The 72,089-nt window shown below is 40.2% G+C and overlaps 1 protein-coding gene across 1 annotated transcript; it reads right to left on the reverse strand.

Moving 5' to 3' along the window:
* Positions 1-961: 961 nt before the first annotated feature.
* Positions 962-7,659, reverse strand: LOC128579642 (spermatogenesis-associated protein 31A1-like). Its single transcript, XM_053581610.1, is given in 7 exon segments — positions 962-1,082; positions 2,273-3,849; positions 3,851-4,632; positions 4,748-6,225; positions 6,531-6,591; positions 7,086-7,125; positions 7,471-7,659. Coding segments are annotated over 7 exon segments (4,248 nt in total).
* Positions 7,660-72,089: the final 64,430 nt, after the last annotated feature.

Consider the following 72,089-nt stretch of genomic DNA (forward strand, 5'->3'; position numbering starts at 1 on the left):
ATATGGAGAGTTCTGTCTGAACGTGCTCAGTGGAAGTGCAACTGATTCACAGTGAGAGAGTCAGACTGGATTGCGGCACTGGTGGAGCAGAGAAGACTTTTGGTGGCTAAAGGCAGCCATCAGGAGGAATAGCATGTAGTGGAGGGAGGGAGAGTGCAAAGGGCCTAGGTGAAAGGTCAAGTAGGGAGAGCAAAGGCTCTGGTGGTCGGGAGGCACTCAGCAGTGAGTGCAGACTAATGGTACCTGAGGAGGTTGCTGGACCTGGTGACAGGCTTGAGACAAGCAGTGGAGGGTTCTCAGCCAGCGGAGGCAGAGCAGCCAATAGGCCTGGTGATAGGGTGGAGGCCAGAGGTGGAGGCTGCTGGGTCAGAGGAGCCAAGAAATCCAATGGGCCTGGAGACAGGGTGGAGGCCAGAAGTGGAGGGCACACTGGCAGAGGAGTGGGGGAAGCCAATGGGCTAGGCAACAGGGTGGAGCTCAGAGGTGGAAGGCACTCGGTCAGAGGAGCTAGGGACCCCAATGGGCCTGGTGAAAGGATGGAGGCCCGAGATGGAGGGCACTTGGTCAGAGGAGCCGGAAAAGGCAATGGGCCTGGTGACAGGGTAGAGGCCAGAGGTGGAGGGCACTCAGTCACAAGAGCCAGGGAAGCCAACGAGGGCACGATTGATACAGCATCTTGCCCATGCGAAGCATATGGCTGGGTGGCTCTAGAAGGTGTTCTTTGTCATATCTTACCAAGACGACTGGTGTCTTCACCAAAAAGCCGAAGAGAAGAGGCCTTGTCAGGGGCCGGCTCCAGTCGGCTACAGAAGATAGGAGTAGATGAGGCCCAGGGTAGGCAGTGGTCATAATCTTGGGTAGGTTGGGGGCGGTTCCAAGGAGGGGGGTTGCCAAGGACAGCGGGGGTCTAAAGGGAGGAGTGGGGGCGGGGCTCCAAGAGGGAGGGACAAGGGTGGGGCTTTCAGGTGAAGAGTGGGACACACTGGCCACGCCCCTCTACTGCCCCACCCTGTGACCACACAATCTTCTCCCCCACCTCCAGGTCAACTTCAGGCTGCTCTGTGGCTCTGTGGCCCTGGAGTCTGGTAGGAAAGAAAACAGAGAAGGGGAAGTTTGAAGGTTCTTTACCTTTGTAGAAGTGAAAGCAGGTCTTTATTCGCCTCCAATTCTTTCCCGCTATCTCTACAGGCTGGAAATTAGGAGAGTGTTAAGATGGGGAAGTGAGGGGCCTGTATGTCTTCTTGCTGAGAGGATGTCCCTCTAGGGCAGAGCGTGGAGTATTAAATGTATAAAGTACAAATCTATCACCACCCACCCCTCTTCCTGGTCTTAAACCTGCCTGTGGGGAGAATGGGAGAAAGGGGAGCTTGGCTCCACGAGGACTCAGACTTAGCAAAGTCAAACTGCTTGTCCACAGTGGAGCCTCCAAGGCACCACCTCCACAAACAGTTATGGGCCTACCCGTCCCCCCACCCCCTCCTCCTACTGGACAGCACCCATTCCTGGCTTTTGGCTTCATTCCCAGTGCAGAAAGTGAGACGTCCCAGGTTCAGGTCTCCTTCCCACATCTCCCTCTCAGGGCAGGCTACTGATACCCTGGGAGATGTGTGGCTTGTCCCTCAGAAAAAGGCAAGGTCAAATACACCTGGGGTTCTAGATGGAGCAGCAGAACCTTACTTTTCAGAGAGAAGTTCTTCTTCCTGCTCTTCAGCCTCTGCTTCTCCACATGGCGCTGAAAGACAAGAAAGATTGAGGGTCTGGGCTGAGGCACCAGCCACTGGAATTCGACTGACGACTTATGAGCTAGGGAGTTCTATCTTGGGTCTTGGCAGAGGGTACCTTACCTCCTTGGGTTGATTCCACATCTTGGCAATTGTATATTGAGCTAGTGTATATGTCCTTCTGAGTACATACTGAATGTGGGATCATATGGGAGATCTACCTTAAGTTTTCTGAGGATTCTTCACAATTCTTTCCAAAGAGGCTGTATCAAGTTGAACTTCCACCAACAAAGTGTTTCCTTTTCTCCACACCCTGACCAGCATCTGCAGTTTTGGGACTTTGTGATGTGGGCTATTCTCTCTGAGATTATATGATATCTGAAGGTAGTTTTGATTTATATTTCTCTGATGGTTAGGGATGAAGAGCATTTTCTCGTGTGATTGTTTGGCCATTCTGATATTTTTCTTGATGACATGTTTTTTTACTAGAAAGGATTAGACAATAATTTTCTCATGGGCCAAACAAGACACCTCCTTGAAGAAGACATTGCCTTGGGCAGTGGCAATAGTGGCTGGAGGTGCCAGGAGGTCTTGAGCCCTGCTGGTAAGGACTATCTTGGGACGAAGCCTTCCTGGTGAGCACGAGTTGGGGATGCTTTAGGCCACTCTGGAATTGGCCATTTCTCAAGGTCTGTAGGTCTGGGAATGCCTTTTCCCCAATGGGATGACTCTGGCACTTGGGGATGGCTTGTTGATTACAGACTGCATAGATTGGCATTCTATTTTCTGGCCCTGTAGTGACAGGCAAATGGACAGACAGGGCTTGGTTGTGCTGGTTTATCTTCGAGGCATGAAATTTCTGGTGTAGCATTTTCTGTTCTAGCATCTGTCGCATAGCTGACATGAGCCCATGGGCTTCTGTGGTGTTGCCGTCCACACATGGTTTGGTTTTCCTTGGTTTTGGTTTCTGGGTATTGCATAATGCTGGCTTGCCTTTTGCTTTGCGAATAATCCATTGAAAACATTTCTTGATGCTTTTTCTGGGGTTGTTCTTCTGAGGAACCTGTCTCTTTGCCAAGAGCTGATAGTGTTGACTCTGAGGGCCAACTTCTGTTCCCTTGGCCTGGCTACGTTGGCAGGTTCCCAATTCTCCAAACTTCTCTTTATTCTTGTCTGCATTAAGTTTCCTGTTGCACTCACTCTTGTAAGCAGGTGCACACATCTTGCTTTGATTCTTGCTTGAATATTTGTGGGTATTGGGCTCCTGCAGCCCCAGGCTCCTCCTCCTGGCTGCCATGAACTCACCCAGTATCTGGGAAGCTGTCTTATGTTCCATAGGCACACTCTGGAGGTAGCTCTGGGGCTCCTGCGAAGTCAAACTGTTTGTATCAAGAAGTATGTTAGTGTAACGGTCTGGAAGGAGGACTGCGGTGCCACAGACATTAGGCTGAGTCTCTGACTTAGCAGCCCCTCTGGGCTCAAACTCACTAATGACCTCTGCCAGAAGGCAGAGCTCTTCTGGGTCTTGGGAAAGAGCCACTCTGGGGAGTACAGGGCTTCTACTGCTTCTGGGAGCCTCTAAGTTATTCTCATTCTCATTCTTGACGTGGAGGCTTGACGGCTTACTGGGTCCCAAGATGATTTTATATTGTGGCACAGATGCCCTGGTCTCCTCAGTCCTCATAGGAGATCCTAAGTTTCTGCTCTGCTGGGTTCTGCCCATGGGGCTGAATGTGTCGGGCGGAGAAGGCTGCCTGCTCTCCTTTCCAGGAAGGGGGGACTCTGAGGCCCCATGGTCATGACTAGGTGGGGTCCCTTGTGAGGCCTTCTGGATTTCCTTATATAGAGAAGAGTGAACAAAACGACTTGCTGGCATGGTGAATGACTCTTTTGTTGTCATCCTCCTCATAACTGCCTGAGGCTCATCCAAGAAGTTGGGCTCTGATTCATGGGTGGCTGCAGGGCGAGAGGGACTCTGTGGAAGGGGCAAGGACTGAGCTTTTTGGAACTTAAGGATTTCTATGGGCTTGATGACCTTGAGAGGTAAGCTCCATCTGTGCTTCACCCAAAACCTTGCAATATGTTCTGCAAGATCCCGTTGCATACGTGGACTGAGAAAAGAAAAGATCTTGGGAAGTGTTTATATAGGTGTCCCAGCTTTTTGAGCCAAGAACATTTCTATTTTCTAGGTGGGTGTCAGAGACAGAATAACCATGGGCTGGGGGCTGCCAGGATTGAGGCACACTCACAGGAATTAGATCCTCTTTGGTCTGCCTTGACATGTCCATACGTGCTTTCGAAATATTTTCTAAATAATTCTTATATCCATTTGCCAGTAAAAACTTTCCTGAGTTTCTCCTCAAAGTTGTCATTGAGTCCCTTTCAGAATTCTCAGAGTTTGCCCCCACAGGCTTCATGGGGAAACATTCAATGCTGCTAGATAAATCTTTTGGAGCTTTCCCCAGAATTTTCTCCAGATTTTTACCCGGGGCCTTCTCAAGATGGAATGTCACCTTTTGGACATCCTTGTTGCTTCCACCCATGGACAAAGAAGACCGTAAAGGTCCTTGTATGCCCTTTTCCTGACCAGTCTCTGGTGATTTTTCCTGAAGGGGCACATCCAGAGACTGTTGGGTTCTTCCCAGGTCTGGTTGCTGTTGAATGAGCCACTTTTGAATGTGTTGCTGTAGGTGCTTCCGCAGCTCAGGGCTGATTGGAAAATTCTCCGGAAGAATGGATGTCAAGTTGTCCTGGGAAGAGGTGGATGTCAAGTTGTCCTGGGAAGAGGTGGATGTCAAGTTGTCCTGGGAAGAGTAGACACGAAAGACTTCCGGAGATCTGTGATCATCCTCAAGGGGCAAAACCTGCCCATTCTCTAGTTGTTTAGGAGAGGACCATCCTGTGCGTTTAACTTCAGTTGGGATGAAAGACTGTGGTTTATTTCGTGATAAAGAGTAAGGTACTCCGTCATTAATGTGTGGTGGGGAAGCAGGTGATAAAAGCAGGAAAGATGTCTGGAGATGGGCCTGGATCTGAGTCAGACGTAGACTCAAGTTGGGACAGAGATGAAGTTGAGGGTTGAGATTGGGACTCCAGGTGGGACAGCAGTGGAGACATTTTAGCCTGCATTGAAACTGGGCAGACATTTGAGATTCCATTGAATAAATAAAAGGGAGGCTGCAGCTTGGAAGATGTCTCAGAGATCCATGCAGTAGCGACTAGAGATTCACTGTGTCATGAGGGAAGACCCCAGAAAAGCTGGCTGTATTTCTGTTGAAAATGGTCCTTCAAGATGCTGGGATAGGAGAGTTTCTCAGGACTTGGCAGCTGTTGCAGTTTATTTTCCATGCTCCAGAAGGGTTGGGAGGTGGTTGTGTTCTGCTCAGCATTCTGTGACTTTAAGATATTCTTCAAAGATTTTAAGTGGCATTTTGGGCTAGTTTGTCCTGGAAATGATGCATCTTTTTCTTTTTCCTCCCAAATGTTGATCTTGACTCCATTTGTGACTTGGATTTCCAGGAGCTTCTGGTTATCAGAGCTAAGTAAAAAGGGGCTACCAGCCTCCACCTGCCCATTTGTGGAGCCTCTCCAGAGTGAGGTCTCTGATGTGCAGTGGGAAAGGTGCCCTTGCTGGGACTTGCCATCGGATAAGGTGGAGAGGCCCCAGGCTTTGGCAGGCGCCTGGCACCAGGACAGGGTTGAAATGGGACAATTTGAGCCACTAAGGCCTGCAATGGCTGCAATGGGAGAAGCCAAAAAATGCTTATGTGGAGAGTTCTGTCTGAACGTGCTCAGTGGAAGTGCGACTGAGTCCCAGTGAGAGAGAGTCAGACTGGATTCCGGCACTGGTGGAGCAGAGAAGACTTTTGGTGGCTCAAGGCAGCCATCAGGAGGAATAGCATGTAGTGGAGGGAGGGAGAGTGCAAAGGGCCTAGGTGAAAGGCCAAGTAGGGAGAGCAAAGGCCCTGGTGGTTGGGAGGCACTCAGCGATGAGTGCAGACTAATGGTACCTGAGGAGGTTGCTGGACCTGGTGACAGACTTGAAACCAGCAGTGGAGGGTGCTCAGCCAAAGGAGGCGGAGAAGCCAATAGGCCTGGTGATAGGGTGGAGGCCAAGAGTGGAGGCTGCTCGGTCAGAGGAGCCGAGAAATCCAATGGGCCTGGCGACAGGGTGGAGGCCTGAGGCGGAGGGCACTCTGGCAGAGGAGCTAGGGACCCCAATGGGTCTGGTGAAAGGATGAAGGCCGGAGGTGGAGGGCACTTGGTCAGAGGAGCCGGGAAAGCCAATGGGCCTGGTGACAGGGTGGAGGCCAGAGGTAGAGGGCACTCAGTCACAGGAGCCGGGGAAGCCAATGGGGGCACGATGGATGCAGCATCTTGCCCACGCAAAGCGTGTGGCCGGGTGGCTCTAGAAGGTGTTCTTTGGCATACCTTACCACGAGGACATGTGTCTTCACCAAAAAGCGGAAGAAAAGAGGCCTTGTCAGGGGCCAGCCCCAGTCGGCTGCAGAAGATAGGAGTAGATGAGGCCCAGGGTAGGAAGGGATCATAATCTTGGGTAGGTTGGGGGCTTGCCAAGGAGAGCAGGGTTCTAGGGAAGGGGTGGGGGCGGGGTTTCAGGAGGGAGGGGCAGGGTGGGGCTTCCAGGTGAAGAGTGGGACACACGGGTCAGGCCCCTCCACTGCCCCACCCTGTGACCTCACAATCTTCTCCCCCACCCCAGGTCAACTTCATGCTGCTCTGTGGCTCTGTGGCCCTGGGGTCTGGTAGGAAGGAAAGCAGAGAAGGGGAAGTTTGAAGGTTCTTTACCTTTGTAGAAGTGAAAGCAGCTCTTGAGTCGCCTCCAATTCTTTCCCGCTATCTCTACAGGCTGTAAATTAGGAGAGTATAAAGATGGGGAAGGGAGGGGCCTCTATGTCTTACCTCTTGCTGAGAGGATGTCCCTCTACGGCAGAGTGCGGGGATTAAATGTATAAAGTACACATCTATCACCATCCACCCCCTTTTCCCGGTCCTACATCTGCCCTGTGAGGAGAATGGGAGAAAGGGGAGCGTGGCTCTGGAGGACTCAGACTTAGCAAAGTCAAACTGCTTGTCCACAGTGGAGCCTCCAGGCCCCACGTCCACAAACAGATATGGGCCCACTGCCCCCCCACCCCCCACTCCCCGCTACTGGACAGCACCCATTCCTAGCCTTTGGCTTCATTCCCAGTGCAGAGGGTGAGACGTCCCAGGTTCAGGTCTCCTTCCCCAGTCTCCCTCTCAGGGTAGGCTACTGATACCCTGGGAGATGAGCGGCTTGTCCCTCAGAGAAAGGCAAGGCCAAATACTCTGGGGGCTCTAGATGGAGCAGCAGAACCTTACTCTTCTTCTTGCTCTTGGGCCTCCGCTTCTCCACGTTGCACTGAAAGACAAGAAAGATTGAGGGTCTGGGCTGAGGCACCACCTACTGGAAGGCAAGTGACAACTTATGAGCTAGGGAGATCTTAAATTTCTCCTAACCCCACCCTAGTCCCTGGATCCCTGGCCCCTCAGACCCTGTTTGATTTTGCCCTGACACCTTCTGTGCACCCACACAAATGGTCTGAGAGCTTCTGATAGAAACCCTGGCCACTCCTGCCCCAACCAGCCCTGCCTGCGTCAGAAGGATGAGGCTATTTCCCATCCCAGGAAACTATTTAATTTGGAAAAGTAGAAATAATGGAAAAGAGAATTCTCCTTTGTTGGGTCTGGGCAGAGAGTTCCTTACCTTCTTGGTGTTTCTTTCCTGATTGGTAGGTGGTGGGGGTGAAAATCCCCAAAGGCAGGGGAGGAATAGGAGGAAGAGAACCAGTCCACACAGGATGCCCAAGATGGTATCCGTCATCCATAGTGTGGAGCTGGAGTTCAGCCATTCGGCTGTTTCACTAAGGCTCTTCAGAGACAGATACTTCTCCATCTTCTGAATCGCACACGCTGCTGCACTAAAGCAACTGAGCTCTGGGCTTTTCCTTTGGGTCTACTTATCTTGGGCCTAGGCTTACATCACAGATCCAAGGCTACTTCATCATAAAAGTCTCCTGTGGGTGGGGGAGGGGCAATGACAGGAGGAGGCTGAACCATAGTCTCTCTCCCACCACCGGGCCCAGCTGAGTCCTTTACCCTTGGTCCTTCAAACTCTACCCTCTCATCCTGTCAGAAACAGATCCTGGTCAATTATTTATTCACTCCTCCTGAGACCAGACATTACCTGATTCCTTTTATACATTGGAGATCTTCACTTGAGCTCCATCCACTTTACAGCCCTTGAAAATCTAAAGCTGACCCTGGAAATTTGGCTGTTTGTGTTTTGGGTTTACTCTCAGAATCTTCATTGTCCTTAATTCCAGGTTTCCCACACAATGTTTTGTCTAGTATTCATGCAGAGACAGAGCTTAAATATCTTTTACACCTATTTAGTTTTGTGAATTTTGAATATTTCTATACCATTTTCAATCAGAGGGATTACACAAATAAAATTGAAATAATTATTTAAAAATTCATAATTCTAATTAGGAAAGAATTATAGTTAAACCTTCAGATATTACTGTAAATGTTTAGCATTTACGGTTTGGGGCTTAGTAAAGCTTAAACTGCACAAAGACTTTTGGGAATGCTCTATAAGCACACCTCAGAGATTATTTTGGGATTTGTTCCAGACCACTGCACTGAAGCAAATGCAGTAACAAAAATCACACAGGATTTTTGGTTTTACAGTGTGTATAAAAGCTATGTGGTCTAGTAAGTATACAATGGTATTATGTCTAAAAAACAATGGGCAAACCTTAAGATGAAAATACTTTACTGTTAAAAAATGCTGACAATCATCTACCCTTTAGCAAGTCAGAATCTTTTTGCTGGTGGAGGCTCTTGCCTCTGTGTTGATGGCTACTGACTGATCAGGGTGGTGGTTGATGAAGGTTGAGAATGTGGTTATTTTTTAAAATAGACAACAATGAAGTTTACTTCTATTTTATTATAAATTAATATGAAGGCACAGACGATTAGGCTACATTGTTTGCATTGTAAAGTCCAAGTTGTAGTTGTGCCCCTCGCCCAGGAAATGTGCCATAAACCCTTACATGGTCCCTGTTAGGTGAGAGCACAGCAATCCTCCTCCTATCTCCATAGCTTCCCCACCCCCACTTGAGTTTAATTGTATTTTTCTCTCATAAGGGTGTATTTGTTCATCTACTGGTTTCACATTAGTATTGAATACATTGCATACTTGCTTTTCCATTCTTGTGATTCTTTATTAAGAAGAATGCTCTCCAATTCCATCCAGGTTAATACAAAATATGTAAAGTCTCTTTCTTTCTTATGGCTGAATAGTATTCCATGGTATACTTATGTCAGAGGTTATTAATCCATTCATGTGTTGATGGGCAATTGCGTTGATTGCACATCTTGGCAATTGTATATTGAGCTAGTGTATATGTCCTTAAGATAAAATAATTTTTCTTCTGAATAGATATTGAATGTGGGATCAAATGGGAGATCTACTTTAAGTTTTCTGAGGAATCTCCACAATTCTTTCCAAAGAGGCTGTATCAAGGGAATTCCGCCAACAAAGTGTTCCCTTTTCTCCACACCCACACCAGCACCTGCAGTTTTGGGACATTGTGATGTGGGCTATTCTCTCTGAGATTATATGATATCTGAAGGTGGTTTTGATTTACATTTCTCTGATAGTTAGGCATGATGAGCATTTTTTCATGTTTCTTGGCCATTCTTCTGTCTTCTTCAGAAAAGGCTATGTACAAATTTCTTGCCCAGTGATAAATGGGATTGTTTGCCCCCTTTTTTTGTTGATTAATTTAAGATCTCTGTAGATTCTAGTTATCCCCTTTGTCATATTGGTAACATGTAAATATCTTTGCTCATTCTGAAGGCTGTCTGTTTCCTTTAATTGTTGTGCCCTTAGCCGTGCAGAAGCTTTTTAGCTTAAGCCCCATTTATTTATTTTTGTTGTTATTGCAATTGCCAATGGAGTCTTCTTTACAAAATCTTTCCCTAGGCCAATGTCATCAAGAGTTTTTCCCACACTTTCTTTAAAGATTTTTATTGCTTCATGTCTTAGCTTAAATCTTTTCTCCATCATGAGTCGATTTTTGTCAATGGTGAGAGATGAGGCCTAGTTTTAGTCTTTTACATGTGCTTATCCAGTTCTTCTAGCACAGAGGTTCTCAACCTGTGGGTCGTGACCCACAGGAACTGTATTAAAGGGTTGTGGCATTAGGAAGGTTGAGAACCACTGTTCTAGCACCACTTGTTGACTAGGGATTCTTTTCCCCAGTGTATGATTTAGGTTTTTCAAAGATAAGATGCAAATATGATGCTGTTTTCATCTCTAGGTTTTCTATTCTGTTTCATAGATCTATGTCTCTATTTTTGTGTCAATATCTTGCTGTTTTGATCATTATGGACTTACAGTATAACCTGAAGTCTGGTATAATGATGCTTCCACATCTGCTTTTATTGATAAGAATTGCATTGGCTTTTTCTTTTTCTTCTTCCTCTTCCTCTTCCTGCTCTTCCTCCTCCTCCTCTTCTTCTTCTTCTTCTTGTTTCATAAAACAAAGATCTGTTTTTCACATTCTTCAAGTATGATGCTGGCACTTTAATGAGGATTGCATTAAATCTGTAGATTGCTTTGTGTAACTAAAAACATTTTCACAATGTTGATACTGCCCAGCCGTGAGTACGGTATATTCTTCCATTCGTTAATGTCTTCTGCTATTTCTTTCCTCAGGGTTTCAAAATTATCTCTATAGAGATCCTTCACATCCTTTGTTAGATATGTTCTCATGTATTTCATTTTCTTTGAAGCTACTTAAAGGGTATTACATTCTTGATTTGCCACTTAGCTCAGTTGTTATTGGCATATACAAATGCTACTGATTTTTGAACACTGATTTTGTACCCTGCAACATTACTGTCTATCTTGATCATGTCCAGGAGTCTTGAGGTTGAGTGTCTGGGATTTTCTAAGTATAAAAACATATTATTGGCAAAGAGCAAGAGTTTGATATCCTCTATCCGCATTTGGATGCCCTGAATATCTTTCTCTTGCCTGATTGCTTTGGCTGGAACTTCAGGAACTATGTTGAATGGTAGTGGCAATAGGGGGCATCTTTGCCTGATTCCAGTTCTAAGTGGAAAAGCTTTCAGTTTTAAGTTGTTCAGTATGATATTGGCTGTGGGTTTGTCACAGATAGCTTCTATCAGTTTAAGAAATATGCCATCTATGTCTATTTTCTTAAGCATTCTTGTCAGAAAAGCATGCTGAATTTCGTCAAATGATTTTTCTACATCATTGAGAGATACATATGGACTTGTTTTTGCTTCTATTTATGTGGTGAATTATATTAATGGATTTGCATATGTTAAACCAATCTTGCATCCCTGGGATAAAGCCTATTTGATCATGATATATTTTTTTCATGTGTAGCTGGGATTTTATTGAGTATTTTTACATCAATGTTAATTAGTGAGATTTGTCTGTAGTTTTCCTTTTTTGTTGAGTCCCTTCCTAGTTTTTGTATCGGAGTGATGTTTGCTTTATAGAATTTGTTGGGAATGGTTCCTTCTTTGTCAATTTTTTTGGAATAGGTTTTGCAGTATAAGTATAAACTTTGAAAGTTTGATGGAGTTCTGGTGTAAATACATTTGGACCAGGACTTATTTTTGTTAAGAGCCTTTTTATTGTTTCTTCAATTTGGGTGCTTGGTATTATTCTTGGTAATAAATTCAAGAGATCTATTTCTTCCTGGTTAAGTCTAGAGAGATTGTAGGAGTCCAGGTATTCATTCATTCCCTCCACATTGTCAAATTTCTGGAACTAGATTTTTTTGTAGCAGAGATGATCTTTTATGTCTCTTTCGTATCTGTTCTTATTTTCCGTGTATTGTTTCTGATTAGAGATCATACTTTTCTGTTTCTAATCTATTTGGCCAAAGCTTTGTGAATTTTGTTTACCTTTGAAGAACCAACTTTTTGTTTCATTAATTTTCTGAATGATTTTTGTTTTCAATTTCTCTTATTTCTGACTTAATTTTGGTTATTTCATTTCTTCTGCTAGGTTTGGAATTTGATTAGTCTTTTCCATTTTGTTGAGATGCTTCATTAGGTTGTGGATCTGTACTCTTTCTCTTTCAGATGTGGGCTACTAATGTGATAAATTTTCCTGTTAGGTTTGCTTTTTCAGTGTCCCACCAGTTTTGATAGTTTTTGGCTTCATTGCCATTATGTTTGAAGAATCTAAGGATTTCCCTCTTTTTCTCCTCCTTGACCCAGATATCATTCAGCATAAGGTTGTTTAGTTTCATGAATTTATGTGGGGATGAAGGTTTTTGTTGGAGTTGAATTCTACCTTTAATCCCTGGAAGTCTGAAAAGATATAATGTATAATTTATATTCTTTTAATTTTGAGGGGTTTAATATAGGATATGGATAAAAATTGAACTGGCAAGAAGAATGTATACTCATTAGCTTTGGGGTGGTATATTCTGCATATGTCTACTAACCCTAATTTTTCTAGAGTTGTGTTTAAGACCTTTGTTTCTTTGTTTAGTTTCTGTGTAGAAGGTCTATCCAGTTCTGTCAGTGGAATGTTAAAGTCCCTAAATGTTGTTATGGGATATAATATAGCTTTTACTGGTTAGGGTTCATTTTATAAATCTGGGAGCATTTAAGTGGGGTGCATATATGTTTAGCATTGATATATCTTCTTTTCCTATGTACCCTTTACCGGTATAAAGTATCCATCTTTGTCTTTCTTGACTTTGGTTTTTGAAATCCCCTTGTATCTGTAAATAAAATTGTGATCCCCTCCTTTCACTAATTGGAACATAAACAGGATCATTTTCACCCCTAATTTTTGATATTTTTCTATTTTATTACCCAGAATATTAGCTTAATTATAAAATTTTAATCAAACTAAGCATACACACCATGCATTTGAAAACTGGACTTACTTTAGGCCTGTTAAGGTTATGATAATAAGTAATAAATTCCCAATGTACACAGCCCTACTATGAAACTAATTTGGGACTCTCACATGAAAGCTATAACCCAGCTACAACTTAACAATAGGGGGAAGTGGGAAAGGGGGGGGTGGGTAGAGGGAGGGGAATCGGTGGGATCACACCTGTGGTGCATATTACAGGGGTATTTGCGAAACTTGGTAAATGTAGAATATAAATGTTTTGGCACAGTAACTGAGATAACGCCGGAAAGGCTATGTTAACCACTGTGATAAAAATGTGTCAAATGGTTTATGAAGTGAGTGTATGATGCCCCATAATCATATCATTGTATACAGTTATGATTTAATAAAAAAATTAAAAAAAAAATTAACACAAAAAAAAGTAATAAATTCCACATATTTATTTTATGTAATATCATATATTTAGCAGAGATATGAAATCCTTCATAAAAGACATTATTTTGAAAATTTCAAATTAGTATGAGGGTACAAACAATTAGTTTACAATGTTTGTTAGGTAAGGTTACAAAAGGTTTTTAAAACAAACAATTCTATGCTTTATATGTAAAGTAGAAAAGAAATACTTTTATGCAGTAACACAGTAGATTTGGTATGCATATGATCTACATGTATGTATAAACAAGCTTTTGCAAATGCTCTTAGACCACAGAGAAACTAAGGCTAAAGGGCAATAAAAACCTTTCAGTGAAAAGTCATCAAAAGTGGAGAAGCCCATTCCAGAAGAGCAACTACAATCAGTCTGAAAAATTCATTCAGATATCCAGGTTTTAGAAAGTACTTTGAAGAAGTCTAATGTAGAAGTCACAGCCAGTGAACTTCCAAAAGGAGGAATGAGAACAAACAATCCCCATGCCAATTATATTTTTGTCATTCAGAAACTCAGGACTAATTGGATTTAGAGTCATAAATAAATGTACTGTTATCTCTCACTAATTATTTCATTTTTTCAATCTTTTTATTGTAATTTATATGTCTTAGGTTAAAAAAATAAATTTGAGTTTATTTACTTGAAATTTTTCTGTTGGTCTATATTTCAAAACAATCTCAAATTTATATAAAAGGTGGGAAAAACATAATAATGTGCTACATCACCCCAGAATACTTCAAAATGCATTTTCTACAACAAAGATACTCTATTACATAAACCATAATATGATCATCAAAATAGTCTTGGATGGAATTTCAACTTTTAATACTCAAACCTTGTCCGAATTTCAACCATTCCAGTAACATAAGGATTTAATCCAGAATAGCATTTAGCTGCTATGCTTTCTCAGTTTCCTTCAATATGGAATATCTCCCTGCTCACCCCACTCAACCTCTGACAATTTGCTAAATGGGTCAGCATCAGCACCCTCTCCTGTCTCTCCTTGTCCCCAGCCTTGCCTCTCTGTAGATGCTTTCCTTACCCTATGAGGCTTCTGAACACTGTGCCATGCCCCAGCACTTCTGCACCACCCAGCACAAATGCTGACCTGCTAGGATCCAATGACTGGCTTTGGACTGAATTACTCAAGAAGAGAAGGGGAAAGGAAGAGGGATAACAAATAATCAGATTTTTTCCATGATTGAATCAATTTCTTGAAATTGATTATCATTTCTATGGGTTACTTATGCTCTTTAAGTGAGAACTTTCTGCTCTTACAAATGAAGCGCCTGTCAGGGGAGTGTCCAAGTGTCAGTCCCATAGTAGTTAGGGTAGGTTATTAATTTTGGGGTCTTAAATTTAGATTTGCCCACAGGTGCTCTGTCACTGTCGAGCATGGAGTTAATTAGTACCTCAACTCTGAAGCTGCCAAGGTCAGCCAAACTGTGCACTGCTAACATTCAAGTTGATGCAGTATGATGTAATGTCTGCCAGTTATTTTTCCGTTAGGCTTAATTCTTATAAAATGCTAAACTCCTAAAAAAGGAATACATGACAGCGTTTGCAGGCTAATCCCTTACTAAGAAGTTACTTTCAGATTTTACAAAACATTCACTTCCTCCATGCATAGTCGAATACATAGATAATAAAGTAAACAGGGGCATTACATATTTTAGACTCCCCCACAAGAGGAAAGAACAAATTGTGCTTTTCAGTTAGCAGTTCAGTAGATATTTTTTGAGAGGTTTTTATTTTCAGGAGCACGCGCTGCAATTCCCACTCCAGATTTTGCCAATGATAAAAATACAAAGTTTTCCAGACAGCCTACTGCAAGTTTTAAACCATTTGCTGTACTTACGTGGATTTCCTGCTGCTACTGGGCTCCAGGTCTGCCCAGCGAGAAGCAGCAGCACCTAGAGCAAGGATTCGGAGACTGAAGCCATGCTTGCTCTCCTCGGGCGCACAGAAGACAGAGCGGAGCTGCTCCGCGTCGACCCTGCTTTCACTCCGTCCCCTGCCAGCTTCGGTGATTCGCTCTCTCTCTCTCCCTCTCCCTCTCGCTCGCTTTCTCAGGCACTGGCAGTCCCGCTGGTCGGGGAGAAGCCACAGCTTCTCCCCCCACCCCCCAATCCCCGCTGCAGACAACCCCTCTCGCCCCGCCCTGGCTTCCCGCAGCGTCTCCCAGGACTGCCACCTCGGGGTCGCCTCTCCAGCTTCCCTGGAGCTCCGGGCAGCGCGGCCGCAGCTCCAAGTTCCCAGGGCGCAAGTTGGCGATGTGTCCTGGACACACGCCTCTGGAGGTGGCAGGTGGCAAAAGCGAATCCGGGAGGAGAGCGCGCAGACCCTCCCTACGACTCTTCTCCGGAGCACTGACCCCCTCTCTCCATCTGGGCAGGACCCTCCCCAGTCTTTCCCCTCCCGCGGGCTTTCCCTGGTGCACCTGCAGCCCCTATCCCCAGCCCTGGCGGCCTCAGTACGCTCAGTCACCCTCTGGCTGCGGGTTGAAAACCGCCAGACTCTATCTCTGGCCCCTGCGTCCCATATAGAAGGAGCATCCAGGGAAGATCATTTTCTGTTTCGGTTCAAATGAGAAAGATGGAGCTGCAGTAACTCGATAGCACACACACTCCTGCGGGCGCGCGCACACTTCCACTTTGCTAGGAATTCTGACTGTCCGGAAAGAAGCACAGGAGAGTGAAGCCAGATTGTGTAAGCGCAGGGTCGAATCCTGTCTTTATCTCAAATGTTAACATTTCGTTCCACAGGATTTTTTGGTATTGAATTTTATGTTTAAAATATTGCATGATATGTTATCTTGATTGCTAAGTGTTGCTTAAGCTTTATTCCAGTGATGAGCATATTAGTCATTGCACCCTAGTCCTTTCTCTCCTAGAAGTCTAAAATTTAAATTTCATTCCAGCTTTCTTTTTTTTTATTTTTGAAAAGTTCATTTATAAAGTTTTATTCCATTTACATTTACTTAAATCACTTATTTTTAACAATTATGCTTGAATTGCTCCTGAAAAAAATTGAGACATTAAACAAAGCTAGCCATTGAAGAAGTTCAGAAATTCCCCCAAATCATTTATCATTTACTGTCCCCTAAATTGTCTCTACCCTATGAACAGGGCAAGTTCCTATATCCTTTCTTCTTTTTTTATGAGAGAGGGATATTCATTTTTCTTTCCTGGGATGCCTAGTGCATGCAATAAATCTGTAGACCTTTTCCTATTAACCTATCTGCTGTCAGTTTATTTCATTGGCTTAGTTACTGGACTCTCAGAGGGTGGAGAGTTCCTACACCATTATCTTATGTTATTTTCTGGTTGTTGACAAATCAGGCAAGTATTAAAATTATCCCAGTATAATGGTCTCATAATTAGCTTACTACATATATATTACATATTATATGTATTATATATTTATCTTTATATCTCTATATAAATATAGATAATACCCTGTTCTGTTTTCCAGGAGCTAAAAATCTAATGGAGGAAGACCACGACACAATATTCCTCTTGCTACTTTCAATGGGAAGGAGCAACTCCGGCGTGAGGTGAGTTGTGGCACTCACTATAGCTGAGTCTACTGTATGTTAGAGGGGAAGGGGACGGATCCTTGTCTTCCTCTGCTTTTTAAACTCACCATACACACCAAGATTGACAAACTCTCTGAAATTACCAAGAGAGATTCTAAGAAAGGATTTACTAAAGTTTTTTACATGATATCTCAAAAGAAATAATAGCTGTGTGTACTTTTTATCTTCTCTTTGGAAAGAACAGCTTTGAAAATGTCCTTGAAAGACTTTTTTTTCTCATTAAAATGAATTCAAATATAATACTAATATAAGAAGAATCTTAAGAAGTCATTCCTGAATTATTAATTGGGTTCACTTAAACCACTTTGCATAAGAACTATGGAACTCACACCTCTTTCATTACAGAAGAAAGTTATACATCTAAAATTCTGATTGACAGATTGGTTGCCTTGAGTGAGTAGAAACAGGAAAAATGGATCTAAATTGGACCGAAAGTAAAACAACAAAATGTCAATTTATTGTTGGGTTGATTTGTCGAGGATCAGAACAAGTCTTTCAAAAATATAAACTTGTACATAGGCTTAATGGAGAAAGGCAAAGAAATTTTTCTACAGTGGTAGACATTTGTAATTTGTTTTTTAAAAAAATTATTCCATTGAACAGTAAAATCACTGTTGTATTGAGTGTGAATATATTATTTTATTACATCACAGGAATATATTTATACTTATGAGTTTTATTCCAAATACACATTCACAGGTGTACTCAAAAGGGCAAAGTTGTTCATTATAGCCTAAATATACACAATATTTTGTATGCTGAAACCAATAAGCATCAGCATTTTTCTTGTGAGATAAGAATCTCTGATTTGGGAGATTTTTCTCTCCTTGACTTAAAACTCATTTAGGTTTATTCCATTTTAGTTTTCTGGTTAAAGGATTTGAAGTCTTCTGATGTAAATATATGTGTGTAAGGGAATTTATTTTGCTATCATTGCTGCTATATGGTTAAGTTTTTATTTCAATCAGCATAGACACTTTGCTGTGGTGATAATGCTGGCAATGAACTTTGCAAGCTAAGGGTAGTGAGCCTGTAGAAATTACCTGGCCTATTAGCATAGCATCTGCTGCAGACATCACACACTCTACATGTAAAGGACAAAGGAAAGTATTAATTTGAGGTGGCTGATGTAACTGGAACCCTGGATGTCCTAGGAAATATATTAGCTGTGACAGTATAAATGCTTTCTGTGTTACGGCTTTACTTCCTTTCTTCCCCATTTTCCACAATAATGCAGTTGAAATGTAAACTTTTTGCTTACCTTCCATTTAACCTTAACCTAGACAATAAATAAAATTTTTACATTTTGGTTTGGATAATGATTGCATAATTCAACTAGAATACAAAGGTAATAAAATCTAATTTATAATACAAAATGTAGAATTGTAGTATATTACGTTGGAACAAATGATGCCGAGGGGTGTTTAATGACTGGCTTAATTGTAAGACTTCAAATGTTTTTGTTAAGATAAACTTTTGAAAAAACTTTTCTAGATTATTTAGCATTACAATAAGAACATTTTTTGTAAAAATTATATATAGAAAATGTTGATAATTACTACCACCATCACTCCAATCTCACCGAGGTAACAAAAGATAGACATCAGATTACTGAATCCTCTCACAGTTTTTGCTCTTCTTATATGCAAACATATATAACACTACAGATGAGGTTGTGCTTATTTTATTTTAATGTCATTTATCCTGTATTTTATACTATTATTCTGTAATTTATTCTTCTGTCTTAATAATATCCCATATGTGTTCCAGTATAAGATAGAATTTATAGTCCTGCAATTGTGAGTTCTAAAAAATAGAGTGAGAATGTTAAATGTAAGCACATTTGCCTGCCAACCTAATAGCGCTGTAAGTCCTAAATGGGATTTACACTTATGAATATGCAACAACCTTAAGAATTGCTTTTTTTCTTATATTTTTCTAAGCAATGCCATATGAAATTAATTTGATTTTTAAAATATATTACTGCATTTATCAATGTCCAGGAAGAAAGCAATATTCATTCAGATGGTTTAAATGAAGAGACTAGAAAGGAAAGTGAGAGGGACCCAGGACAAGCAATAGCAGAAAGGCATTACTGCCATGGCCAGAGAGGCAGGAGGAGGAAAGACTGTGCCAGAGCACCAGGGCACAGCATCAGAGAGGAGAGCTCCCTGCTGGACCCTGTCCTCACTGAAGGAAAAAGCTGCTGTCCTCACAGAAGGGAAAAGCTGCTTCTGGCACCTGGAGGCAGGAGTGAGTGAAGAAACCTTTTGAGCTCTGGCTTCTGAATTGCTTCTATTTCTGCCTGTCTACCCCATTAGCCAAAACCAACTGGAAGTCAGCCAACCAAGGAGCAAAGGAGCCAAGTAACGCTGGGGCAGGAGGGGTGGAGAGTGGATCTAAGAAGCTCAACAAGAATGGCCTGCACATTCTGGGACATGTCAAAAATGATCATATCATCTGTGAAAGTTAATTTTATTTTTGTTTTGTAATGAATGATTCATGAAATAGTGGCTTAAGTGCAGAAATATAAATCTAGAGCTATTTTTTTTTATTTAGGAGCTGAAGTAACTATACTTACAAAAAATGAAACCAGAACTTTTTCATTCAGGCCAGAGTATAGTGGCATCATCATGGCTCACTTTAACTTCAAACTTGTGGGCTCAAGTGATATACCTGCTTAAGTCTCTAAAGTAGCTGGGACTACAGGAATACACCCCCACACAGGGCTAATTTTTCTATTTTTAGTGGAGATGAGGTCTTGTTCTTCCTCAGGTTGGTTTTGAACACCTCACCTCAAGCAATCCTCCAGTCCCAGCCTCCCTGAGTTGCTAGAAATATAGGTCTCCCTGTGTCCAGCCTAAACCAGAGCTTTGAAGTCAGATAGTTTACTCTTTCTTCAATTTACATTAACAGGGAAGATTAATTGTGCTGAGTATCATAGCTCTGAGAAGAGCTTTTCATTAACTTCAGCATTAGGAAGTCACCTGAGTCCACTTGTCTTTCCTTATTTTTCACAGAAATAGAAAGATTAATGTTCTCTCAAGCGGGAAAGATGAGGTCTCACTTCCACATTTGTCAATATTTTAGGACAATTCTCATGTTTAAGTACCAATTGGAGAAGTAATTTGAGCTCACCCACAAAGGCAAATATTCTTTATTAAAGCATGATATAATTTTTCTTTCTGTGAAATCAAGAAACTAACTTAAAATTATATTCTTACAAACTGTAGTAGGTTATAAAACAAGCAAGTAAATTGTAAACAAGTTGAAATTTTCTCTCCAGTTTCTTATGCCTGGCTAATAGAAAAGAATTAGAAAATTAGAAGAGGATAATAATCAATATTTATTTTATAAATAATTAGCTTAACTGTTTTATTGAGACCGTTACTATATAAATTCTATGATGTTTTTCATTTATATCATAAGATACATAACAATGATAAGGTAAAAAATACTATAAGTGCTCATGTATCAAAGAAAGCATTCTCTCAAATGTTTCCTTCGTATAAAAAGATAATCCTCACCCCAAATCTAGGTTAATCTTATCATAGAAAAAGCCAAGAATATGATTTTAGGGACTAGAAAATCAAACCCAGATTCTACTCTGCCACTGAGGTGTATTAACATTTAGCATAAATTCCTCATGGATTTCAGATCCTTTCCTGATCAAAAACTTTAACATTGGAAATATCACCTGAATTTGGGTTGGGGATAGGGAGAATGAGAGAGGAAAGTACCAGAAGGGGTGGCATGTACAGGTAGAAGACCAGAAAGAAAGGTGTTAGTTAAAGGCCAAAGATGAGTTTATTCACTTTATAGTTTTGTCTACAGTGAAAACTGATCCTTAAATGTGTTGCTTGAGAAAGTGTCTCTCATCAGGCATGAATAAAGTTATAATAAATAGTTCAAACTTAAAATAATGGAATTCCATGCGTGGGACAGCTTTTCCACATAGCTGACCTAAGGATGTAAGGAAATGCTGTTCCTATTTAAAGAGCAAGAATTGATAGATGTGGGTTTAGAAGAATTTTTAGATTTGCCTACAGTTGTGTTTCTTGCCTCGTGGCAAGCCTGAATTTCTGAGAATAGTGAAGCAAAAGGCGAGACGTTGTGGCTTAAACCTGTAATCCTAGCACTTAAGGAGGGCAAAGTGGGAGGATAACTTGAGTCCCAGAGTTTTGAGGTTGCAGTGCGCTAGGATGATGGCAGTGCACTATGATGATGCCACTGTACTTTAGCGCAGGTGACAGAGCAAGCAAGACCCTGTCTCAGGAAAACAAACAAACAAACAACAACAACAACAAAAAAACAGAAACTGTTTTGCCTTGGGTGGATTCAGGGAATTCAAACCCATCCACCCACCAGCTCTGTGCGTCTTAGAGGAGCAGCTGTGGTGCCTGCCAGCAGGAGAGCCTCCCCTGCCTTAAGGAAGCATTTTGACCACAGGGTAGATAACTCCTGTCACAGAAGGAGGAGGATTATGTGATTCATCTCCTGCTGGTGAGACTGATTAGTGCTTTGCAAACACTGTAAAGGAAACTTCTGGAAGCTAGAAATAAGTATGCAGTTAGAAGGGAGTCTTTCACATGCAGTGTAACTAGCACACTTCTTTCTGTGGCAAACCTAGGCACAGATTGTGAGGTATGCGGGATTGTTTAGTCTACACTGAATATGCCTACCCTGGTGATAGAGAAAGAAATGAAGATTACCAGTAGGGTGACTTCCTGAGAATAATAAATAAGAACCTCTGCAGAACGACTTACCATGTTATCTTCTGGTCCAAAGCTTAAAGCAAAGTACTGCTGGGTATACGGGGGGTAAAGGAGAGAGGCAAAGGGAGAAACAAACAAAACAACATTGACATGATAAAATATTTGGTTGCACTTGAGATTTAGGAAAATGATTCAGAGACATGAGACGGTCTGGAGATAAACTCTGGAAAAAACAGGAAAATGGTAAATTTCTCTTTAAACGTCAGATTCCATATTTTTACATGAACATAATTATACCTCTTTCCTAGACAATTTGTGAAGATTATTTGAGAATAATTTATGCAAGGTACCCACTGCCTATAATATAGAGTTCAATAAATTATTCATACTCTCATTAATTAAAATAAACCCAATTATTATTAAGAACTTTTTCAAAGACTGATGATCATTACTACAAAATGCTTTGTCGTTACCAGCTATCTTTTCAAGACCCTTCTATGTCTCTGAAGAATATTTAGGCATAGTGTGTCTCCCAGGAAGGGCTATGGTAAAGTGTTGGAATTTTGTCCTCCTAGTGTGCATAAAGTTTCTTGTAATGCTGTAGAATGAGGTTATGCCAGAATAATTTCCACATGAATAATGAATAAAGGGCAGTCTTTGTGGTTCCAAAGGTTTTGTGCCAATGCATTTTTTCTTTGATTTTCTAATGTAAATTTGTAAAATTTTAATTCCTCTAAGGAACACACCTAAGCACAGTTACCATTAATGCAGATTCACAGTCATGATGCGGCTACTGTTTATTTTGTTTCACATGATTTGTTCTTATTAACTGCTTGTTTCTATCAACAAATCTGACAGATGGCAATTTGTCAAGTGCCAATTATGCATATGGTGCCGGCTTATACAGGATATTTCTGTCACTAAGCTCATCTCTCAACATGTGGAGGAGCTATGGAACGTTCTCAGGAGGATGGAAAATGGATTTGAAAGCTCGATATTCTTCAGCAAATTTTACCCTTAAACAAAAATTCAGCCAATAGTATTAAAAAAGAAGTCTGTTAGAGAGCCCTACAGTTTTCTTATAATTAAAGCACTAGTTGAATCAAATGTCAAAATACTGGTCTTATTGGTCTATTAAGTAATCCAGTTTCCTTTTCTTCAGATATACATCAGTTAGTTTTGATATGTTTTATTTTCTTTTTAAAAATCACCATTTTATCCTACCTTTCAATGTGTAAGGTTTGCAATGCCTAAGTTTTGTTCCCCCATGGGACATGGTTTACTAACTGGGCAGCTCTTGGCAAGTTACTCTCTCAGCATCTTAAGCAGGGATGATAATGGGACATACTTCCAAAGATTCCTGTGAATATTAAGTGAATGGATAAGGATTGAGCACTTAGCACAGTGCTCAATTTACAGTGCTATTTTAAGAACTATTACAATGGAAGCAATGTCTAAAGAGAAATGGAAAACTTCACAGCACAAGTAACATTTTAAAAATCTGATCATCAGCATTTAATTATATAAATATAACCAGAGAATAGTACTTTTTAACTCAGAATCTATACTAGCTTATATCCAAACCTTGTAATTTTTAAGAAGTAATTAATTGAGAAAGAAAAAACCCTAACAATAGTTTTAAAGCCAAACACAGAACATTGAATACTCACATGTAAGTTTATGAGGTCCTCATTACAAAAAGAAGATTTCTTTAGAAAATGGAACAAGAATTACAGAGTAAGGAGTTGAGGTGAGTAAATTAGTCTTGAATTTTATCTAAAAATTGAAGGTAAAATGATAAAATATGGCAATTTTTACCATTTAAAATGAAATAATATTGCACAGGAGGTAGAATCAGGCAGAACCCAGATTTATTGAGTAGAAAAAATAGTGTTAGGCATCTGGAAGATGAAGATGGGGTACAGTTCACAAGAGATGTGAGAGCAACACAGAAAGGGAACGCTGGAGATGTGTAAAGTAGTAGTCAGAGCACGATCAGCACATGTCCGTGAGAGAATTATCAAGGCCAAAGAAAAACCCACTCAAAAGGATGAGAAGAACAGTACTTGACACTCACAGAGGGCCAACATATAATAGTGCCTATCTCCACTAGCTAGAAGGGAAAACATTGCTGGATGTGGTGGCCCATGCCTATAATCCAATGTGGGTGGATTACATGAGCTCAGGAATTATTCAAACTAGCCTGAATAAGAATGAGGCTCGTCTCTACTAAAATAAATAATAACATAAAATTAAATAAAACTAACCAGGTTTAGTGGTGCACACCTGTAGTCCTAGTAGCTACTTGGGAGGCTGAGGCAAAGGATTACTCAAGCCCAAGAGTGTGAGGTTGCTGTGACCTATGATGCCTCGGCACTCTACCCAGAGTGACAAGTAACATACTGTCTAAAAAAAAAAAAAGGAAAATGTCATAAGAACTTTACATTAGGGATCTCACCTCAGTACAGAAAGATAATTAGCCGCAGACTGAGAATTTCTCTGGTCCTTCTTAAGAAAGCTTTAAAAGATTATCAGAAAAGATTAAATGTTTACAAGTAATTTAATTGCCTCACAGAACAAAGCTCAAGAATGTTTGTAGGAAAAAAACAAAATATCCAGCATCCAAAACATTAAATCTACAATGTCTGATATCCAGTAAAAAAATTACCTTTCAAAAGGCAAGAAAACATGATATACTATGGGGAAAATTGTCAGTTTGACACAATAATGACATAGATGTTAGAATCAGAAGACGAGGACATTAAAGGAATTATTATAACTATATTCTGTATATTCAAAATTTTAAGTGAAGATGTGGAAATATAAAAAGAAAGCCCAAGTCAAACTTCTTATCATAGCAAAAGATAAAAATACACTGATGGATAGAAAGACAAATTAGACATTGCGATGGATAGGGTCAGTAAAAGACATAGCAATAGAAACTGCAAATTGAGAAATAGAGAAAATTTTTAAAAATTTAAATGAACAGAGTATCATGAAGCTTTGTGACAACAATATAGGGGTCACTGAATTTTGTGAAGGAAGGGGAGCAATACATGAGCAAAAGAAAAAAATTGGGAAAATAGAAAATAGTGGTTGAAAATATTCCAAATGGGTTGAATAATTTAAATCCATGAGTCCTAGAAGCCTAATAAATTTCAAGAACAAAAAGCTAGGGGAAAAAGGTACTAAGAACTATCAGAATCAAAGTGCTAAAACCCAAAGATAAACAGACATCTTAAATTATGCATGCAGTGATAAGAAAGACACATCACATGTACAAGAACAAAAATAAAGATTATAACAGATTTCCCATTCCCCATTAAAAATAACGTAAGTGGGAGATGGAACAAGATGATGAACAAGAGACATCTCTTTAGCAACTACTCATGGTGAGACCAGGGAGAGAGGACTCCAGCCACTTTGGCCTGGTGTGTTTTCTCAGAAACATCATTTGGGGGGCAAAGAGTAATAGCAGGGGGACTCTAGGAGCCAATAAATAGATCAGGAGCAGTGGAAAACTGGCACAGATAGTGAGTGCCTGAGGGTGAGCAGAGGCCAGTTGGCCTTCTGGCAGAGGGCTAGAGACAGGGAAGACCTGGACTGCAGTTTGTTAGGACTTGGATCCTCACTGGAGTTAAATTGGGAGAGCTTAAGCAAATGAGTCAACTTGAACAGCACCCAGCAGCCAGGATTGAGCCACAAGGTGGGTTAGAGATCTCACCAACTGGCTGTTAGCAGGGCTCTACCATGTGGGAAGGCTTCCCAGGAGGAGCAGCCCACATGGTCCTAGCACATGGCCACCTCTGGCAGCCTGCTGAAATCAGGCAGCCACCCTTGGGGAGAGTTGGGCAGCTCCCATTCCCCTGGAAAAGCCACTTTGTGGCCAAGGGGCACTATCTGGGAAGACTGAGGCATGTCTCCTAAGTAGACTGCAAGAGCTTTGGGCTCCCAAGCCTGTAAGGATTGTGAGCAAATAAATCAGGAAGATGGGACTAGGGTCTCCACTGCATCTAGATAGAGGTTTCCCGCCACCATTTTATACAGCAGAATCAATGGCATGTTTTGCATCTCATAACTACAGAACACCACCTTGTGTTAGGCAATGTATTACATTATATACCCGTTTTGTTTTTTTTTTGTTGTTTGTTTGTTTTTGTTTTTTTCTCCTATCTTCTTAGAACACCAACTGGTGCTCAGGCAATGTAATGCAATATATGTGTGTGTATATGTATACGTGTGTGTATGTGTGTGTGTATTTTTCTTGTTTCAATTGTTTTCCATGATTTTTGCTGTTTTTGTTGTATATTTATTTATTTAGAGACAGAGTCTCACTTTATCACACTTGTTAGAGTGCCATGGTGTCAGACCTCAGAGTAACCTCCAACTCCAGGGCTTAGGCGATTCTCTTCCCTCGGCCTCCTGAGTAGCTGGGACTACAGGCACCCGCCACAACTCCCAAATATTTTTTTCTTGTTGTTGTTGTTGTTGTAGTTCGGCCCAGGCCGGGTTCGAACCCATCACCCTCAGTATACAGGGCCAGCACCCTACTCCCTGAGTCACAAGTGCCGCCTGTATTTTTATTTTTTAATTTTTACTTTCTTCAATACTAAAAGCTCAATTTTTGCTATGGTTTTTATGCTTCTTTTATTTTTTCTACTTTTTCCTTGTTTTTTTTGTTTTCTTGTATTTTTAGTTTTCATTTTCAATTTCTTCTATAGTAAGGGCTACAGTTTTATTATGCTTTTTCTCCCCCTTTTATTCTTCCTTTCTTTTTCATTTATCTCCTTTCTTGTGTCTATTTGTATGATGACTTAGTTGTCATTTCTCTCCCACCAGACTACAAACACCATAAGGGTGAGGGCAGAGTCTGTTTTCCTCCCCACCATGTTCCTACCACCCAGCCCCGTGCCTGCAACAGGGAAGGCGCTTGATGCACTCGGAACAAAAGGCAGAACCTTTGTACGGCTCACACAATTTTGTGTGACTGGCCTGGGCCACTCCAGCCTCACTACAAGCTTTGGAAATAACTAGAGAAGGTACAAGTTCCTGGGAGACAGGGTGCTTTGGTGGGCCAACTCATTCTACTATCAGTTATTAATTGTGACTTTTGGCATACCAGATAGTGGAGCGACAGTGGTGATGTAACAGACAGGGACTCTGACTCATGGTCCCTATTTTTATTTAATCTAGTGAAAGAGAGACAGATTTTAGTGAAAAATCCCCAGATATGAGGCATAATTATAAACTGGGGCCAGTAGGTCACCCCTGAAAGTCAAGGGCAGGTGTCTATAAGAGCATTCACCAGGGGAACCCAGCCTGGATTGGAGGAGGTTCATCTGTTGCCTTGGGAAGAAGTTCAGGGTGATGAGAGGAGGATCCAGGTTGAGCCTTGGTGACTCTGTGTGATGGGGGGGTGGGCGCGGTAGGGGGTAAAGAAGGAGGAGCCTCAAGTAAGGCAGATGTGGCAAGCAGGGCTAGATCAGAGAGATAGAGATCCGGAGGGTGGCTATTTCGGAGGCTCAGAGAGAAGAACGTTCAGTAACCGAGTGGCTGACAGCATCAGAGGCTGCTGAGAAGCCAGGTAGGGGGAGGCCACTGAAGACCATCACTCATCAGCAAGCACAGAGCACCTGCTAAGCTACAGACCATGAGAGCACGCAGGGGAAATGTCCCCATGTGTTGCCACCCTCCTGCACCTCTCAGTATAGCAGCAGTGTGGGGACAGAACACACTGACATATGATTTTTAATCCCCTAGTCACAGAGTGACGGCTGCCAAATCAAATGTTTCAGCTACTTAAAACTTTGCTACTTCTGAGGGCCCTGGTGGAGCGCTTGGTGGGGGTGATGGCTCTGCAAGTGGGCCCCTTGACTGGCTGTGTAAGGCTGAGAGCTTTTTAAAAACAGATACCAAGTCCCTAGTCCCAAGAGATTCTCAGTCAGTAGGTCCAAGAGCGTGAGACCAATGGTTTAAAAAATCAGGGTTGTTCTGATGCACAGGCAGGATGGAGAACCCCTCTGAAGCCTGGGCTGAATTCAGTTCTTCCATGTGTCAGTGTGTCCACCCTGCACAGGTCACTCCTGCTGAGACCTTCCGTGTGTGGACAGCAGCTACCCATTAGGTTGTATTGAGTGGGATCCTGTCTGTGGAAGCACCTGGAGGAATGGCTCAAAACTGTACAAACCCCAGGATGGTGGAGGGTGGCTCCGCTCAGCACTAATGTGCACATGAAGCCCCTGAAGGGCCTCTCAAAGGGGACCTGAATGTCTGTGTTTATAATGTGCCTCCATGGGGTGTCAGTGCTGGGGCAAAGGAACAGGTTATCGAGAGATGCCTGCCGGGGGAGACATGTAGCTGTGAGCTATGATGATATTATTGCTCCCAACCCCAGGGTGATCCTGTCTCAAAAAATAAATAAATAATCCAAAATCTATTTTTTTTTTTGAGACAGAGCCTCACTCTGTCACCCTCAGTAGAGTGCTGTCTCATCATGGCTCACAGCAACCTCAGACTCTTGGGCTCAATTGATCCTCTCGCCTCAGCCTGGCATTACAGGCACCCACCACAATGCCCAGCTATTTTTATAGACGAAGTCTTGCTCTGGCTCAGGCTGGTCTTGAACCTGTGAGCTCAGGCAATCCACCTACCTCAGCTTCCCAGAGTGCTAGGATTACAGGCATGAACCACTGACCCAACCCCAAAACCTATTAATGGGACACTTTCCACTCAGACTTTAAAACTTGTTAGCCAATATACTCAAAAAAATACATCATTTATTAAATGAATCTAAAAATGCAGAAAACAGAGTACACTAAGAACAGTTTCCTGTTTTTAAATACAAAAAGTCATGATGAAAAAAGTAGAAAAATATTTCTCACTTAAAAGTGAAGGTAAAGAAGTTGAGCCTTCAGCTCAGTTAGTTGGTCAAGAGCCACATGTTATAATGGGATGAATATATAAAGTATCTCAAGGGCCACCGAAAAAAGAAACTAAGTCTCCCTTTGATGACCTGTTATCATGTCTTACCTGGATCAATTTCCCTCAAAAAAATAAATAAAAATGAGCAGAAACAAATGAGCCCCAAGTTGCCAATTTCCCAGAATGTTCTGAAGACTGCTACCAGGAATAAATCCCAGATGTGAGGACAAATAGATGAATCTGACAGGGGAACGTATGTGGCAATGAAGATGGCAAACTCCAAGGGAACTAACACACACCAGAGCTGCCAGTAGTGCAGTAGGGAGAGTTTGAGTGGTTCTTGTGTACTTCTGAAATCTCCTGTCTCCTCAACGGCATTGAGATGCCAGGGCACTGATGGGGGCCGTTTTCTGCAAGGCCCCACACCCCCTTGCATATGACCAGCTCCACCACCCTGGGTGGACTGTGTTCCTGAGGGTGATCCCAGCTCTTTGTGGGGAAACGGCCAATATTCATTTGTTCTGGAATAACTGCCGTCACTCGGGCAGCCTGGGGTAGTAAGCCTCCTGTCAGCAGTGGGCAAGTCTGAGTGTGTCACACAATTTGGCATTGTAGGAATAATTGAACTAGCTCTCCTCAGGCCTTTTCGGATTTTCAGGAAATTTAGGAAATGCAATGTTTTTATTTCCTCCTTTCCCAAGTGTCTGATTAAATTCTACAAACCAATCTATGAATTGTATAACGAGAGCAAAAAGCACCATCCATTGTGGAGGGGGAACCCTTTTCATGTTGGAAGGCTGCATTAATTTTGCTCTAATCAAATAAGGCCACATTCAGGAAACTTCAATTAGGTATACTTTAAAATGTACACTATTTTGGGGTGGCGCCTGTGGCTCAGTTGGTAAGGCACCAGCCCCATATACCAAGGGTGGCGGGTTCAAACCCGGCCCGGCTGAGCTGCAACCAAAAAATAGCCGGGTGTTGTGGCGGGCGCCTGTAGTCCCAGCTACTCGGGAGGCTGAGGCAGGAGAATCACTTAAGCCCAGGAGTTGGAGGTTGCTGTGAGCTGTGTGATGCCATGGAACTCTACCGAGGGCCAAATGTACACTATTTTGGAAAAATAAAACTACTATATACTTGACGATTTTTTAAAAAATGAAAACTGTTTGCTAATTTTAAAGTTAACACACTTTTTAATGACTTTATTGTATCTGCTTTTTGTGGGAAAGCATTTCAGTAATTGGTTACAGTATGGAGGCCTGCAGTTTCAGTTCATTTTTGAGATGGGTGTCAGTTATTTGTGATTTTAAGGGTGTCCTGAGTAGGAGAATGTAGACTCACCTTTACTGCCACCTTTAAGTAGTAAATGGTTGAAAAGCAAGAAAGCAATTTTTGGGGTATGTTGCCAAAGGCATGGGTATTCTATTGCATTTTTCCATATTCTACTTAGATCTTTCTTAGCATCACTGACTTTAAAATGTCATCTACTGAGAACTCAATTAATTCCATTTGTAGTTCTTTAGGTGCCTTGGTGATATCAACTATTTGAGGCTGAAAAGCTAATTTGAGTGTGATTTCCTGATTCTCAGTCAGTGACTCTTTCATTGTATTCTCCAATTACTAGGTCTATACCATCTAGATATTCTTCAAATTATTTGAAGTTATCATCCTGCTTATCAATGACCTTTGCTACCTGGGGAAAATGTTCATCCAAAATTTCCTTTTGAAGAAGTGTTTTGATAAAAGCTACCTTTTTTCAAAATACTTGAGGGTTTTTCTTTGTTGTTGTTGTTGTTGTTTGCCACGTATCATATTAGTTTGACTTTGCAAAGAAAAATTCAAGTCATTTTGATGTAACATGACATCACAAAGAAAAATACTGTATTCCTATAGCAATCTTCTTTGAATAATTCAGATCACTGATTCTGTTCTTGATAAAATTTAGTTATGTCTTCTTGCATAAATAAACTTTTCACTGACAGCCATCCCTATGATAGCCAATGCACTTTCAAATAATGTGGCAAATACATCCTGAACATTTCATGATTCAACTTGAGGATGTTATAAAAATGATAATGCCTTATTGCATTTGCACGCCTATAGTTAATAATATTTATAACTTGTTGCAAAGTGTCACTTAAAAATAGAAGCTTTAGCAGAGATTTTTCTGATACAAGATACAATGAAAATAAACTAGAACACCTGGATTTGTTGATATTTTTAAAATCTATGCAGTAAACTCTTCATGTTTTCCTGTCAGGGAAGGTGAACCATCTGTACATACATTCACTAAATTTATCAACTTCAGTCCAACTTTATGACATTTACCTTGAAAGTTATTAAAGATATCTATTTGCCATGTTTTATTTGATGGAATGCTCAAGGCAACTCTTTGTAGCAAAGAAAATATTCTGTTATGACCCAAATGAAGTAAAAAACCTGAACCAAGTCAGTAGTGTCAGTCAATGCACCCAAAGTGATTGAGTGATATATATTTTCCTTTTGAAGTATTTCATGAAGTTGTTTTATTAAAGGCTACAACATGTAACCAATTAGTTATGGTTCTCCTTAGAAGAGACAGTTGTTTATACTTTGGAACATTATTAGTGTCTAAGCATCCTATAACTTTGACAATGAATTTTTTCACAATTTCTATGTCAGTGAATGGCTTCCCTTTTTTACCAAGTATCTAAGCTACTTTGTAAGTTGCTTCAGTGGCATTATTCCCAGGTCTTATCACCGCTTGAAAACATTGCCTTTGCTTTTGATTTCATCTTTTAATTTCTGCAATACAGCCTTTTGTGGTTTTCCCTCTAATTTAAAATATTTGTGGTCTTTATGAGTGTTACAATGTTGGTGAGACTGAATTTCTTTAACATTCATATTATAGTATCACAAAGCAAGCAAATCATCTTATTTTTAGCAGAAACAAGATAATATTGCATTTCCTATTCCTCATTAAAAAAACAATCTGTATTTTTTTCCCTCCTTAAGTGTTCTTTGACATGATGGCCAATTAAGAAGATAAAATTAAAACACATCATCCAGCTGTGCAGCTATTTACAAATCCTGCTTTAAGCAGAAACACATACACTGCTGTCAAAGGCTGATAATAGATTGGCATACTTGAATCCTATAGACTCTCACCAACCTGCCTTGTGCAGTAGTGGTGCCAGTAGAGCAGAGGAAGTTAGAACAAAATCATGAGTATAGCAGACACCGATTTAACTCTCATGGCTTAGTGATGATCTAATTGTTCCAGTTAATCTGGTAGGATTATTTCATTTGAACTTATTTTATTCTTGGTATTTTAAATACTCTAATTTTCAAAATAAAATAAAAATACGAATGAGGAATAAAAATACATTAATAAAAATAGAAGAATTTGCTCTGCAAAAATTTTAATTCAGTAAAAAGGCCACCTTTAAGGATCTAGAAGACCACATGTGGCCTTTCAACTACAAGTTCCCCACCTCTTGGCTAAATTTTCCTCATAGTATATTCTTGGCATCATTGTCAAAGATCAATTGATTGTAAAGGTAGGATTTATTTCTGGGCTCTCTCTTCTGTTCCCTTGGTCAATATGCTTATTTTTATGACAGTATTGTACTATTTTGATCAAATTAGTTTTGCAATATGGTTGGAAATAGGGTAATGTGATGACTTCCACTTTGTTCTTTCTGCTTAAGATTGCCTCTACCATGTGGGGTGTTTTGTGGTTCCATAGGAAAGTTGGGATTGTTCTTTCTACTTTTGTGGCAAACATTATTAAAATTTTGATAGGGATTCTATTACATCTGTAGATCACTTGGGTATTACAGTATTTTAACAATATTAATCCATGTATATGTCTTCAATTCCTTACAGTTTTTTGGCATACAGATATTTTATCTTCTTAGATAAATTTATTCCTAACTATTTAATTTTGGATGCTATTGTAAATATGATTGTTTTATTAATTTCTTTTTTGGATAGTCCATTGTTAGTGTGCAGAAATGCAAAATATTTTTATGTTAATTATGTATCCTGCAAATTTATTGAATATATTTATTAATTTTATGTTTTTATCAAATTTTTAGCATTCTCTCTCTATAAGATTATGTCATTCGAAAAAAGAGATAATTTCACTCCTTTTGTACTAATTTTGAGGCCTTTCATGTCTGTTCTTGACTTATTGCTGTGGTTAGGATTTGAGACTTTCTCAGACACTTCTCTTCCCCCAAAAAATAAGCCGAGGGAATTCATCACCACTGCCTTACAGGATATGCTAATGGGAGTTCTTCAAGCTGAAATAAAATGAGACTAATTAGTAAAACTGAAACTATATGAAAGTATAAAAACCACTGAGAAAGGTAAGCATATAGTCAAATTCAAATACTGCATTAATGATGTGTTATCACTTTTAGGTCTAATATAAAGGTTAAAAAACAAAATATAGAAAATAAATATAATTATAATAGGAATACATTTTTTAAAAATTTCTTTTTGGCAGTTTCATTGCTGCGTGAACATTGTAGAGGGTACCTACACAAACCTAGACGGTATACAAAGCTATGTGACATAGAGTACTATTCATCTAAAGCAGCCGTTCTCAACCTGTGAATTCCCACCCCTTTGGGAGTTAAATGACCCTTTCACAGGGGTCACCTAAGACCATCCTCCATATCAGCTATTTACATTATGATTCATAGCTAGCAAAATTAAAGTTATGAAGTAGCAACGAAAATAATTTTATGGTTGGGGGTCACCACAACATGAGGAACTGTATTAAAGGGTCGTGGCATTAGGAAGGTTGAGAACCACTGATCTAAACTATATTGCATAACTTGTTGTTTCTAGGCTACATGTTACTGCACTGACTATTGTAGACAATTGTAGCATAATAGTAAGTATTTGCATATCTAAACATAGAAAGGGTACAGTAAAAATAAATTATAATCTTGTGGGACCACCACTAAATATGCAGCACATCACTGATTGAAATTTCCTCATGTGACACATGACTTTATAACATATTTTATATAAGACTCATGGCAATCACAAAGAAAAAAACATGTAATAAATATACAAAATAAAGAGAAAATCATCAAGGCATACCATTACAGAATATTACTAAATCATACACAGCAAGAGAGAAATAAAGGAAAAAAGAAACTACAAAATATCAAGAAAGCAAGTAAGAAAATTGCAATAGTAGATTTTTACCTATCAATAATTACTTAAAATGTCAAAGAGCAAAATTAGTCAAATAGAAGGTATAGGGTAGCTTAATGAATAATAAAACAAAAACCAACCACATGCTGCCTATGAGAGACTCACTTCACCTTTAAGGACACACATACACTGAAATAAAGAAATGGAACCAAAAAGACAGCAGGAGACAAAAGACAAAATAGATTTTAAGTAAAAAAAATTATTTACAAAAAAAGCAGGGCACTGTACAATGACCCAGGTGTTAATTCATCAAGCATGTTTAACAAATGCAAATATCTGTGTACCCAACATTGGAGCACCTAAATATATAACCAAATATTAACAAATTGAAAGATATAAATAGAGAGCAATAATACAATGATAGGGAATTCCAGTATCCTGCTTTCAATAATGAATAGCTCATTCAGACAGATAATCAATAAGGAAAAGCTGATTTGAGCTACACTATACATCAAATGGACCAAACAGACATGTACAGAATAACCCCCAAATATAATACATATATTTCCCAAGTATACACAAAAAATTTCTCTCAGGTAGGTCACATGTTAGTCCATAAATCAGGTCTTAACAAATTTTAAAAGGTTACAGTTTTAGTAAGTATCCTTTCTGACCACAGTGGCATGAACTAGAAATCAATAACAGGATAAAAAATGGAAAATTTACGAATATGTGGGAATTAAACAATACTCTCTTAAATAACCAATGAGTCAACAACGAAACCAAAAGGGAAATAAAATATCTTGAGACAAATGAAAATAGAAATTCAACATGCAAAACTTATGAAATATAGGAAAAACTGTTCTAAGAGGGAAGTCTATACACATAAAAACCTACCTGAATTAAAAAAAAAAAGCTCAAATAACCAAACACCTCAAAGAAATAGAAAAAAAGAAAAACAAATTAAGCTCAAAATTAGCCAAAGGAAGAAAATTACAAAAATCATAGCAGAAAGAAATGAAATCGAGACTGGAAAAATAATAGAACAGATTAAAAAAACTAAGAGTTGGATTTTTGAAAAGATAATCAAAATCAACCAACTTTTATCTAGGATAAAAGAAAAAGAAGGAAGACTCACATGAATAAAATTTAAAATGAAAGGTGACATTACATCTGATACCATAGAAATATAAAGAATCATAATAGTATACTATGAACAATTATATACCCACACATTGGATAGAACAAATGGAGAAATTTCTAGAAACACACACCTACTAAGACTGAAACATGAAGAAATGTGAAATCTGAATATATCAAAAATGAATAAGAAAATTGAATCAGTAATCAAAAACCTCCCGACAAAGAAAAGTTCAAGATTGGATGACTTTAATGGAGAATTTTACCAAATACCTACAGCAGAATTATACCATTCTTTCATAAACTCTTCAAAATAGTGAAGGAGAAGAACTATTACCAAACTGTTACCTTGATAACAAAGATGGCTAAGGACACAATAATGGCAGATTCTTTTATAGGCACAAATGATATATTCTAGGATTTGAAAATACTTGGTTGGTTTGTAAAAAGATGTCTGTTGGGGGATTGGGAGGCTGTTTATATGCACACACATATATATAGGTTTACTAATTTTACTGAGCTTTATTTCCTTGTGCCTAGCCCATATTGCATTCTTTTTTTTTTTTTTCAGATTGAAACTTTGTGGGAACACTGTCCCAAGCAAGTCTACTAGTGCCATTATTCTAAGAGCATATGCTCATTTTATGTTTCTGTATTACATTCTTACAGTATTCCAAGTTTTTTTTTTTTTCTTTTTTTTGTAGAGACAGAGTCTCACTTTATGGCCCTTGGTAGAGGTCCGTGGCCTCACACAGCTCACAGCAACCTCCAACTCCTGGGCCCAAGCGATTCTCTTGCCTCAGCCTCCCGAGTAGCTGGGACTACAGGCGCCCACCACAACGCCTGGCTATTTTTTGGTTGCAGTTTGGCCGGGGCCGGGTTTGAACCTGCCACCCTCGGTATATGGGGCCGGCGCCTTACCGACTGAGGCACAGGCGCCGCCCAGTATTCCAAATTTTTTAAAATTTGTATATTTGATACTATAATGATCTGTAATCAAGAATGTTTGGTGTTACTATTGTAATTGTTTGGGTGCCATATAAGACGTTAACTTGGTCAATAAATGTGTGATGCTACTTGCTCTACCAACTGGCTGTTACCCATCTCTTCTTTCCCCAGGCCTCCGTATTCTGTGAGACACAACAATATTGAAATCAGGCTGATTAATAACCCTACAAAGGCCCCTGAGTGTTCAAGTGAAAGAACGAGTCACATGTCTCTCATTTTAAATCAAAAGCTAGAATGATTAAGCATAGTGAGGAAGGCACATTAAAAGTCAAGACAGGCTGAAAGCTAGGCCTCCTTCACCAACTAGTTAGTCAAGTTGTGAATGCCAAGAAAACGTTCTTGAAGAAAATTAAAAGTGCTATTTCAGTGAACACACAACTCATAAGAAAGCAAAACAGTCTTACTGCTGATAAAGTTTGAGTAGTCTGGATAAATGAGCAAGTCCACCACAACTTTCCTTAAGCCAAAATCTAATCCAGAGCAAAGCCCTAACTCTTTTTAATCCCTTGAAGGAAGATAGAGGGAAGGAAGCTTCAGAAGAAAAATTTGAATCTAGCAGAAGCTGGTTTATGAGGTTTAAGAAAAGAAGCCATTTCCATACCATAAAAGTTCAAGGTGAAGCAGCAAGTGCTGATATCGAAGGCACAGGTTATCAAAAAGATTTAGCTAACATAATTAATGAGACTGGCTGCACTAAAAAACAGATTTTCAATTAGACTTATAGTGAAAGTAGATGCCATTGAGGAATTTCATAGCTAGACAAGAGAAGTCAATGCCTGGCTTCAAAGTTTCAAAGAGCAGGCTGACTCTTTTTTTTTTTTTATTGTTGGGGATTCATTGAGGGTACAATAAGCCAGGTTACACTGATTGCATTACTTGTGATTTATCTTTCATAAGAACGTGTGAGTAATTATAAATTGGTCTCGTAAATGTACTGAGGACAGTGGATACTTTTTCTTCCATTCTTGAGATGCTTTACTAAGAAGAATATGTTCCAGCTCCATTCATGTAAACATAAAAGAGGAAAAGTCTCCATCTTTTTTAAGACTGCATAGTATTCCATAGTATTCCATAATTTACTAATCCATTCATGGGTTGATGGGCTTCTTGGGCTTCTTCCATGACTTGGCTATTATGAATTGGGCTGCTATGAACAATCTAGGGCAAATATTTTGTTGCAAAGTGATTTTTGGTCTTCTGGATATACACCTAGTAGAGGAACTGCAGGATCAAATAGCAGGTCTACATTTAGAACCCTGAGTGTTCTTCAAACTTCTTTTCAAAAGGAATGTATTAACTTCCATCCCCACCAGCAGTACAGAAGTGTTCCTTTTTCTCCACATCTGCACCAAAATCTGTAGTTTTGGGATTTTGTTATGTGGGCTACTCTTACTGGAGTCAGATGATATCTCAAAGTGGTTTTGATTTGCATTTCTCTGATGATTAAAGATGATGAGCATTTTTTCATGTATCTGTAGACCATGTGCCTGTCTTCTTCAGAGAAGCTTCTGTTCAAGTCTCTTGCCCACAGCGAAATGGGATCACTTGTTCTTTTTTCAAATCTATCAAGTATGAACATAAATGTCTTAACACAATAATTAAGTAAATGAGGTGAAAGCTATATTAATTTGTTTGATGCAAGCATTCCAAATTGTATAAAAAAACACATTGTACCCCCAAAATGCATAAATATATTCATGATCTATATGTATATGTCTTAATAAAAAATAAATAAATGAATGAATAAATAAACACATAAATAAATAAATTGAATACCTCTGGAAAGAATTTAGCATTCTAGATGTTATTAACAACATTCATGATTTGCGGAAGGAGGTCAATATATCAACAGTAAAAGGAGCTTGGAAGAAGTTGATTCCAATCCTTATGAAGGACTTTGAGGAGTTCACCTCAAAGTAACGGAAGTAACTGCAGATGTGGTGGAAATAGCAAAAGAACTAGAATCAGAAGTGGAACATGAAGATGTGACTGAATTGCTGAAAACTCACAATAAAACTTAAACAGAAGAGGAGTTGCTTTTTAGAAGTGATCAAAGAAATTGGTTTCTTGAGATGGAATCTACTCCTAGTGAAAATGCTATGAACATTGATGAAATGAACACATATTCAGAATATTGCATAAGTTAGTTGATAAAGCAGTGTCAGAGTTTGAGAGGATAAACTTCAATTTTGAAAGAAGTTCTACTGTGAATGTAAGGCTATCAAACCACATCACATGCCACAAAGAAATATTGAAAGGAAGAGTGAATCAATAAAGCAAACTTCAGGGGATAGAGTATATGATGGTAGACTAGAGACATCTCCATACCAACCACTCTTGGCCACTCCAACACTCAAGCACAGAGACACGGAAATTTAAGAAGAAGGAAGTGAAAGGAGAAAGTAAGGGAAGGATGTGAACAAGTAGAAAACACACATGAGGAGTAACCAACAAAAAAATTCTTGTAATATGAAAAAGCAGAACAAATCAATCCCCCGCTTCAAGAGATCACAAGGCAGTTACTCTAGAGCATCCTACTTATAAAGAAATTATGGAAATGACAGAAAGGGAATTTAGAGTATGGTTGGCAAAAACAATGAAGGAAATTGAAGGGAAAGTGGAAAACCACCAAAAGGAAATCTAAAAATTAGCCTAAGAAATAAAGTGAAAGGCATGAGGAAATTAGATAGGATATATCAGAGCTTAAGGAACTGAAGGAGTCATTCATAGAACGTAAAGATGCAGAGAAAGTATCAATTACATATTAAACCATGGAGAAGAAAGAATCTCAGAAGCTAGAGGATATGGCTTTTGAGCTAGTCTGGCATTTATAGAGGCAGAAAAGAAGAGAGTAAAAGCAGAGCAATCTCCGAGATTATGGGACTTCGCAAAACATACAAACATACAAATTATAGATGTGCCTGAAGGAGAAAAAGAATGACCCAAAGGTATGTAAGCCCTATTCGAGGATATCATAAATAAAAAATTGCCAAGCATCACCAAAGATGCTGACACGCTCCTTTTAGTTGGATATTGAACTCCAGTTCATCTCAATACAAAAATAACACCTCTTAGATACATTGTAATGAATCTTACCAGGGTCATAATAAAAGAGAAAATTATGCAAGCAGTTAGAAGTAAGCACCAATTGACCTACAGGGACAGATCCATCAGGGTGAAGTGGACTTCTCAGCTGAAACTCTACAAACCAGAAGAGATTTGGCTTTGACTTTCAACTTACTCAAAGAAAACAACTCGCAGCCTAAGATCCTCTATCCTGCCAAACTAAGTTTCATATTCACTGTAAAAATCAAAACTTTTACTGACAAGTAAGTATTTAGGAAATTTTCTGCTATAAGACTAGCTCTACAGGAAGTAGTCAGATACATACTACACAGAGATCATCACAATGGACCACGGTCAAAGTAAATACAGCCAGAGATGAAGAGTCAAAGCCTACATTCCACAGTGGTTAAAGTGATAAAGCTAAGCATCAGAACCCGATAAAACAAGACAAAGAGAATTCCATTAAATTTATCAATTCTCTCAATAAATGGTAATGGCTTGAATTCCCTACTGAAGAGGCACAGGCTGGCTGATTGGATAAAAAAGCAAAAGCCAACAAGATCCTGGGTTCAGGAAATCTATTTAACCTCTATGGACAAAACAAGACCCAGAATGAAGGGCTGGAAAACAAAATTTCAGGCAAATGGAAATCGGAAGAAAGGAGGGGGTCACAATTTTATTTGCAGATACGAGTGGTTTTCAAACAACCAAAGTAAAGAAAGACAAAGATGGACACTATATACCGGTAAAGGGTACAATACATATATGCACCCAACTTAAATGCTCCCAGATTTATAAAATGAACCGTAACCAGTATAAGCTATATTATATCTCATAACAACGGCTATGAAAGAACTGGATAGATCTTCTACACAAAAACTAAACAAAGAAACAAGGGTCTTAAACGCTACTCTAGAAGAATTAGGGTTAGTAGACATATACAGAATATACCACCCCAAAGCTAATGAGTATACATTCTTCTTACCAGTTCAATTTTTGTCCATATCTTATAATAAACCCCTCACAATTAAAAGATATAAATTATACATTATATCTCTTCAGACTTCTAGGGATTAAAGGTAGAATTCAACTCCAACAAAAACCTTCATCCCACATAAATTCATGAAACCAAACAACCTTATGCTGAATGATATCTAAGTCAAGGAGGAGAAAAAGAAGGAAATCCTTAGATTCCTCACATATAATGGCAATGAAGCCACAAACTATCAAAACCAGTGGGACACTGAAAAAGCAAACCTAATAGGAAAATTTATCACATTAGTTACCCACATCTGAAAGAGAATGAGTACAGATCAACAACCTAATGAAGCATCTCAAGAAAATGGAAAAGAAGAGTAATCAAATTCAAAACCCAGCAGAAGAAAAGAAATAACCAAAATTAAGTCAGAAATAAGTGAAATTAAAAACAAAAAAAAATCATTCAGAAAATTAATGAAACAAAAAGTTGGTTCTTCAAAAAGGTAAACAAAATTCACAAAGCTTAGGCCAAATGGACTAGAAACAGAAAAGTAAGATCTCTAATAACCTCAATCAGAAACAATACAGGGAAAATAAGAACAGATGCCACAGAGATGTAAAAGATCATCTCTGGTTCCTACAAAAAAATCTAGGCCCAGAAATTTGACAATGTGGAGGGAATGAATGAATACTGGAATCCCACAACCTCTCTAGACCTAACCAGGAAGAAATAGATCTCCTGAATAGACCAATACCAAGCACCAAAATTGAAGAAACAATTAAAAAGTTCTTAACAAAAATAAGCCCTGGTGCAAATGTATTTACACCAGCATTCTGTCAAACTTTCAAAGTTTATACTTATACTGCAAAACCTATTCCAAAAAATTGAGAAAGAAGGAACCATCCCCAACAAATTCTATGAGGCAAACATCACTCTGATACCAAAACTAGGAAGGGACTCAACAAAAAAGGAAAACTACAGACAAATCTCACTAATTAACATTGATGTAAAAATACACAATAAAATTCCGGCAAATAGATTATAGCTACACATGAAAAAAAATACATCATGATCAAATAGGCTTTATCCCAGAAAGGCAAGATTGATTTAACATATGCAAATCCATTAATGTAATTCACCACATAGATAGAAGCAAAAACAAAGTCCATATGTATCTCTCAATGATGTAGAAAAAGCTTTTGACAAAATTCAGCATCCTTTTATGACAAGAATGCTTAAGAAAATAGGCATAGATGGCACATTTCTTAAACTGATAGAAGCCATCTATGACAAATCCACAGCCAATATCATACTGAATCACTTAAAATTGAAAGCTTTTCCACTTAGAACTGGAATCAGGCAAAGATGTCCACTATTGCCACTACCATTCAACATAGTTCCAGAAGTTCCAGCCAAAGCAATCAGGCAAAAGAAAGATATTAAGGGCATCCAAATGTGGACAGAGAATATCAAACTCTTGCTCTTTGCCAATGATATGCTTTTATACTTAGAAAATCCCAGACACTTGCCAGGTCCTCCAGCAGTCACAGTTGAGGGAAGATCGGGGCCAGCCCGATTTCGTCCCAGGGGCTGAGCGGGATTGCAAGTGTCAGTGGCTCGAACAGGGGCACACGGAGCCGGGAGTCTGTCGAAGCAGGAACTCAACTTTATTGTAACATGCTGCAATTTTTATACACTTTGGCTAGGGGGAAAGAGGTGGGAGCAGGAAGGAGGGGGTACATAAAATGGGGTGACAGACTTCAAGCCAATAAAATGTAACCCCATCACCTGTATCCAGGTAGAGGCCCTTTCAGGTCGGGTCTTGCCAAGTCATCCTATGCGGAAGTGCGCGGACAGCACCAACTCGACTCAGGCTTAGGAAGTTCCTCTAGGCCTCAAGTAGGCCTTGCCCACGCGAGAAGGCCCAACAGAAAATCAACCCCAAGGCTCCTGGACATGATCAAGAAATACAGTAATGTTGCAGGGTATAAAATCAGTGTTCAAAAACCAGTAGCATTTGTATATGCCAATAACAACTGAGCTAAGAGGAAAATCAAGAATATAGTACCCTTTACAGCAGCTTCAAAGAAAATGAAATACGTGAGAACATATCTAACAAAGGATGTGAAGGATCTCTATAGAGATAATTTTGAAACCCTGAGGAAAGAAATAGCAGAAAACATTGACAAATGGAAGAACATACCATGCTCATGGCTGGGCAGTATCAACATTGTAAAAATGTCTTTAGTACAGAAAACAATCTACAGATTTAATGCAATACTTATTAAAATGCCAACATCATACCTTGAAGAATGTGAAAAACAGTATGAAACCACCAAAAGAAGAAGAAGAAGAAGAGGAGGAGAAGGAGGAGGAGGAGGAGGAGGAAGAGGAAAAAGAAGAGCCCATAAAGCCAACGCAATTCTTACCAATAAAAGCAGATCTGGAGGCATCACTATACCAGATTACAAGTTATACTATAAGTCCTTAATGATGAAAAGAGCATGGTATTCACACAAAAATAGAGACATAGATCTATGAAACAGAATAGAAAACCTAGAGATAAAAACAGCATCATATTTGCATCTTATCTTTGAAAAACCTAAATCATACACTGGGGAAAAGAATCCCTAGTCAACAAGTGGTGCTAGAACAGTGGTTCTCAACCTTCCTAATGCCACAACCCTTTAATACAGTTCCTGTGGGTCACGACCCACAGGTTGAGAACCTCTGTGCTAGAAGAAATGGATAAGCACATGTAAAAGACTAAAACTAGGCCTCATCTCTCACCATTGACAAAAATCGACTCAAGATGGATAAAAGACTTAAGCTAAGACATGAAGTAATAAAAATCCTTAAAGAAAGTGTGGAAAAAACTCTTGATGACATTGGCCTAGGGAAAGATTTTGTAAAGAAGACTCCATTGGGAATTGCAGTAACAACAAAAATAAATAAATGGGGCTTAAGTAAGCTAAAAACCTTCTGCACGGCTAAGGGCACAACAATTAAAGGAAACAGACAGCCTTCAGAATGAGCAAAGATATTTACATGTTACCAATATGACAAAGGGGATAGCTAGAGTCTACAGAGATCTTGACTTAATGAACAAAAAAGGGGGCAAACAATCCCATTTATCACTGGGCAAGAAATATGTACATAGCCTTTTCTGAAGAAGACAGAAGAATGGCCAAGAAAGACATGAAAAAAATGCTCATCATCCCTAACTATCAGAGAAATGTAAATCAAAACCACCTTCAGATATCATATAACCTCAAAGAGAATAGCCCACATCACAATGTCCCAAAGCTGCAGATGCTGGTGAGGATGTGGAGAAAAGGGAACACTTTGTTGGTGGAAGTTCCACTTGATACAGCCTCTTTGGAAAGAATTGTGGAGAATCCTCAGAAAACCTAAAGTAGATCTCCCATTTGATCCCACATTCAATATCTATTCAGAAGAAAAATTATTTTATCTTAAGGACATATACACTAGCTCAATATACAATTGCCAAGATGTGGAACCAACGCAATTGCCCATCAACACATGAATGGATTAATAACCTCTGACATAAGTATACCATGGAATACTATTCACCCATAGGAAAGATGGAGACTTTGCATATTTTGTATTAACCTGGATGGAATTGGAGAGCATTCTTCTTAATAAAGAATCACAGAATGGAAAAGCAAGTATGCAATGTATTCAACTAATGTGAAACCAGTAGATAAACAAATACACACCCTTACAAGAGAAAAATACAATTAAACTCAAGTGGGGGTGGGGAAGCTATGGAGATAGGAGGAGGATTGCTGTGCTCTCACCTAACAGGGACCATGTAAGGGTTTATGGCACATTTCCTGGGTGAGGGGCACAACTACAGCTTGGACTTTACAATGCAAACAATATAGCCTAATCGTCTGTGCCTTCGTATTAATTTATAATAAAATAGAAGTAAACTTCATTGTTGTCTATTTTAAGAAATAACCACACTCTCAACCTTCATCAACCACCAGCCTGATCAGTCAGTAGCCATCAACACAGAGGCAAGAGCCTCCACCAGCAAAAAGATTCTGACTTGCTGAAGGGTAGATGATTGTCAGCATTTTTTTAACAGTGAAGTATTTTCAAATTAAGGTATGCCCAGTGTTTTTTAGACATAATACCATTGTATACTTAGACTACATAGCTTTTATACACACTGTAAAACCAAAAATTTTTTGATTGGTGATTTTTGTTGCTGTATTTGCTTCAGTGCAGTGGTCTGGAACCAATCCCAAAATATCTCTGAGGTGTGCCTATAGAGCATTCCCAAAAGTCTTTGTGCAGTTTAAGCTTTACTAAGCCCCAAACTGTAAATGCTAAACATTTACAGTAATATCTAAAGGTTTAATTATAATTCTTTCCTAATTAGAATTATGAATTTTAAATAATTATTTCAATTTTATTTGTGTAATCCCTCTGGTTGAAAATGGTATAGAAATATTCAAAATTCACAAAACTAAATAGGTATAAAAGATATTTAATGTCTGTCCCTGCATGAATATTAGACAAAAACATTGTGTGGGAAACCTGGAATTAAGGACAATGAAGATTCTGAGAGTAAACCCAACACACAAACAGCCAAATTTCCAGGGTCAGCTGTAGATTTTCAAGGGCTGTAAAGTGGATGGAGCTCAAGTGAAGATCTCCAATGTATAAAAAAAATCAGGTAATGTCTGGTCTCAGGAGGAGTGAATAAATAATTGACCAGGATCTGTTTCTGACAGGATGAGAGGGTAGAGTTTGAAGGACCAAGAGTAGAGGAATCAGCTGGGCACGGTGGTGGGAGAGAGACTATGGTTCAGCCCCCTCCTGTCATTGCCTCTCCCCCACCCTCAGGAGCCTTTATGATGAAGTAACCTCAGATCTGTGATGTAAGCCTAGGCCCAAGATAAGTAGGCCCAAAGGAAAAGCCCAGAGCTCAGTTGCTTTAGTGCAGCAGCGCGTGCGATTCAGAAGATGGAGAAGTATCTGTCTCTGAAGAGCTTTAGTGAAACAGCCGAATGGCTGAACTCCGGCTCCACACTATGGATGACAGATATCATCTTGGGCATCCTGTGTGGATTGGTTCTCTTCCTCCTATTACTCCCCTGCCTTTGGGGATTTTCATCCCCACCACCTACCAATCAGGAAAGAAACACCAAGGAGGTAAGGAACCCTCTGCCCAGACCCAACAAAGGAGAATTCTCTTTTCCATTATTTCTGCTTTTTCAAATTAAATAGCTTCCTGGGATGGGAAATAGCCTCATCCTTCTAGATGCAGGCAGGGCTGGTTGGGCAGGCGTGGCCAGGATTTCTATCAGAAGCTCTCAGACCACTTGTGTGGGTGCACAGGAGGTGTCAGGGCAAAATCAAACAGGGTCTGAGGGGCCAGGGACCCAGGGACCAGGGTGGGGTTAGGAGAAAGTTAAGATCTCCCTAGCTTATAAGTCATCAGTCGCCTTCCAGTGGCTTGTGCCTCAGCCCAGACCCTCAATCTTTCTTGTCTTTCAGCGCAACGTGGTGAACCGGAGGCCCAAGAGCAGGAAGAAGAACTTCCCTCTGAAAAGTAAGGTTCCACTGCTCCATCTAGAGCCCCAGTTGTATTTGACCATGCCTTTCCCTGAGGGACAAGCCCCACATCTCCCAGGGTATCAGTAGCCTGCCCTGAGAGGGAGACTGGGGAAGGAGACCTGAACCTGGGACGTCTCACTATCTGCACTGGGAATGAAGTCAAAGGCCAGGAATGGGTGCTGTCCAGTAGGGGGCAGTGGGGGGGGCAGTGGGCCCATAACTGTTTGTGGAGGTGGGGCCTGGAGGCTCCACTGTGGACAAACATTTTGACTTTGCTAAGTCTGAGTCCTCCTGGAGCCAAGCTCCCCTTTCTCCCATTCTCCCTACAGGGAAGGTGTAGGACTGGGAAGAGGGGGTGGGTGGTGATAGATGTGTACTTTATACATTTAATCCCCCACACTCTGCCCTAGAGGGACATCCTCTCAGCAAGAGGTAAGACATACAGTGCCCTCCCTTCCCCATCTTAACGCACTCCTAATTTCCAGCCTGTAGAGATAGCGGGAAAGAATTGGAGGCGACTCAAGAGCTACTTTCACTTCTACAAAGGTAAAGAACCTTCAAACTTCCCCTTCTCTGCTTTCCTTCCTACCAGACCCCAGGGCCACAGAGCCACAGAGCCACAGAGCAGCCTGAAGTTGAGCTGGGGTGGGGGAGAAGATTGTGAGGTCACAGGGTGGGGCAGTGGAGGGGCCTGACCAGTGTGACCCACTCTTCACCTGGAAGCCCCACCCCTGCCCCTCCCTCCTGGAACCCGGCCCTCACCCCTCCCCTGGAACCCTGCTCTCCTTGGAAGCCCCCTCCTTGGAACTGCCCTCAACCTACCCAAGATTATAACCCCTGCCTATCCTGGGCCTCATCTACTCCTATCTTCTGCAGCCGACTGGGGCCGGCCCCTGACAAGGCCTCTTTTCTTCAGCTTTTTGGTGAAGACACACGTCGTCGTGGTAAGGTATGCCAAAGAACACCTTCTAGAGCCACCAAGCCACATGCTTCGCGTAGGCAAAATGCTGCATCCATCGTGCCCCCATTGGCTTCCCCGGCTCCTGTGACTGAGTGCCCTCTACCTCTGGCCTCCACCCTGTCACCAGGCCCATTGGCTTCCCCAGCTCCTCTGACCAAGTGCCCTCCACCTTGGGCCTCCATCCTTTCACCAGGCCAATTGGGGTCCCTAGCTCCTCTGACTGAGTGCCCCCCACCTCTGGCCTCCACCCTATCACCAGGCCCATTGGCTTCCCTGACTTCTCTGCCAGAGTGCCCTCCGCCTCAGGCCTCCACCTTGTTGCCAGGCCCATGGGATTGCTCACCTCCTCTGACTGAGCAGTCTCCACCTCTGGCCTCCACCCTATCACCAGGCCTATTGGCTTCTCGGCCTCATCTGGCTGACAACCCTCCACTGCTGGTTTCAAGCCTGTCACCAGGTCCAGCAACCTCCTCAGGTACCATTAGTCTGCACTCATCGCTGAGTGCCTCCCGACCACCAGAGCCTTTGCTCTCCCTACTTGGCCTTTCACCCAGGCCCTTTGCACTCTCCCTCCCTCCAATACATGCTATTCCTCCTGATGGCTGCCTTGAGCCGCCAAAAGTCTTCTCTGCTCCACCAGTGCCGGAATCCAGTCTGACTCTCTCTCACTGGGACTCAGTCGCACTTCCACTGAGCATGTTCAGACAGAACTCTCCACATAAGCATTTGTCGGCTTCTCCCATCTCAGCCATTGCAGGCCTCGGTGGCTCAAATTGTCCCATTTCAACCCTGTCCTGGTGGCAGGCGCCTGCCAAAGCCTGGGGCCTCTCCACCTTATCCGATGGCAAGTCCCAGCAAGGGCACCTTTCCCACTGCACATCAGAGACCTCACTCTGGAGAGGCTCCACAAATGGGCAGGTGGAGGCTGGTAGCCCCTTTTTACTTAGCTCTGATAACCAGAAGCTCCTGGAAATCCAAGTCACAAATGGAGTCAAGATCAACATTTGGGAGGAAAGAGAAAAAGATGCATCATTTCGAGGACAAACTAGCCCAAAATACCAATTAAAATCTTTGGGGAATATCTTAAAGTCACAAAAAACTGAGCAAAACACAGCCACCTCCCAACCCTTCTGGAGCATGGAAAATAAACTGCAACAGCTGCCAAGTCCTGAGAAACTCTCCTATCCCAGCATCTTGAAGGACCATTTTCAACAGAAATACAGCCAGCTTTTCTGGGGTCTTCCCTCACGACACAGTGAATCTCTAGTGGCTACTGCCTGGCTCTCTGAGACATCTTCCACTCTGCAACCTCACTCCTATTTATTCAATGGAATATCAAATGTCTGCCCAGTTTCAATGCAGGCTAAAATGTCTCCACTGCTGTCCCACCTGGAGTCCCAATCCCAATCCTTGACTTCATCTCTGTCCCAACTTGAGTCTCTACCTCTGACTCAGATCCAGGCCCATCTCCAGACCTCTCTCCCGCTTTTATCACCTGCTTCCCCACCGCACATTAATAACGGAGTACCTTACCCTTTATCACCAAATAAACCACAGTCTTTCATCCCAAGTGAAGTTACACCCACAGGATGGTCCTCCCCTAAACAACTAGAGAATGGGCAGGTTTTGCCCCTTAAGGATCACAGATCTCCGGAACTCTTTAGTGTCTACTCTTCCCAGGACAACTTGACATCCACCTCTTCCCAGGACAACTTGACATCCATTCTTCCAGAGAATTTTCCAATCAGCCCTGAGCTGCGGAAGCAACTGCAGCAACACATGCAAAAGTGGCTCATTCAACAGCAACCAGACCTGGGAAGAACCCAACAGTCTCTGGATGTGCCACTTCAGGAAAAATTACCAGAGACCTGTCAGGAAAAGGGCATACAAGGACCTTTAGGGTCTTTGTCCATGGGCGGAAGCAACAAGGATGTCCAAAAGGTGACATTCCATCTTGAGAAGGCCCCGGGTAAAAATCTGGGGAAAATTCTGGGGAAAGCTCCAAAAGATTTGTCTAGCAGCATTGAATGTTCCCCCATGAAGCCTGTGGGGGCGAACTCTGACAATTCTGAAAGGGACTCAATGACAACTTTGAAGAGTAACTCAGGAAAGTTTATACTGGCAAATGGATATAAGAATCACTTAGAAAATATTTTGAAAGCACGTATGGACATGTCAAGGCAGATGAATCAGGATCGAATTCCTGTGAGTATACATCGATCCTGGCAGCCTCCTGCTCATGGTTATTCTGTCTCTGACACCCACCTAGAAAATAGAAATGTTCCTGGCTCAAAAAGCTGGGACACCTATGTAAACACTTCCCAGGATCTTTCTTTTCTCAGTCCACATATGCAACAGAATCTTGCAGAACATATTGGAAGGTTTTGGGTGAAGCACAGATGGGGCATACCTCTCAAGGTCATCAAGCCCGTAAATATCCTTAAGTTGAAGAAAGCTCAGTCCTTGCCCCTTCCACAGAGTCCGTCTCGCCCTGCAGCCTCCCATGAATCAGAGCCCAACTTCTTGGACGAGCCTCAGGCAGTTATGGGGAGGGTGACAACAGAAGAGTCATTCACCATGCCAGCAAGCCATTTTGTTCACTCTTCACTATATAAGGAAATCCAGAAGGCCTCGCAACGGACCCCACCTAGTCATAACCATGGGACCTCACAGTCCCCCCTTCCTGGAAGGGAAAGCAGGCAGCCTTCTCCGCCCGACACATTCAGCCCCATGGGCAGAACCCAGCAGAGCAGAAACTTAGGATCTCCTATGAGGACTGAGGAGACCAGGGCATCTGTGCCACAATATAAAATCATCTTGGGACCCAGTATGTCGTCAAGCCTCCCCATCAAGAAGGAGAATGAGAATAACTTAGAGGCTCCCAGAAGCAGTAGAAGCCCTGTAATCCCCAGAATGACTCTTTCCCAAGACCCAGAAGAGCTCTGCCTTCTGGCAGAGGTCGTTAGTGAGTTTGAGCCCAGAGGGGGTGCTAAGTCTGAGACTCGGCCTAATGTCTGTGGCACCGCAGTCCTCCTTCCAGACCATTACACTAAGATACTAATTGATAAAGACAGTTTGACTTCTCAGGAGCCCCAGAGCTACCTCCAGAGTGTGGCTATGGAAGATAAGACAGCTTCCCAGATACGGGGTGAGTTCATGGCAGCCAGGAGGAGGAGCCTGGGGCTGCAGGAACCCAATACCCACAAATATTCAAGCAAGAATCAAAGCAAGATGTGTGCACCTGCTTACAAGAGTGACTGCAAGAGGAAACTTAATGCAGAAAAGCATAAAGAGAAATATGGAGAATTGGAAACCTGCCAACGTAGCCAGGCCAGGGGAATAAAACTTGGCCCTCAGAGTCAACACTATCAGCTCTTGGCAAAGAGACAGGTTCCTCCGGAGGACAACCCCAGAAAAACCATCAAGAAATTCTTTCAGTGGATTTATTGCAAAGTAAAAGGCAAGCCAGCATTATGCAATACCCAGAAGCCAAAACCAAGGAAAACCAAACCATGTATGGACAGTAACATTACAGAAGCCCATGGGCTCATGTCAGCCATGGGACAGACGCTAGAAGAGAAAATGATGCTACACCACAAATTCCATGCCTCAAAGACAAACCAGCACAATGAAGCCTCTGTCTGTCCGTTTGACTGCCACTACAGGGCACCATTATGCCCAGAAAATAGAATGCCAATCCATGTAGTCTGCAATCATCAAGCCATCCCCAAGTACCAGAGTCATGTCATTGGGGAAAAGTCATTCCCAGACCTACAGACCTTGAAAAATAGCCAATTCCTGAGTGGCCTAAAGCATCCCCAACTCGTGCTCACCAGGAAGGCTTCATCCCAAGATAGTCCTTACCAGCAGGGCTCAAGACCTCCTGGCATCTCCAGCCACTATCGCCACTGCCCAAGACACTGTCTTCTTCAAGGAGGTGTCTTGTTTGGCCCATGAGAAAAGTAATGTCTAATCCTTTCCAGTAGAAAAACATGTCATCAAGAAAAATATCAGTCCATGCAGAGGAAAATTACCCTCTGTCATGTTAATACATCCAACATTACATCACATTCTCCGGTGTGCTCTTTTCTCATAATAGGCTAATGGCTTCTGTCTCTGCCATGTTTTGTGTGGGCTTTGGCTTCTCGAGGGACAGGCATGGAGAGAGGTTGACAGTGGTCCTGCAAGGCTTCCCTTAACCTGAGTTCCTTCATTGGCCTTTATGCATCCAACATACTGTTATTGCACTACACTACACAAACAAACCAAAACTACTCTGAAAACAAGGTGAAGAGCCCACTCTGAGAGATAATTCAACCTGCCTTTTCATTGCTTTCTCTCTGCCTCAAGTATTCAGCAGTTGTAGGACTCAGCTTAACAGAGGCGCTGTAAGGCTGAACACTCCCAGGCAGGCTCTAGGAAGTATCAGAACATGAGTGACTCTTGTGTCACAAGATCACAGTTTTGGAGGGGAAGGAGATGGGCCCCCCTGCTTTTAAGTATAGCTGAGTTCACCATGATCCCTGCCTGAGAGTAGATAATGACTGTCCCTGGGAAGTCCCTTCTCTCCCTAATAAAAGGTAAGATGGAGATAGGTCTTCTTAGTTCAGCTTTCATGGAAATTATAGAGTCCCCTTCCCACTGCTGCCTCATCCTTTCCCACACTCAGAGGGGTAGTGGCAACCAACCTGGCAGCTCTGTGCACATGTAGGTTGGGATGGCCTGGGAAGGCTGATGAAGGTCATGAATACAACCTCCCCACATGAGAAAGGGGTCCTGCTCATGGACCATCTGCCTTCATATGTCTCACTGATGTCTCACCTCGCAAGAGAGCACAAGTGAACCTTCTGACAGTCAGACTCTGTGGGATGCCAGAAAAGAATTGAAAAGGTTGGAGCCAAAGGAGGACACAAGTGGCATGGGGATGGCATAACTGATGCAGTGAATGGGCAGCCCCTACTACCCCACTGCCATCAACAGGCCTAGAGGGGAAGAGACCGCAGGAATGCAGTGGCCCATCCTGGATTCCCCCTCCAAGGACTCCATCCCAGTTTAGATCCTAGATCACAAACCTGGAGAAACTTCTGACATAGGTAGACTGGAGGGTACACAAAGCAAATTAGGGAAGATGAATTTCTTAGTATCTTTGATAAGCTTGAACACATTCATCTACAAAGGATGCAGTGACAATAGGTAGAAAAGCTAGGACTTTGAGTTGGGGCCTGACTCAAAGTCTGGTGACTTTTACATAGGCACATGGCCCAGGGCTCCTCCCAGGAGAGTGTTGGGGACTTAAAAGTGCTGGGGGTAACACAGCAAGTCTCACTTGGCTTCCAGGCCTTGCTGGCCCCAGAGGCTGGCAAGGGAAGAGGCAGACGGGATTTGAACACAAGGGCTGGAAGTAACTGATTGAAATGGATGAGAAATGCACTGTAAGGAGTGGTCCCCTTCTGCTCCCCCTCTGCTTTTAGCATGGGTTTCCCCTTCTCTGGGCCCCATCCACATAGCAAGCAGGAGGTTCCCACAGAGCAGGTCGAGGAGGAGCCATTTCTCCAGGGAGGGTTTTCCATGCCTTATGCCTCATGCATGACATGCAATAGGTACAGTTCTAGGCGCCTCATTCCTGCAGCAGACAGCCCTGTTCCAGAAGGCGCTGCTGCTCAGCATGACAGGGGGAATAGGCCTGCCCCTCACATGTGGGAGCAGGCTGCACCTGGGGTGGAGGGCAGAGTGGATCATGGTCTCTAGCACCCAGCTGCTGGTGCTGCAGGTTTCTCTTGGAGCCACGGCCTGGGCCCAGCAGTGATAGTGGAGCCAGAAGGGGCTGGGTCATAGAGTAGAGAGAATCTCTAAGTTCCTCAGGAGAAGGTGGCACGTACTAAGACCCTGACCACTGGGGAGAGGCCATACCTGGGTTCCCTCAGGTCTGGGATTATAAGAGCTGACATAGACCTCAGTTCCTGCCAGAAGTGCCATCCACAGTCACCACTGATGGACCAGCAAGAAGACAGAAGGACCCAGGCCTTAGCCCTTCTACTGCTCAGTCTTTCTCAGGTGCAGTAAGGCCAGTGATGGAGAGTTCCACAGAGACCTCACAGATCTCACACTCACCACCACACAGAAACACACTAAACCCCCTCAAAGGCCCCCCAGAAGGACCTCTCAGAGACCTCAAGTTCCCCATAAAGATCTTAGATACCCAAAGAGCTTTCCACAGAGACCACACACATAAGAAATCTTAGAGTCATCAAATAGGGACCTTCTGCAAAGATCACACAAAATAACACACGGAGTCCTCCCTCTGCTTCAACAGACACCTCTCTCAGAGTCCTCCTGTAGAGACCTTGGAGAATTCACAGGGACCTCTCTCACGAAGAGCTCAGGTTGCTCCATAGTCATTGGCCAGAAATTTCACACAGCTCACTCAGACATCTTACAGAGGGACTTCTCATGGTCCTCATGCAGTGATCCACACAGAGGTTGTCCTATCCTGGACATTGCACTAACAGTATCCTATACAGACTTCCCATAGGGACTTCAGGTGGCTGCAAAATCCCTTATACAGAAATCTAGCACAGAGATTACATATAGGGATTCCCCACACTGGCAAGAGTGAGACTTCTTACACAGACCCACACAGAGACTTCCTAAAGATAGTTCCTGCAGAGATCTCATATAAAGACCTTGCACAGGGACAACACAGAGATCTCCCAACTGCCCTGTAGAGTCCTCTCAGAGAGACCTCATGTCACCCTAGAGGCCTAACACAGAAAACTGTCTCAGAGATTGCATACAGATGCCCACACAGAACCCATGTAGAAGCCTCAGACTGAGATTCCACAGACCTTATGCAGAATTCTCAACAGAAACTGGGCATAGAGACCTCCCACCTGGAACTCACACAGAGTTCTCACCAGAGACCTGGCACAGAGACTTTACAGACGTCACATCTGTGCTTTAGGAGGAAGAGTAGCCACATGATGACAGGTTCTTCTTTGCAGATATGAAACCACTTAGCACAGGAGGGAGAACATAATTTGTGCCCCCTCAGGAACCCTGAGATGCACAGATATTGTCAGCATGGCACTAAAAGGGATTCTCTGCTTGAAGAAATGCTCACACATTGTTTTTTCTTGGATAACTTCATTGCCTCTGCTTACAGACTACATACATACACACACATAATTCTTCCTTCCATGGTTTATCAATAGCTTGAACTCTGATTCACAGTTCAGAGAATTACAAATTTTAAACATGAGTAAAATATCACCAGCCTCCAATGAAAGAAATTATTTTAATTGTCCAGTTTGCTGTCATCCAGCCAAACATCAATGTCACAGTTTTTATTTCTTTGAGAACAAGACCTCTCAAAATATGAACAGCAAATGATACCTAAAAATGACATAAACCAGCAAAAAGGACTGTGCAACTAGCACATTCTTTTGTACACAATAGCTTGTGTCAGGCTTTAGTTGTTTATTTTTTGCAAGCTAATAATTGTGTGAAGATTTTCACAGGTAAAATCCATGGCAATATTCACACCCCTTTCGATGTGGTATTGCCTTCAAATGACATTATTACATATGTTTCCAGCATATGAAAAAATCCTTATGTTCAGCTGACATAGCTTAAATAGATGGGCTATTTAAAATGATTTATTTTTGAAATAATTTTATGGAATGCCTATTTTCTAAAAGAGGCAGAGATCCATTTTATATTCATTACAGTGCTAAAAAAGGATACATTGCTTAAAAGAGGTTTAAAATCTTACAGAATATATTGTATTTACGTTAAAAAAATGGTTTAATAAAATTGCCAGGGAAAGGACATGTTAACATCTGAATTGAAGAATGTATATAATTGATCAACATTTATATAATAATGAATAATAAAATGCCTCACATTATACATCCAACATTTTCCAAAGGGTGCACCTTGGTGAGCCTACATCTTTCCCATGGATCATAAGCAACTATTGTCCTTACCTTGGTAAAATCTAATGACATCTGTTAAATGTGTATCACTAGATTACCTATTGGGATGAAAGCATCACAGTCCTTTCTCTAAGAAGGGCAGAGCTGACATCAGGCTTTCTCTGACATAACAGCTACATTTTTTGTTGTGTTCACACCATTGGCAACGAATGGCACATCCAGAATCGGATAATCACGGGCTTCATAATTGTCTCTTCCACATATTTGTGAGGCTTATCAAATTCCTAACTTTTCCTGTAGCATGATCAGTCTTTATAATTATGTCCATGGCCATGTGGCTCATTGCATTTTCCAAACAGGCACAAGTCTTTTTGGTTACTAAGAGGTTTACTATGGCACATTTCCCATGGCCTGAACAGCCCATTTCCCTGCGAACAGCACAGCCACATCCCACCACAGTTATGCAAATGATGTTGACTAAATGCCAGAGGAGGTAAAATAACGGTGTGCTAGACACAGTAGATGAGGATTTCTTTTAGAAGATGCTGACATCTTTCATAAGACATCGGTGACACTACACTTTGGTCATAAGTATTTTTGTGAAAACATATGCTCACACAAAACCTTTATAGCAATGTTTGTGGCAACAACCCTGTTCATTATTATCCCACACTAGAAACAACCCAAATTTCCATCAACAAGTGATGATACATTTTAGTATATTCATATTAATAGTTCTTTTGAAATATTGTCTAAAAATTTTTGGTAACACTTTTCTAGAGTACTACTACCTAGTGATAAAAGAAATACTACTGAGCAAACAAAGAGGGTAAAGTGGTAATAAAACAATGATGAATTTTAAAAATCACAGTGAGTGAAAGAAAGCAAATACCAGTGCATACTGTAAAATTCTACTCATATAAAATTTGAAAACAGGAAAACTGTAGTCACTGAAAGAGAATCACTGATTGCAGGGAGGTGGGGATTAGCTCAAAAGGGCCTGAGGAAACTCTTCTGGGTAATAAAAATATTTATAGCTTGATTGTGATAGTTATACATAACTGTATGTACATCTTTGTCAAAATTCATCTAAATGGGTTGTATCCTTCCCAGAAGTGCCTACACATAAATTGTATCTCAATAAAGTGGACATTACAAGATGCATATGTATATTCTAATACATATTACATAAATACATGTTCACATATATTACATATACAACCTGACAGCAGAATGGAATGTATTCTTGGGATTAAACTCCGCTTAGCAAACGACTATAAGGCTAAAGACTAACATCATTTTTCTTGTTTTGCCTTTCTTTCACTTTTTCTACAAGAAGCATTTTGAAGACAGCCCCATCAACACTATTGATTAAATTTGTAATAATTTAAAGACACAGAAGACTTTTTCTTTCAAACTAAAAATAAAGTAATTCATCACCTCTCAAATTCTTTGGAGTCTTCTGCCTTTTTTCACTCTGACCAGTCAATTGAGTTATGCATTCATTGACATTTTCACAAATCTTTCTTGTGCTTCCACTAATTCTGTTAGGCACATGATATGGCATTGAACCAGACAAACATGGTCCCTACTTTCACAGAGCTCACAATCTGACCTCGGGATAATCAGGATACAGGTACAGAAACACAAATAGAAAAAAATTTTTCATGTCTAATGTATGTGAAGTTAATAGAAAAAGACATTGAAATAGAGAGATAGTAAAGGGCCCTCCCTTTGATAAAGAAATCAGATAGAGCGGCACCTGTGGCTCAAAGGAGTAGGGTGCTGGCACCATATATTGGACGTGGTGAATTCAAACCCAGCCTCAGCCAAAAACTGCAAAAATAAAAAATAAATCTGATAAAGCTTCTCTATCAACTCCTTTGAGGGCAAGGCTCATTAACGCCAATAAAATGTTGAAGAGAGAATTTGCATTCAGTGAATTACTTTAAAAATGGATTTTTTAAGTATTTATAAAGCATATTCATGTCCACTAAAATACGAAAGGACATTCATTTGGAGCATAAAAACTCAGTAAGTGATGGAAATAATAAGGAATATAAAACTACTTAGAAAATTAAAAATAAATGTCTGGTGGAAGAGAGAATAAACTAAGAAAATAATAACATGTATAGTAGCTAAATATTTTAGCACTTAAACTTAAGATGAAAAAATATCCTGGGCCTGGTGGCTCATGCTTGTAATCCTAGCTCTCTGGGAGGCCAAGGCAGGTGGATTGCTTGCGCTCAGGATTTTGAGACCATCCTGAGCTATAGCGAGACCCCCATCTCTAAGAAAATAGCTGGGCATTGTGGTGAGCACCTGTATTCCCAGTTGCTTGGGAGGCTGAGGCAAGAGGATCACTCATGCCCAAGAGTTTGAGATTGCTGTAAGCTATTATGCCACAGCACTCAACCCCAGGAGGACAAAGTGAGACTCTGTCTCAAAAAAAAAAAAAAAAAAAAAAAAAAAGTTAAAAAAAGAAAAAGAAAAAATAGATGAAAAGACGAAGAAAAGGTCTTTCTCAAACACAGAAGAAAAAAGTGGCTCATTTAGCCCAACACTTGCCTTTATTAGTTGCAGCAAATGTCAGTTTTGTAACCAGATATAGGTGCCATATATGAATTCTCAAAGTGCTAGAATGAGTCCCCACCCCCAATAGGAGTAAGCGCTCACCAGAGATGAAATCTTCAGGTGCCTTGTCCTTGGATGTCTCAGCCTCTAGATCTATGTGAACAAATTTTTGTTTATAAAAGCGTTCTGCCATTCTGCATTTAATATATAAGGTACAAAATGTGAAATATTGATATATCTATACAATGTAAAGTGATTACCACTATCAAGCTTGCTAACATGTTTATCACCTCACCTAGTTAGCTACTTATTTTATCTTTTATTTCATACTACTTTATTTAATTTTTTAAACATTAACATTTAAGATCGACTCTCTTACTAAAGTTCAAGTACACAGTACAGTGTTATTAACTATCATCACTATGTTGTATACTTTAGATCCCCAGAACTTATTCATCCTATTTAACTGAAATTTTTTACCTTTTGACAAACATTTTCCCATCTCCTTCAGCCCTAGGCCCTAGCAACCACTAATGTATTCTCACATTTATGACTTTGATATTTTTAGATTTCATACATAAGAGAAATCATTCACTATTTCTGTTTCTCTTCCTGGCTTATTTCATTTAGCTTAATGTTCTCCAGGTTCATGCACATTGTCACAAATAAAAGGGTTTCCCTCTTTTTAAAAACTGAATAACATCCATTCTACCACGTTTTTTTATACATTCATCTGTCAGTGCACACAATTCCTAAGGCTTCTAGGATTTTTATAACAATAAATGAGCAGTGTCTTCAACTTAAAGTAACCAACTGCATTAGCTCCTAGCAAAAGAGCCTTACTAGTGAGCATCTGTATTCCCAGTTGCTTGGGAAGCTGTCCTTTGTAGCTTTGAGGCCAGGCATTTAGTTCTCCTCTCAAGCTATAAAAGTCCTAGATAGCAAATTCTTCCAATAGAAGACTGATTGAAAGTCTATTTTTAAGTGTAGTCACCTTTCATCAGTTATCTCAGCTAGCTCTTCTAGATCACGTGTAGCTTCTACACTAGCATTTGCTGCTTCACCTTGCACTTTTATGTTATGGAGATGATATCTTCTCTTCATTCTCATCAACTAACCTCTAATAGCTTCCAACTTTTCTTTCCACCTTCTTCACTTCTCTTCTCCTTCATAGAATTGAAGAAAATTGTAGCTCTGGATTAGGCTTTGGCTTAAGCAAATGATGTAGCATTTTATTTAATTCAATGTTTGATTTTATTCTATTATCTTATTTTGCTTTGCTTTGCATTGCTTTACTTTGCTTTGCTTTAGTTTATTTTATGGTTTGTCTTCTATCAAGACCACTCAAACTTTCTCCATGGCATCAGTAAGGCTATTTGACTCTTTTATCATTCACGTGTTCACAGAATAGCACTTTTAATTTTCTTCACAAACTTGCTTTTTGCATTCACAACTTGCCTCTTTGGCCCAAGAGGTCTAGCCTATCTTTCAACATGCCTTCCTCCCTAAGCTTAATCATTTCTAGCTTTTGATTTAAATCAAAATCACTTGATTTCCATTTAAATCACTTTAAAGTGACTCTTTCATGTGAACACTTAGAGGTCATTGTAGGGTTATTAATTGGCCTACATTCACTATTGTTGTATATCAGGGAATAGGGAAGCCTGAGCAGAGGGGGAGGGATGAGAGAGAAGCAGGTTAGTGGAAGAGTCAGAACACAAAGAAGATATACTACTGATTAACTTGGCTGTCTTATATGCAGTTTGTGGCAGCCCAGAACAATCACAGTAGTAATATCAAAGATCACCATCACTATAACAGATATAATAAAAATGAAAAGTTTAAGAGATTATAGGAATTCCCTATATGTGATATAGAGACACAAGGGAGCATGTGCTGTTGGAAAAATTGTCCTGATAGACTTGTTCAATGCAGGGTTGCCACAAATCTTCAATTTGTAAAAAATGAAGTATCTGCAAAGTAAATAAAGCAAAGCACAATAACATGAAGTATGCCTGTATATTTTAAAGTGGATGTAATTCTTAAGGATATTAGGATTTTTATAATAGTAAATGTGCAGTGGCTTCAATATAACCAGCTGCATTAGCTGCTACGTGTAATGTCACTTGAAGGTAAGCTAAGCTTAAGATGCTTAAGAGTCAACAGAGATTAAATGGGGTCTTTTTTTTTTTAGAAATTAATCTGAGAGAAGGCAGGAGAAAAAGAAAAAATAGAAAATAGGTAGAAGGACAATAGATTTAAATTCCACTATATCAATAATAATAATAAAGGTAAATGATCTAAACACTCCAATTAAAATCCAGCAATTGTCAGATCGGATTAAATAGCAAGACTTTACTGTATCCCACTTATAACAAACCCATGTTAAATGCAAAGACACAAAAGGAATGAAAAATATAATCACTTCTCGGCCTTTTGGCTAAGATCAAGTGTAGGAATGAAAAATATATATCATGCTAACACTAATACAAAGAAATCTGGAGTGTCTATATTAATGCACATATCAGACCAAGTGAAGTTCAGAGCAGAGAATGTTGCTAGGGCTCAAAAGGGTCAATCATCATGATAAAGGGACCAGTTCCCAAAGCAGATGCACACTGCTGGAGGCCTATGCACCTATGACAGAGCTTCAAACTATTTCAAGATAAAACTGACATAATTGCAAGGAGAAAAAGATAAATCCACAGTTATAGTCAAAAATTTCAACACTTTTTTCTCAATATGATGGAACATGTAGGTAGAATTTAGCACAAACATACAAGATATAATTAACTTGATTTAACATTTATAGAATATGCCCCAAACATCAAAATACACATACTTTGCAATACACATGGAGCATTAACAATTCTAGTCCATAAAACAAATCTCAATAAACTTAAATGGTTTTATTCTTACAGTATATGTTCTTGAAATGCAATTGTAATAATAATGCAATGAAATTAGAAATTTATAACAGAAAGAAATCCCGAATTTTCCTCACATATTTGGAAACTACATAAAACGATTTTAAAGGATCAAAAGTGAACTAACAAATTAGAAAGTATTTTGACCTGAGTGTAAAATAAAACACAATACATTGAAATTAGTGGGTTCTCCTCTGGCGGTACTTAAGAAAAAAATTGTAGCACTGATGCTTGTATTAGAAAAGAAAATGTTCTTTAACCTCAAACTCATGAGGTTAAGCGAGTCTCTTGCCTCAGACTCCCAAGGAGCAGAGACTACAGGTGCCCACCAAAACGCCCTCATCTCTGTTTAGAGCTGAGGGCTTGCTCTGGCTCATGCTGGTCTTGAACATATGAGCTCAGGCAATCCCAGAGTGCCTTGGCCTCCCAGAGTGCTCGGAATACAGGCGTGAGCCACCATACCTGGCCTAGGAAAAGAAAATCTTCTTAATGGAGAGGTGGAGCAAGATGGCAGCCAACTAACAGCTTCCTTGCATCTGGGCACCATGAGACTGGGGAGATAGGAATCCAGGCATCTCTGGCTGGTGGGATCTGCCTATCATCACCCCTCTGAGGATACAGGGAGTCAGCGAGAGACTTCTGGACCCCAAGAGGAGGACTAAAATAGTGGAAAAACCACAAGTGGTCGCATGTGTTCAATCCATCTAAACCCACCTGCAACTGTAAGTTCAGTAGCAGCGAGACTGTAAACCAGAAAGGCCTTACCTGTGAACTGTTTTCGTGTCTTTGGACTTGGCACTCAGTTGAACTGCCTTGGGGAGAGCCTGAGTGGGAGTGCGGAGAATGTTGGCCGTTGTCTAGGGCCCCAGTCTGAGCCACTGAGCCAGACAGAGCTAATAGTGTTTGACTGTGGGTCACAGGGAGCCATTGTGAGCGATCTGCCCCGGCAAGCTCCACCCTCAGGGTCGCAGAGCTAGAATCGGGTGGGAGCTGGTAACCCAGTGACTAAGTAGCCTAAGGGTGGGGTCTGAGCCACCTTGCAGCCCTAACCCTCAGAGGCAGAGTGAGACCGGTTTTGGCACACTGGGTAAGTGGATAGCCACTTCAGCATTGATTCCAGTGACAAGCACTTTCCTGGAAAAGCTTCTGCTCAGCAAGTTTACAAGTTCAAAGTGCCTTTTAAGTGGGCTGAAGAGAGATTTAGGGTGTCTACCTGCTGGGGTTTGAGAAATCAGCAGCCTCCAGTCGTATGAGAACTGTGATTAACATCTCATACCCCAGAAGACCACGTGTTGCCCAGACAATATTCAATAACATATACATACAGCTTTGTTTTTGGTTGTGTTTTTTTTGTTTTGTTTTGTTTTGTTATCAGTTTGCTTGTTTTTTTTGTTTATTTTGATGTTGTTGATGTTCTTTTGATTTTTAATTTCAATCTTTTCCATACAGATCCTTTTTCTTTCTCAATTTTTCTAGTTCAAGTATAATTTCCCATTGCTGCCTTTTTTAATAACTAGAACTTCATCTTTGCTACTGTTTCTACCGCTATTATTTGGTTTTTCACCCAATTTTAGCCCATAAAGTTTTCTGTTTGCTTGTTTTGGTCTGATTTATAGCATTTTTGTCTTTCCTCTCTACTTGGTGGAGGTGAGGTACTGTGTCTGATCAGGTTAGCAAAGAGCTGCTGGCATCAAGGGAACCACCCAACTGTGCACCCCCAGAAGGTGGGGTTTTTTTAAGGTTGTGTCAAAGTACCCTACTGTACCCCTGTATTGCTCTGTCTCCCTCTTTCTGTGCCTCTCTTCTTTTTCTCAATATTCCTTTTACCCACTCCCTCTCCTTTCTCTATTTTCCTTTTTTTTTTCTTATCACTCAGTCCTCCTTTCTTTCATACTTTTTTTGCTCTTCATCCTTTTCACCCTTCTGGTCCTGTAACCCTTAGTTCACAGGCACGAGAACTTAAAGAGCAAGAGGAAGTGAAAGGAAAATTAGGGCAAGGAAACAGATAAAAGAAATCACTCATGAGGAAAAATCAGCAGAAAACTCCAGGCAACATGAAGAACCAGTCCAGAACAACCCCGCCAAGGGACCATGAGGTAGCTACTGCAGAGGATTCCATCTCTAAAGAAAAGTTAGGAATGACAGAAAGGGAACTTAGAATACACACGTTGAAAACAATGAAAGAAATGATGGAAACAATGAAGGAAACTGCTAATAAAGTGGAAAATAACCAAAAGGAAATCCAAAAACAGAATCAAATAAGAGATGAACGATATGAAGAATATAAAAAGGATATAGCAGAACTGAAGGAACTGAAAAAGTCAATTAGAGAACTTAAAGATGCAATGGAAAGTATCAGCAGCAGGTTAGACCATGCAGAAGAAAGAATTTCAGAGGTAGACGACAAAGTTCTTGACATAACTCAGATACTAAAAGAGGCAGAAAAGAAGAGAGAGAAAGCAGAACGTTCACTGTCACAATTATGGGACTTTATGAAGCGTTCCAACATACGAGCTATAGGAATCCCAGAAGGGGAAGAAGAATGCCCCAGAGGAATGGAAGCCATACTAGAGAATATTATAAAAGAAAATTTCCCAAATATCACCAAAGATTCTGACACACTGCTTTCAGAGGGATATCGGACACAAGGTCGCTTCAACTCTAACCAAACTTCTCCAAGACACATTGTGATGAACCTGTCCAAAGTCAAGACAAAAGAAAAGATTCTGCAGGCTGCCAGGAATAAGCACCAGTTGACATACAGGGGCAAATCCATCAGAGTGACCGCAGACTTCTCAAATGAAACTTTCCAAGCAAGAAGAAAATGGTCATCTGCCTTTAATCTACTTAAAGAGAACAATTTCCAGCCCAGAATTCTGTACCCTGCTAAGCTAAGCTTAAAAATTGATGGAGAAATCAAATCATTTACGGATATACAAACATTGAGGAAATTCACCAAAACAAGACCAGCTCTACAGGAAATACTGCAACCTGTTCTGCACACTGACCACCACAATGGATCTGCAGGAAAGTAAGAACTCAGAAATTAAAAGACAGAACCAAACCTCCACACTGATGCAAAAGATAAAACTAAGCAATGGACTCTCACAAAATAAGATGAATAGAATACTACCAAACTTATCAATCATCTCAATAAATGTTAATGGCTTGAATTCCCCACTGAAGAGACATAGATTGGTTGACTGGATTAAAAAACATAAGCCATCCATTTGCTATCTGCAAGAAACACACCGGGCTTCAAAAGACAAATTAAAACTCCAAGCCAAGGGTTGGAAGACAATTTTTCAGGCAAATGGAATTCAGAAGAAAAGAGGAGTTACAATTTTATTTTCAGATTCATGTGGATTTAAAGCAACTAAAGTCAAAAAAGACAAAGATGTTCACCTTATATTGGTCAAGCGAAAACTACAACAAGAAGACATTTCAATTCTAAATATTTATGCACCCAATTTAAATGCTCCCAGATTCTTGAAACAGACCTTAATCAGTCTGAGCAATATGATATCTGATAATACCATCATAACAGGGGACTTTAACACTCCTCTTACAGAGCTGGACAGATCCTCTAAACAGAAATTAAACAAGGATATAAGAGATTTAAATGAGACCCTAGAACAACTGTGCTTGATAGACGCATATAGAACAATCCACCCCAAAGATAAAGAATATACATTATTCTCATCACCCAGTGGAACATTCTCCAAAATTGATCATATCCTGGGACACAAAACAAATATCAACAGAATCAAAAGAATTGAAATTTTATCTTGTATCTTCTCAGACCATAAGGCACTAAAGGTGGAACTCAATTCGAACAAAAATGCTCGACCCCACACAAAGGCATGGAAATTAAACAATCTTCTGTTGAATAACAGATGGGCGCAGGAAGAAACAAAACAGGAAATCATTAACTTTTTGAGTACAACAACAATGAAGACACACACTACCAAAACCTGTGGGATACTGCAAAAGCAGTTTTGAGAGGAAAATTCATTGCTTTAGATGCCTACATTTGAAAAACAGAAAGAGAGTGCATCAACAATCTCACAAGAGATCTTATGGAATTGGAAAAAGAAGAACAATCTAAGTCTAATATCAGTAGAAGAAAAGAAATATCCAAAATCAAATCAGAGATCAATGAAATTGAAAACAAAAGAATCATTCAGAAAATTAATGAAACAAGGAGTTGGTTTTTTGAAAAAATAAATAAAATAAATAAACCATTGGCCAGACTAATGAGGAATAGAAAAGTAAAACCTCTAGTAACCCTAATCAGAAACGATAATGCGGAAATAACAACTGATCCCACAGAGATACAAGAGATCATCTCTGAATACTACCAGAAACTCTATGCCCAGAAATTTGACCATGTGAAGGAAATGGATCAATACTTGGAATCACACCCTCTCCCTAGACTTAGCCAGGAAGAAATAGACCTCCTGAAGAGACCAATTTCAAGCACTGAGATCAAAGAAACAATAAAAAAGCTTCCAACCAAAAAATGCCCTGGTCCAGATGGCTTCACTCCAGAATTCTATCAAACCTTCAAGGAAGAGCTTATTCCTGTACTGCAGAAATTATTCCAAAAAATTGAGGAAGAAGGAATCTTCCCCAACACATTCTATGAAGCAAACATCACCCCGATAGCAAAACCACGAAAAGACCCAAACAAAAAGGAAAATTTCAGACCAATCTCACTCATGAATATAGATGCAAAAACTCTCAACAAAATCCTAGCCAATAGATTACAGCTTATCATCAAAAAAGTCATTCATCATGATCAAGTAGGCTTCATCCCAGGGATGCAAGGCTGGTTTAATATATGCAAGTCCATAAACGTTATCCACCATATTAACAGAGGCAAAAATAAAGATCACATGATCCTCTCAATAGATGCAGAAAAAGCATTTGATAAAATCCAGCATCCTTTTCTAATTAGAACACTGAAGAGTATAGCCATAGGTGGCACATTTCTAAAACTGATTGAAGCTATCTATGACAAACCCACAGCCAATATTTTACTGAATGGAGTAAAACTCAAAGCTTTTCCTCTTAGAACTGGAACCAGACAAGGTTGTCCTCTGTGATCTTTACTATTCAACATAGTGCTGGAAGTTCTAGCCAACATAATTAGGCAAGACAAGGAAATAAAGGGAATCCAAATGGGAGCAGAGGAGGTCAAACTCTCCCTCTTTGCTGACGATATGATCTTATACTTAGAGAACCCCAAGGACTCAACCACAAGATTCCTAGAAGTCATCAAAAAATACAGTAATGTTTCAGGATATAAAATCAATGTCCACAAGTCAGTAGCCTTTGTGTACACCAATAACAGTCAAGATGAGAAGCTAATTAAGGACACAACTCCCTTCACCATAGTTTCAAAGAAAATGAAATACCTAGGAATATACCTAACGAAGGACGTGAAGGACCTCTATAAAGAAAACTATGAAATCCTCAGAAAGGAAATAGCAGAGGATATTAACAAATGGAAGAACATACCATGCTCATGGATTGGAAGAATCAACATTGTTAAAATGTCTATACTTCCCAAAGCAATCTACCTATTCAATGCCATTCCTATCAAAATACCAACATTGTACTTTCAAGATTTGGAAAAAATGATTCTGCGTTTTGTGTGGAACGGGAAAAAACCTCGTATAGCTAAGGCACTTCTTAGTAATTAAAATAAAGCTGGGGACATCAGCATACCAGATTTTAGTCTGTACTACAAAGCCATAGTGGTCCTGACAGCATGGTACTGGCACAAAAACAGAGACATAGACACTTGGAGTCGAATTGAAAACCAAGAAATGAAACTAACATCTTACAACAACCTAGTCTTTGATAAACCAAACAAGAACATACCTTGGGGGAAAGACTCCCTATTCAATAAATGGTGTTGGGAGAACTGGATGTCTACATGTAAAAGACTGAAACTGAACCCACACCTTTCCCCACTCACAAAAATTGATTCAAGATGGATAAAGGACTTAAACTTAAGGCATGAAACAATAAAAATCCTCCAAGAAAGCATAGGAAAAACACTGGAAGATATTGGCCTGGGGAAAGATTTCATGAAGATGACTGCCATGGCAATTGCAACAACAACAAAAATAAACAAATGGGACTTCATTAAACTGAAAAGCTTCTGTACAGCTAAGGAGACAATAACCAAAGCAAAGAGACAACCTACACAATGGGAAAGGATATTTGCATATTTTCAATCAGACAAAAGCTTGATAACTAGGGAACTAGAGTTATCTAGGGATAGAGAACTCAAATTAATCCACATGAAAAAAGCCAACAATCCCTTATATCAATGGGCAAGAGACATGAAAAGAAATTTCTCTAAAGACAACAGACGAATGGCTAACAAACACATGAAAAAATGTTCATCATTTCTTTATATTAGAGAAATGCAAATCAAAACAACCCTGAGATATCATCTAACCCCCGTGACAATGGCCCACATCACAAAATCTCAAAACTGCAGATGCTGGCGTGGATGTGGAGAGAAGGGAACACTTTGACACTGCTGGTGGGACTGCAAACTAGTACAACCTTTCTGGAAGGAAGTATGGAGAAACCTCAAAGCACTCAAGCTAGACCTCCCATTTGATCCTGCAATCCCATTACTGGGCATCTACCCAGAAGGAAAGAAATCCTTTTATCATAAGGACACTTGTACTAGACTGTTTATTGAAGCTCAATTTACAATCGCCAAAATGTGGAAACAGCCTAAATGCCCACCAACCCAGGAATGGATTAACAAGCTGTGGTATATGTATACCATGGAATACTATTCAGCCATTAAAAAAAATGGAGACTTTACATCCTTCGTATTAACCTGGATGGACGTGGAAGACATTATTCTTAGTAAAGCATCACAAGAATGGAGAAGCATGAATCCTATGTACTCAATTTTGATATGAGGACAATTAATGAAAATTAAGGTTATGGGGGGGGAAGCAGAAAGAGGGACGGAGGGAGGGGGGTGGGGCCTTGGTGTGTGTCACACTTTGTGGGGGCAAGACATGATTGCAGGAGAGACTTTACCTAACAATTGCAATCATTGTAACCTGGCTTATTGTACCCTCAATGAATCCCCAAGAATAAAAAAAAAAAAAAAGAAAAGAAAATCTTCTTAATGAAATCAATGACCTCACCCTCTACCTTAAGAAACTAGAATAGAAAATAAAATCAAAAGTAAGCAAAACAAAGGGGGAGGGGTTGGGGGAAGCACAGATCAGTGTGAAAATAAAATAGACTTCAAGAAACATTTAAAAATAGCAGAAAATTAATCAAACCAAACTTCTGGTCCACCCAAGAAGTTCTATAATATTGATAAACCTCTGTTCAGGCTGATTTTAAAATATTGAGAGAAAAAATGAAAACCACCATATCAAGAATGAGAGAAGTAACATAACAACAGATTCAGCAGATGCTTAAAAGATAGTGAATGATAATTATGAACAACACTGCACCAATACATTTGACAACTTAGATTAAGTAGAGAAATTCCTCCAAAGAAACAATTAGCTAATCTCACTCAAAAAGAAATAACTACCAGAATAGTCCCATATCTATTAAAGAAATTGAAGAACCTTCCTACAAAGAAAACCCTAGGTCTAAATGGCTTTAGTGCAGAATTCTACCAAACATTTAAGGGAGAAAATAATACCAATTCAGCCAATTCTTAGAAATTATTCTAATTGAAGAGAAAATCAAAAAAGGAAGGAATATTTCCTATTAACTTCTTGTGTTTTCAACAGACTTACAAATGCGTCATTGGGATAATCAGTTAAGGGGGAGAATTTTATACTCTTTACAGGTGAAAAAACACAAAGAGGATTTCAGTTTCTTTCCAATTTTCTTCATGGGAATATCTGAGAAAAAATAAGTAAGTGCTTCTGGAATGTAAGCACTTTCTAGAAACAACAGAAGGTTACTTACATCGGATTTTAACCGTAGTCTCATGAAAAACTGAGCAAAGGATTGCGTCTATAAATGCAACTGTTTGCATTTTTATATAAATTCCTAACAATTTATCTGTTTTTTGTTTGTTTGTTTGTTTGTTTGTTTGTTTGTTTTTGAGACGGAGTCTCACTTGGCCACACTGGGCAGAGTGCTGTGCTATGATATAGCTCACGACAGTATCAGTCTCCTGGGCTAAATTGATGCTCTTGCCTCAGTGTCCCCAGTAGTTGTGACTACAGGTGCCAGCCAACACACTCGGCTAATTTTTGTCTGTTTTTAGTAGAGAAGGGATCTCGTTCTTGTTCAGGCTGGTCTCGAGCTCTTCAGCTCAAGCAATCCACCTTCCTTGGCCTCTCAGAGTGCTAGGATTACAAGTGCGAGCCACTGCATCTGGCCAATTTATCATTTTTGAAATAAAGGTAAAATTCTGAAAGTAGTAGTTTTATTTGCCAATTTTTTAAAGCTTCATTTTTACATATAAGGAATATTAACTGGAAGACATTATTTGTCTGAGTTAAGATAAAACAGTTTTGGAAGAGACAAGAAAAATAAACTCTCATTCACCATGTAATTTGCATAGGTGTAGTGACTAGACTAATAAGCACAGGGATGCCGTGAAAATACTGGAGCTGAACACAGTGGTGCACACCTGTAGTCCCAGCTAGTCAGGAGGCTGAGGAGGAAGGATTGCCTGTGACTGTGCTGCCTCCAGCCTGGGAACCACAGTGAGTCCCTATCTCAGAAAGAAAAAAAAAAAAAGATAAAGGTAAATATATACCTAAAGTACAGAACCATTGATTTAGCTTACAAACTAGCATGTTGAGAAAGAATCCTATTGATAACGGTTTGAATATTTGTCTCCTCCCAACCTCATGTTGAAATTCATTCCCAGTGGAGGTGGAGGCGAGTGGGAGGTGTCTGATTTATGGAGGCGGATCCTTTACGAATGTCTGAATGCCCCACCCCCACCCCCATAGCTAGTGAGTTCTCCCTCTACTGGTTCAGGGCAGAGCCTGGCACCTCCCACCTCCCCCTTTCTCTTGCTTCTTCTGTCCCTATGTGACATGCCTGCTCCTCTGTACCTTCTGCATTGAGTGGAAGCTCCCCAAAGCCCTCACCAGAAGCAAATGCTGGTGCCATGCTTCTTATACTCTCTGCAGAACCATGAGCCAAATGAACCTCTTTTCTTTATAAATTATCCAGCCTCTTTTCTCTGTCACAGATGTGAAGTTGGCACCGTCTTTCCAGCAGGAGAATCACCACTGCTAAATGGCCTTTGGTACAGACCAGATGGAGAGCAGTCCTATGAAAGTCAGAGAATTTTTAGAAAACTATAGTGCCCTATCTCAAAAACAATGATTTATGCAGTTGTAATCATTAAATAGCATGCTATTATTCAAAACAATTTTCTTGTGAAGAAGATACACTATTTATTAGCTCTTATGGCTCACTACATTAATTGAAAGAGCAGCCTGTCCGAATGGAAAAGAGCTCGACCTCTGGATGCAGTTTAATTTCAGCTTAAATCCCTACTTAAAGCTCTGTCACTTATTAACTATGGTGTACAATTTCTGTGCTTCAACTTTCTCATCTATCAGATGAGAAATAGTAGCCATCTCACAGGACACCTACAATAGTAGGTGATGAAAATAGTAGCCATCTCACAGGACACCACTGGGATACTCAAGTGAAAATCTATGCAAAGTATTTAAAGCAGTTCCAAGAGCAAATAAAAGTTCAATAATTGTTAGAGATTGTAAGAATTACTATTACTACTACTTAACAACTATTACCATTACTTAAAAAGAGAACACTTTAAAATGTTTAGGGCAATTACAAGCACAAACAACAGCTCAATAATTGTTAGATTTATAAGAATTTTACTGTTACTACTACTTAACTACAGTGACCACTACTTAAAAAGAGAACATTTGAAGAAAAGTGATACAATTGTAGCTACTAGCAGTAGGTTTTAAGTGGTGCCTGTGGCTCAGTAAGTAGGGCGCCGGCCCCATATACCGAGGGTGGTGGGTTCAGGCCCAGCCCTGGCCAAACTGCAACAACAAAAAAATAGCCAGGTGTTGTGGCGGGCGCCTGTAGTCCCAGCTGATAGGGAGGCTGAGGCAAGAGAATCACATAAGCCCAAGAACTGGAGGTTGCTGTGAGCCGTGTGACGCCATGGCACTTTACTGAGGGCAGTAAAGTGAGACTCTGTCTCTACAAAAAAAAAAAATTAAAAGATAATATTGTAGTGTATTTCAATGATTCTCAGATGCTCATTATCTCACATTTTAACATCTATGACAATAAAATGCCACTCAAAATTCATGATTTTTAAGGGAGGTAAGAGCAGAGAGAGGGAAGAAGTTAGGGGGGTGAGGGTCTTGGTGTGTGACACACCTTTTGGGAGCAAGACAAAATTATAAGAGGAACTTTACCTAACAAATCAATCAGCATAACCTGGTTTCTTGTACCCTCAATGAATCCCCAACAATAAAATATATATATATATATATATATATATATTTGTATAACAAAAGAAAATAAAATTCATGATTTCTTGCAACTATATTTGGCAGCATTTAAAAAATTCTTTTATTGATACCAAAAATAATGGGGAATCACACAATCCCTGGTACCTACATCAAGTGAAATGTGGTACCCATAAAAGGTCTTTCAAAGACCTAGATATATGACTGGCATTTAAGTAAGTATTAGTTTTTAGACAATGTCTGGGGTCAGAGAGCTGAAACAACAAGAACAACAATAAATTTTTAAAACAAAGTAATTCTTTCTTTAGTATTCAAAAAACTTCAAGCTAGCTGGGTACGGTGGCTCACACCCTAATCCTAGCACTCTTGGAGGCCGAGATTGGTGAACTGCTTGAGCTCAGGAGTTTGAGACCAGCCTGAGCAACAGCAAGACCCTATCTCAAAACACACACACACAAACCGCCTCAAAACTAAAACTAAAAAAAAAAAGAAAAGAAAATCTTCAAGCCAAAGCAAACTCAGGATTGAAATGAATAGGTAAGACTTATCTTATTCAATAGTTAGATGTGTAGAATGTATGTCCAATCAGATATTTTTCAGTGAATATTAGCATTTAAGATGTTATACATTTTCAAAAGGTCAGTTAAATGTTCTTTTATAATTTTCTACAATCAGAAATGCTTTTATTTGAAAGGAGGGAGGAAAGACTTCAATTGAGATTAAGTCCTACCACTCCAATTTTAAATCTTTCAACTTCCTCAGGCTGGGCAGGTAAACAAGAGTATTTCTAAGAATGGAAGAGAGATGGTAGGACATCTACCAAATGGTAGGACATCTCTGCTAAATAATAGGTATTCAAGTTATATTTGAAGAATAAATGGATTGAAAGAATACAGTTGATAGTTCAATATTTTAAAAGAAAACACCCAGAAAGTAAAGCAATACTTTTGCAATACTAATAATTTACATTTGCTATTTTTTATTTTCATAAAAATACAAACTAAAATGATTAATCTGTAATTGCTTACACATATCTAATACATCTATGTGTCATAAAAACATATGTCTTTAATAAAATGTGTACATAATAAAATCTACATGCACAGATTATAAAGATTCTCTTTACTTATGAAGAGGCTAGAAGTTCATAGACCATGCCAATCAATAAGAAAAAAAATTGAAATACGAAGAAACTAGTTTTATCTTTGCAAGATCACATTCCTGTTCAAGAATTATTTCATAAATAATAAACTGTTACCAGACCTTTTATACATACTTAGTGCAGAAATCACAGATAAGGAAAAGAAAAATATTTCACTTATAATACAAAAGACAGGGAGTAACAAAATTTTATCCCATTTTACATATACTTTTTGCTAAAACTAGACCAGTCTGTGTCTATGTATAATCAAATTGATCTTTTCTCCTTGGATGTACGGATGTACACTCTCATATACCATCATTTTGTATCTATTCCCACCTTCAGTGTTTACCTATTATCCCATTCAATGGACGCATTGAAATTTAGCTACAAAATCCACTCTCCACTATATGTATTCTTACACATTGCTATTTTAAGAAGGGCTGAAAAAAACAAATTGTATGTATCAGTAATTAATTCCTAAAGCTATTATAGTACAATGAAACTGATGTGTAAGGGGCATAAAATTTTTTTTAAGTGTGGTGCTGGCCACCAAAATATCTATTTGGAAAATTCTCAACACCTAAAACTTGAAGCAATAGTCCTAATTCCACTGCTCTTTATCCTCACAAACTTTGTGTGTAGAAAACAGTATTCCCTTCCTTTTAACCTAAATTCTTTCTCTAAACAGAAACACAGACTTTTTTCTATGTGCGATACATCAATTGTAGAATTGCAAAAAAGTTCTTTGCCCAATTTTAAATCTCTTGTC

Source organism: Nycticebus coucang, unplaced genomic scaffold (assembly GCF_027406575.1).
Source record: "Nycticebus coucang isolate mNycCou1 unplaced genomic scaffold, mNycCou1.pri scaffold_98, whole genome shotgun sequence".
Taxonomy (NCBI): Eukaryota; Metazoa; Chordata; class Mammalia; order Primates; family Lorisidae; genus Nycticebus; species Nycticebus coucang.